This window comes from Miniopterus schreibersii, assembly GCF_964146895.1.
Source record: "Miniopterus schreibersii genome assembly, chromosome: 1".
Classification (NCBI taxonomy): Eukaryota; Metazoa; Chordata; class Mammalia; order Chiroptera; family Miniopteridae; genus Miniopterus; species Miniopterus schreibersii.
The window spans coordinates 117,028,370-117,100,458 of NC_138101.1; the positions used below are offsets into that span (position 1 = coordinate 117,028,370).

At 39.0% G+C, this 72,089-nt stretch overlaps 1 protein-coding gene across 1 annotated transcript; it reads right to left on the reverse strand.

The window, feature by feature from the left end:
* Window positions 1-25,404: 25,404 nt before the first annotated feature.
* LOC308547222 (lysozyme-like protein 1) lies at window positions 25,405-54,717 on the reverse strand (the record flags this gene model as incomplete). Its single annotated transcript, XM_081117176.1, is given in 5 exon segments — window positions 25,405-25,680; window positions 36,361-36,388; window positions 36,392-36,516; window positions 37,027-37,078; window positions 54,622-54,717. Coding segments are annotated over 5 exon segments (369 nt in total). The 3' UTR covers window positions 25,405-25,612.
* Window positions 54,718-72,089: the final 17,372 nt, after the last annotated feature.

A 72,089-nucleotide genomic window follows, 5' to 3' on the forward strand; every position in this document is an offset into this window, starting at 1 on the left:
AACTCAGATTGAAGGGGCCTGTGTTCGATTCCAGCCAAGGGCACGTACCTTGGCTGCAGGCTCAATTCCTGGCCCTGGTTGGGGCTCCCACGGGAGGCAACCAATCAATGTGTCTCTCTCACATCAATGTTTCGCTCTTTCTCTCTCTCTCCCTTCCACTCTTTTGAAAAGCAATGGAAAAAATGTCCTTGGGTAAGGATTTTTTAAAAAGTTGGCTTACTTTTGCATCCCTCCCAGTCTCCTCATATCCCTGTTTCATTTTTTCCTGTTTTATTTCACCCTTAGGAAGGAGAGGGGTACAACTTACCCACAGGCTGCCATCATTTCCTTCTGTGATAAAGAAAGAAGGCTTTTGAACTTCCCTACCTCATGGGGCTATCTGAGGAACAAATGAAATAATTTGGAGGAGGACACTTTTTGAAGCATGTACAGACCCATTATGTTCAAAATCAATCCCACATTTCCACTGTGAACCACCATCTAAGCAAGTTTATTACCTTCTAGCTTCTGCTAGCCTTTGGGAAATCCCATCAAAGAGACGGGCATTTGCCTTATGGGAATGTGGGTGTGTGAGCTGGGTGAGGTCAAGGGCCTTGGGGAGATGTCCTCCTACATTCACTTCCTTTATAATTCTTATTTTGTTTTGCAAACAGGTTCTGTCTGGGTTTAAGGGGCTCTCCGTAACGGTCTGGGATGAAGACTCTCATGCCTTTGTGCACAACTACTTTTGATAACATACATAACAGATCACTATTGAACCCCTCTCTTTTAGCTACATGACTCACTGTGCAATTCTGACCACCACATTCCCCATGTGGGGCGCTCTGATCTCACACCCAGTGTTGCCTCTAAGACATGAGCTGACACCCTGTGACATGAAGGAGTAACCAGAGCTGCATAGCTGGAACCCAGGCCAAATGACATTTCTAAATGGAGTTCCTGAGGCCTGATTCTATTAATTAAAATGTTCACCCAACTGAATTTTGCCTGAATCTGTTTTCTCCAAAAATGATTATGAAGTATAATGGCTGCTGTACCACCTGTTCAAAGTTTAGAGCTAATCTTAAGGAGTCTGTTTTTGAGCAGATGCTAAGCATTTTAAACATTCATATAGTTTTTACATAAACTGGTCTTGAGGCAGGAAAGTTAGAGTAGAGAACAAAGGCCTCAAGCTCTACCCCTCCCCTTCTCCATCCTGGCTAGAACATTGGAGACGTGACTTTACTGACCACCTATTTTCCCACTCCCCCCTCCCCAATTTCCTGTTGAGACAAAAACTGGTCTCAACCAGGTTTGGCAGTCATCTTGACTGAAAAGTGACTAACAGGGCCATTATAATATCTTTATAATAAATTTGCATTGTAATTTTGGAATCAATCTGCCCCTGAGTCTCTATGACAGTTCCTGGAAGACCAAAAAAGAAATCGCTATCTGGAGTAGAGGGACAAAGAACTGAGTCCACAGTCACCCCATGGGCATCAGAAGCCGAGGACCACCCTATTCCCCCTCCCCCTTGCTTTTAATAAACACCTTCCACCCAGACCCCACCAGGGTGTCTCATTCTCCGAGGTCATCCACTCTCGCTTCTTAAGTGTGTACTTTTGCTTTAATAAATCTACTGTGCTTTGTAAATCTCTTCCTCTCCTGCTCAAATCCCTTCTTGTGTAGTGACGAGAACATGGACCCTGGTATAGGTATCCAGTCGAGGCCTCCCTTGGCCTCCCTGAGTGCTGCCCACATCAGCTTCAATGTTGTTAAACTTTCTGGGTACTTCATTTGCCAGAAGTAGGATCTTCCTCTCCCGGACTGGTTGCTATGCAGCAGGAACAGTGGCAGCTTAGGCTTTCGCATTTATTTTTCTCAGAAGAAATTCAAACTATGACTCTTGAATCCTGGGATCTTTTGAAAATTGACGTTAATTATAACTTGACACAATAGGAGGTTATTTAATCCCATTAGTGCCACATTCAGAAAGCACTGTGCCATTTGCATTATTAATTCCCAGGAACATTTTTTTACCTGACAGATTAAAGGTTACTTTTAATATTGAAAGCAAATATCGTCCCCAAATTATTCATTACCTCTGCTTGGTGGGCATATAAATCTCCTTGTAATCAAATTAAACTTATCTTAACTTTCTTTAGATGGGAAGGAACATGGAGTAAATTAGTTGTACTCATGTTGGTGTGATGAAAACAGCACCAGGTGTTAGACCAGTGGGGTCAAACTGGACCTTGGTTCAGCAACCTTGGTATTTGAGTTCTAGCTAGGAAAGAATTCAGAACCAAGACTCAAATTATAAGAGAAAGTTTATTTAGAAAGTCACAGAGGTAGAAGAAGTGAGTGGAAGAATAAATGGGCTCAGGAAACAAGTTACAGAGGCAAAGGAAGGGACCTTAGAGCTTAAGAGAGAGAAAGGTAAGAGTAATGCACCTGGTGGGGGAAGTTCAATGGGTCCTCCATCCTAAGGGCTTTTAAGGGTGGAGATTTTAGGGGAGGTCCCAGGGAAGGATCTCAATAGAATATTCATCAGCTTTCCAGGTGTGTCCTTTCAGAGTCAGGGTCTCCACTGATTGGTTGGTGCAAGGGCAGGAGGTCATTAGTCAATACAGCTGGTCCTGAGGTCAACTATGGAGTCTCTTGTCTGGTTTTGATGCTTTTCTGGGCCAAGAGCTGAAATACAACTGAGACATAGATGTTATTTCTAGGGAAGAAAGGTGAAGGGGTCCAAACTGCATGACCAGTGATATGCTAGGGAAGGAAAGGTCACCTTTGAGGGTGAGGCCTCAACATACAATTGTCCATTGCTAGGCACCCAGGGCTTTCTGCCCTGGTGACCTTTTGTACCTGGCCCATTGTCCTTGCTTTGCTCATGTCTGTCTAACTGCTTGTCTCACTCAACTTGAGGTCTGCACTTCTGGAACTTGAAGTATCTTCCTACTTGATTTTCTTTTGTTTGTTTTTTCTTTCAACAAATTAAACAATATAGTTCTGCTTGGGCACAGGGCTTGAGCACCTTAGACTTGGTGGGGTTTAGCATCCTGGTTCTGTTCACCTATAAAAGTTGCTGAGAGAATGGACTTCTGATTTCTCTTGGTGACTTTTGGCCAGAGGTGCCAACTATTTGAACATATGCACCCCTTTTAAAGGTAAAAGTAAAAATTTGCATCCATCTCACATTATAAAGTTATATCCTTACTAGCCTTTGATGGGAAAATTCATGTGTAAACATGAATCCTACGACTCCCTAGCCATAATTTACTCAGTCTTTGGTTAGGAAATCTGGGGTAGGAAATAAGAAAACCAAGGGACAAATGGTTTAACTAACTGGAGTGTTCACCAGGAGGGATTTCAAAGGAGGTCCCCTCATTTGTTTCTGGCCTAAAGGATACATATCCTCCAATGAGCAGTTGAACTTGGGCTTCTTCCTCAGCTTGAAATTTCCCTTTGAAAGCCCCTGGGGCCTGCAGCCAGTGGGTGGCATTGTTGTAGGATGTGCATATTACGCATGTAAATGATTCATGTCCGGAGTGGGTGGGTGGCCCCTGAAGGCCTTTTGCAGAAGATTTGCGATTGTTTTAAAGCTTCATAAAGGAGCCTCACAGAGCTCTTGGGAGGCCTATCAGCAGTTTACTTTTTCAGACCTCCGCCAGCCAAGTCCACATTACCTAAGGTGAAGCTGAGGTTAGGTTGCTTTGGCGGCTTTGGTTTTTTAAATGTCAACCTCCCTGTGGCCTATTGGAAGGCCTTTTGTGGTCACTGGAGCCAAAGTTACAAAGGGAAGTACTGGCTGCATCCAGCAAGGGTGAGCTTGGAGGTGAAGGGAACATGACAAGTGCCATTCTCCCTCTACTTCTCTGCAGACTACTCACATCTGGACTCTTGGACAAGCTCTCTTCTTCCTCTGGTGGTATTCATAAAAGGTCACTGAGCTTCCCCTCTGTGGTTGGGCCCACCTACATGGGCCCTGGAGGCAAACCTGCCCTAGAGGCACAGTGGAGACTGGATAAGTGGGGAGTGTACTTGGAAACCATCTCCATAGCTCTGTCAATTCTCAGAGTGCAGGAAGATCAGCACAATTCTTCTGCAAGTAGACCCTGTGCCAGATGCAAGGGTTAGCACTTCTCTTGGGAAAGGAGCCTGGTCATCCAGGTTTGAGGGTGTGGCTGTCAAAGCTGAACAAAGCCCCAGGATTGAAAGGAACAGACCCTGCTGGGCTCTGCCTGCAATGTGCAGGGAGGTGTGTGCAGCCCCAAGCATCCCTCATTATATAAAACCAGCCTTTGCCATCACTAACCCCAGCTTCCTGTTTTGGAGCAGCAACATAATGGACCTTCTGTAGTTCGTTTGTTTGACTAAGGAATATAATTCTGCTGTGTGGCTCCCAGAGTGGAAAGATAAAATTCAGACTGTCAGGAACTGTCATTTTTTTTTCAGGCCACAGGAAGTGGGACTGAAAACAACACACGTGTTTCCAGTTAGGTTTAAGCCTAATTGTAAGTAAATGATCAGAAAAACCTTACAGGCAATTGTGGACCTGGGAAGGCAGGAACCGCTCCTGCTCTGTCAGGTAAGGGAGGGACCTCCCAGGAGCTGAGCCTTGGCTAAATTTGAACTTAAGTGCGAATTTCTCTGAGGCATCAACTTCCATAAGTCAGCTAGGAGCCAGCTTTTGCTAAGTGGGAAATGGAGCATTTTGGGATAAGAAAAAAATTAGCCTTGGCAATACACCTTGACTTTTTCTACCCAAGCTGTAGAAAAAGTCCCAGCAAATGGGCCAAAGATTACAAAGTATAATGGAACTGAGGCAAAGAAAAGCCTTAGAAATGCCAAGGTAACAGTTTGGCCCCAAACAATAGACAATTTCACAGTCACAACATCTCTAATCAATATAGGAACAAAATCGTTATATCTCCTTTATGTGCATATTTGCTTTTAATCTTATCTGGGATAAGAACTGGCTTGAAAGGAGACTTGAGAATGCTCAGTGACACCTGCAATTGGTATTTGAAACTGAGATACTTAAACCACAGAGCATTCATGCCTAAAGACAGAAGGAGGAGACAGGTTACCCCTCTGAATCTTTATCAAGCCACAATTCTTGTGTATTCAGAAACATGGAGCGTTTAGAACAGCCATCATAAGAGATGCCAAGAGTCTTCATAATGGCTGGTCTCTGGGAAACAGCAGGAGCTGAGTCAAAAGGTGCTGAAGAAGGTCCCTGGGTTTTATAGCATTTCAGGTCTCACCATTTGCTGCTGCTCTCAGTGGGTGTGTGAGAAGATTTGTCTATGGAGGCACATGTGGGATGACACAGCAACCAATGAAGGAGTACTTTTGTACCTGGACCACGGGTACAACTGAGATTCCTTCTCCTTCTCTTTCCAAGTTTTGTTATCAGGGCCTAATGTCAGAAACTATAGAGAAATAGATCTAGTCTTTCTTCTCTTCCTTAGTCCCCCAATTCAAATACAGATCCACAGTTTCCTCAAAGAATGACACCTCCCCCCTTTGGAGTTCAACTCTCATCCCTTGAGTGTCAACAATTCTAGCAGTCTGTCAGTGACATGAGCCCAAAGAGCCCACTTCTTACCTAGTCAGTGAGAGGCCTGTAGACTCACCTCCTGCTTCTACAGCTCCCTTCCACTGTGCTGGGCAGCAGGATACCCTGGGAGATGACTGAGGCTGGAGTGACCAAGCTCAGACCTGGGTCCTGGACTGGATATTTACTACTTGTATGATTTGGGGCAAGCCACTTAACATGAATAAACTCTCTGAGTTCCAGTTTCCTCATCTGTAACAGGGTCATTTCTCTTTGGTATACAAAATAGGGATTTGGCATTCTTATTAGAAATATGAAAAACTGATGATAAAATCTGAGAAAACAAAAGAAAATAAAAAGATCATGTTTTTTTCTAAGTAGAAACCTGACTTTGCCTTTTACTATTCTTAGAAGGATCTGAGAGTCATCTTAATTTAGAGGATGAGATACAGATAAAATGTGTGGTTTTTTTAATTACAAAATTGTAAAACCATATAGCTGATTTTGGCAAATTTCCTAAAAACTTTGTAGGCCAGAAGGGAGTGGAAAGAAATATTCAAAGTGATGAAAAGGAAGGACCTACAACTAAGATTATTCTACCCAGCAAAGCTATCATTTAGAATCAAAGGACATATAAAGAGCTTCCTAGACAAGAAAAAGCTAAAGGAGTTCATTCGCCACCAAACCAGTATTACATGAAATGTTAAAGGGTCTTCTTTAAGAAAAAAAAGGGGGGAAAAAGATAAAAAATATGAACACCAAAATGGCAATAAATATATATCTATCAAAAATTGAATCTAAAAATCAAAATAAATGAACAAGCAGAACAGAAAGAGACTCATAGATACAGAGAACATTTTGATGGTTGCCAAATGGGAGGGAGGAGTTTCAGGAGATGGGTGAAAAGGTGAAAAGATTTAGAAGTACAAATTAGTAGTTACAGTATAGTCATGGGGCTGTAAAGTACAGCACAGGGAATATAGTCAATAATATTCTAATAACTGGGTATTGTGTCAGATGGGTATGAGATTTTTTGGAATGATCACTTAGTTTTATAATGTCTAATGTCTAATCACTGGAGTATATATCTGAAACTAATATAATATTGTATGTCAATTGTAATTAAAAAATAAAAAATGATTTTAAAAAATTCCCTAATTTAAAAAAAAATTCTCACCCTAGGATATTTTTTCCATTGCTTTTCAGAGAGAGTGAAAGGGAGAGAGAGAGAGAGAGAGAGAGAGAGAGAGAGAGAGAAACAGCTATGTGAGAGAGACGCATCAATTGGTTGCCTCCCGCAAGTGTCCTGACCAGGGCCGGGGATCAAACCTGCAACCAAGGTACATGCCCTTGGCTGAAATTGAACCCAGGACCCTTCAGTCTGTGGGCTGACACTCTAACCACTGAGAAAAACTGGCTAGGGCAAAAATTCTCTAATTTTATGGAAATTTGGGTTGAGAGATTTTGCCTTGTCCAGAGTCACATGTCTAGTTTGTAGCAAAACCAACACTAGAACTTAATCCTCCAGACTCTTGGTCCAGTGACTGTACTTCTTTTTGGAAAATGTGATTACATGGCAATTTTAACCTGAAATATAAATAAGAAAACTATTCTGATAACAATAAAACTTTAATTCCAGTTTTAGAAGTCCATATATTATTGTGCTTTTGGTTTCCACACTGCGTCACCATAACTCCTCTTTTCATTTCTCTTTATCCTCTTAGGAAAGCATGTGTGTATGTGCGTGTGTGTGTGTGTTTGTATTCCTTCTATAAAAACCACTCTAGGAGGACAAGAACCATCTTGAATGCAACCTTCAACTATTAATCCATGTGCAGCTTAAATAATTTAAATAAATGCATTTAACAACCTGCTCTGTGCAGGGCCCAGTGATAAGCACAATGCTGCTTTCAAGTAATTTACAACCTGGTTGGGAATTTGACTTCTGAAAATAACTTCTCCAAAGCAGATTCTGATTGGTGTCATCCTAGAGGTAGGAACTAAATGCTTTGAGTGGTTCAAAGAGAGGAAGGATTATATTTATGAAGATGGGGCTGGGGGTGTAATCAGAAGAGGCTTCACAAAGAAGGGTGTCTTTGACATGACCTTGAAGGATGGGTAGGATTTCAATAGTTGGAGATGAAGGGAGGAGTTTTTGATGTAGGAGGGTCATGAGTCAGATGACACCACTTTTCATTACAGGCTTTCAAAGCTTAGGCTTGTCTCATACTCTTCTCATGCAATAGGCAGTCAACAAATGTGTGTTGACTGATTGATACTCTGTAGCAGGTCTCTGGCACTCATTTCTACATTTGGTATGCAAGGTTCACAAGTGCTGTGAGTGCTGCATATGATCAGGCTGTGGAGCAGAAAGGTTATGTTCACAAAGGTCTTCACTGCTGTGCTCTGCCTCTGCAATGGACTTAAATGTCTGACCCAGAGATATTTGTCTTTTTTCCCCCCTCTCAGGACACATTTAACTGTGGCCCACATCGGTTGTAGCTTTAGAATGATGGTGGTGTCCCATTTGTCTGAGCAAAATCTCAACCCAAGTCCTAGGGGTTTTAGCATGGTCCTCTCCAGGCTGGAGCCTCCTACTGCCCAGCTCCTGCAGATGGCTGCTGACCACTCAGGTTTAATTGGAGTGTTCATGGAAGTAGGCTGAGTTTTTGCCTGGCTCTGGGACAGTGGAACAGTCAGGTCAGTTTTCCTAACCTGAATGTTCTGTGGCCATGGCAGCTTCTTCTCCTGGTAGTTCCCCAGGAGTCTGCCCCAGGAACCCATTAGGCAAGTTTTTGGAGTGTCTGACTTTTCCTAGAGCAGAATTGGCAGTTGATATTCTTTCCTTGAAATAGCCAACACTCTGGTCTCAGAAGCTGAGAGCACAGCCATTGTCCAGACCAGGGGTTTACCACCACAGTGTGAAAATTTACTGGCAAGTCCCATCAGTTGTGATTGTGCTGCATGAAAAGAGCTACAGTAAAGGAACACTTCAGCTTACAAATCACTTAGCTAAAAAATTAGAAAGGCTTCAATGTTTTCACATAGTAATGTCACATTTATCCCATGCAGCAGTATGATTTCTGGGTTACCACATCATCTCCACCGCGGCATATGTGGGCCCACAAGAGTGAAGCAGCTCATGAGTTTATCGGCCAGGCCAAGCATTTTCCTGTGGAACAGAAGCTGAGATGCTGGCTTGGTGTGTGCACAACTGAGACAGGTCCTGATGTTTTGAGCACAGGCTGGGGAGCCATCTGTGTGGGCTTTTAATGACTCTGCTGGAGTCAATGACTTCACTAAATTGTGGCCCCCAAAACATATATCCAACCAGAACCTCAGAATGTGTCCTTATTTAGAGTAATGGTCTTTGCAGATGTAATTAAGGTGAGGATCTGGAGATGGGATAATGCTGGATTAGGATAAACTTTAAATCTAATGACAGCTGTCCTTATAAGAAACAGAAGAGGAACAGGTGAGTCCCATCGATGCCTGCCACTAAACACCCTCCAAATCTGGTCAGCCATACCCTGTTGAGCTAGGGTTAGACAGGGCAACCACTCACTCAACCATTATTTTTTAAACCCTGTGCTAGATGCCAAGGATACAACAGTGGAAGAGATGCAGTTCCTGTTTTTTGGAGCTCACAATCTAATCTGATCCTGTGTGCTCTTATCAGTGGCCAAAACTTTGGACAACAGGAAATACAGGATGTGAGAGATAGCTCTTAAATTATAGACGACAATCAATACCCAGATGGAGATAATATGAGTGGATCCTTGAAGCCTTTGCTCACTGGAATTTTTGTGGTTGATTGTGTCTTTACCAGAGTAATGATATGGCCTTAAATGTTTGCAGGTACTGCTCTTTCCACATAGGATACAGTCAGTCAGCTGTGAAGGACCTGGGTTGGGAGTCAGAAGACCTGCCCTGGCCACTGACTTCTCAACCAGGCAGAGATACTATCTATTTGTGCCTCAGTTTCTACATTTGTAAGAACAGATTATAACATGCTGTCTATTTCTTCTTTATTGAAGCTCTATGTTAAGTGAGTCAAAAGATGGTTTCTCACAAAGGGAAGTGTATGAGTTTCCTGGAGTAGCTGTAACAAATTATCGCAAACATAGCAGCTTAAAACAACAGAATGGAGGGAAAAGGGGACATGTGTAATACTTTCAGCAATAAAGATAAATTAAAAACAAACAAACAGAAATTTATTCTTTCACAGTTCTAGGAGGCAAAGGTCTGAAATCAAGGTTTTGGCAAGGTTGATTGCCCCTGGAAGCTCTGAGGGAGAATCAATTCCATGCCTTTCTCTAGGTTCTGGGGGCTGCTGGCAACCTTTGATTTTCCATGGCTTGAGACACATTTTAAAGTCTGGTTGGACACGTCTTTTGGGGGCCACAATTCAGCTCAGTGCCATAAATTATGTTCTCAGGTGATCTTCAAGGATTTACACTGCAGTAGTCCCATCTGAGGCACTAAGAGTTGGTGAGTATTTTGATGCAAAAATAGTTGCTACAATTCTGAGGTCAGATCTCTGGTTTAATCCTTTAAACCTAATGAGTCATCAGCCCCCCTCCCCCCAGTATTTTGTTAGCACCTTGAGAAGTTGACTAGAGGAAATGCTCTTTCTTCCTTCCCTCCTCTTTCTGTCTCTTGCCCAGTGACCTAGAAGGGGAACAAATTTGGTTCAGGTCCATCTGGCTCTAGACCTTCTCTCCCTGCAGAAGTGATTGGTGATTCATAGCCAAAAATTTTAGATTCCTTCTGCCTAGATTTGACATGGTCATAAATAAACTACTCTTTTATTACTGACCTTAAATGTTTTAGGTTTAGAAAAAAAAAGAGGTTTAAAGATTTTACAAATGAAAAAGCAAAAACAATTGTAAATGACAACACAGTTGTGAATCTATTAACTCCACTTTCTTTACAGTATCCTCTTTTAGATGTTGATGATCACTTGGGAGAATTTCACTTCAAAACTATACAGATGTTTCCCAAACTTTTCCTGGCAAAATAGATAATGATGATATTTCCAGGGTATGCTGGAATAAAGAAAGGAGCTGCCACAGCCAGAGCTGCTGAAAGAGGAGCAGCATCTCAGCTCATGAGGGGTTCACTTGCAGTGGTCCCTGGCTGGTGCCCTGCTGTGTAGAGCCATGCAGCATGGACCAGCAAGGTTGTGGATTTGCCATTAGCTTAGGTGGACAAATTTGCAGTATTTTACCTAGTGGTGTGACTCAAGGAAAAGAAATTGCCTTACCATTTTCTAATAAAACTGCACCCCCAATAGGTAGTCCTTTCAAGATTTTTCTAGTTCTTAATCTTATAAAATAGGTGAAAAGTCAGTCAAGTAGATTGGATTAGTCCCATGAACCCAAATCATTCAGTTGGTTGGGATTAAGAAGAAGAGAAGCTGAGACTAGCTAAGGGGGTAAGAAGAGGAAGAGTTTCAGTTTAGGCTGTCTGTGAACTTTGTTCAAATAACATACTTTCTGAGACTCAGTTTCTCTGTTTGTCAAATCAAAACCTTGATATCTGTCCTGACTGTGCAACATGGTTTCTTTCTTGAGACTTAAAAAAAGAAAAGAAAATGAACATGAAAGCTCTTGCAAAAAGTTAGAATTATATTGTTACTAGTGCATAAAATTTAAGGAGATAATTTCAGGGTCATGCAGGTTGCCTGGGTGCTCTCTTGATTCATTCTCCTTATCAGCAATTATTTTGTACAATATATTATTAATGGTGACAGGCTCTTGAAGCTCCATCAATGTTCCTGGCATTGTGGGGGTTTGTTCATTTTGCTTAGTATGGAGATAGGCAGATGTAGGGTCAAGCACCTGATTCTAGAACTACATAATATTTTCTTTCCATGATAGTGCTTGGCTTAGTACCTTGTAAACATTCAATATTTAGAATTCTAGCATTGAAGGGATGCCAAGGATGGTTTGGACCAGTGATCTGAAAACTACCTAATGGTGGAAAGGGAGGCAGAAAAGGTGGGCTCTGTTCACCTCCCTTGATTGGTATAGTTCTATTCCTGTTTGTTTTGGCTTGAATTTTTAAATTACTATTTTAAAAGGAAGAGGTGGAGTTTTCCTTTACATTATCTATGCATCTTTCACATCCCACCTTCCTCCCCAAAGTAAATTTCAGCCACTTTTGCTGCATGCTGAACTAGTCACCAACCACTTTTGGAAGCTGTCTACCAGGTCAGGTCAGGGAGTAGGTTTGTCTGGGCAACTAAAAGGGAGAAGCAACTCATCCTCATTCTCAAGAGTCTTGTTAGAAGAACAGGATAGCATTGTTAAGAGCAAAAAGGCAGCTCAATATAACTGGGACAAAAATAGAGTTTGGGAATAACTGCTCTGCAACCCATAGTGCAAGATATGCCACATTTCTTTATTGAATTAAAATAAAATCATTCTCTATCTCCAACCATTTGACTGGCAAGACTTCAATATCAATATTTTTGTGATTCTTCTTTCATCATTTGGAAGCAAATGAGAACTCCAGATCTTATGTGCACCAGGAAAACCAGATCAGCTTTAGCTTTCTGACTGATAGTTATACCTGAGATACTCAATTCTCTTTTCAAGATGACAGCTCTGGTAGAGGCATCTACTTCCACCATGTTAAGCCAGACCCTCACTTGGTCTTTCCGGCATCCATGTAGTCTCCTTCCCCCATCAGAGTAATGATGTTTCTCTGCCATGTGTTAAGATCAACTTGTTTGGTTTTCTCAGTCTTTTCTGAGTGGGCTATGCCCATCCTTCTCTGAGATTATCAGCTCATCCCACCTCAGAGGGGCTAGAGTGAGGTAATTGAGCCTAAACTCCAAACCCAAAGGCTTAGCCAGACTTGATGTGAGAAGGAAGGGAAAATTCCTTTTCATTCTCTTTGATAATGACTCCATAGTGGCAGGAAGGACTGAACACCAAATAAATTCTCCATAACTCATCAATGAAAGACAATATTCATTGCTACTTTAAAAAGTGTTTAAAAAACAGGGAAGAATAATGTTGGTGGAGGAAATGTTGCTGGCATTTATTGAGATATCAGCCTTGAATGCCCTGGGAATGTCTTCTTCTCTCAGAAAAATCTTAATTCTCCCTAAAATTATGACCATCCATTGGGACATAGCTAGGAAATATAGTAACTTAAAGAAAATTTGTACCCAGTGTTCTATAAAAGTATTTGCATTTTTTTCTTTATTTGAATTCTAGGCTTTACTGATGGTTGGACTTTTGGTGTGTTATCTTTTCTGCCCAGAGGAACATCAGAAAAGAATGACGTATATGTTGAGTACTTATGGCTTATCAGGTACTAAGTGCCAAATACTTTACATACATCTGTTCATTTAATATTAAGAATAACACTGTTAGGCAGGTATTACTGTACTTTACAGATGAGTCAACTATAGAGTTAAATACATTTTCATCCCACAGCTAGTAAGTGAATAAATCCGGGACTTGAATCTAAGTCTCTGATTCTTAAGTTCAATGTTCATTCTGTTAACCCATGTAGTTAATAAGGAGAAAGGATGGAGGACTTTCTCCCTGTTTAGTAGGATTATTTTATGCAAATATTCAGGTATGTAACATCTGTATAACTGCTAACTGACAAATCCAGATGGTATAATAATAGATAGAACAGGAAGCAGGAGAAAGAGAAAGAAGATTAAGGTGGAAAGATACAGGGAGACATAGATACACATGCACATTCCATGATCCTTTGACCTCAGCCAGTCAATGGAAGGAATTAATAGAAGTGGGTCTTTCGAAAGACAGTGACCTTAGAAAGGTTGTCAACAATTCCTCCAATAGCTGTTTGCTGATAATTGCGTCTGGAGACAAAAATATGAGTATAAATTGTGTCTTAATGTTATGTTGGTCAACAACGAAAGAAAGAAAGAAAGAAAGAAAGAAAGAAAGAAAGAAAGAAAGAAAGAAAGAAAGAAAGAAAGAAAGAAAGAAGAAAGAAAGAAAGAAAGAAAGAAAGAAAGAAAGAAAGAAAGAAAAAGAGAGAGAGAGAGAGAGAGAGAGAGAGAGAGAGAGAGAGAGAGAAAGAAAGAAAGAAGAAAAAGAAAGAAAGAAAGAAAGAAAGAAAGAAAGAAAGAAAGGAAGGAAGGAATGGAGGAAGTAAGGGAGGGAGGGAGACAGGAAAAGAGGAGGGAGGGAAGGAGGGAGGGAGAGAAAATCTGGAATGCTTATTTTCATGATCATTTTCCTGTTTAATCATAAAGGGTTCTTAATTGCAAATGTATTTTTCCTTGGTAATAAATAGTAAAGAACACTGATTATGGAAATTATCTAATTCTTTTTTTAAAAAATCCTCACCCAAGGATATTTTCTTAATTGATTTTGAAAGAGAGGAAAGGAGAGAGAGAGAAGCATTGATGTGAGAAAGAAACATTCATTGGTTGCCTCCCACATGTGTTTAGACTGGGGATGGAACCTGCATATTGGACATTGTGTCCCAACTGGGAATCAAACCCTCCACCCTTTGGTACATGGGACAGGGCTCCAACCAACCAAGCCACACCAGCCAGAGCTCCAGTTCTTTTTGTTCCTCTTCTTGCTGCCTGTCATCACTGTTGAATTTCCCCTTCTTTCTTTTTCACCAACCCTCTACACCAACTAAAAAAAATCAACAAGCCATGCTGAGTACTCTATGCCATATGCTGTGAAAGGGATGGCAGGAGAGAGACAATTCATATTACTGAGGACCAAATATGTGCTTATTGCTCTTGACCTAGGAGGAGACCCAATGTCTTTTAGTAGGAGTTATGTAAATGTTCTGTTCTTGGGGCCTCTTAGAGTGTTTTGTTTGGTTTGGGAATAATTTATAATGCAGGGAGACCTTACCACCTAATTCAAATAGATGTGAATACATTGAGTATAAAATTAAATTTCTCTCAAGTGGTGGTTATGAAGCTAGGCAAGATTGGTTCAGAATAAGTGAGAGCCAAGGGGCTTTGCAAAAACTAGAGGTAGTGGGAGACCAAAATGTGGGAGTTGTTTTTTGTAGCAGGTAGAAGGTGTTAGAGAGCTTCTTCAGAGTCAACCTCAGGGTAAAGCAGCAGATCATACACATGGCAGCTAACTCAGGAATGTTGGAAGCCATTCCTGGGCATTTCCTCTGCTCCTGATTTCACTCTTCATATTTGGAACACATATCAGTAAAATGGTGGTTGCCAAAGTTTTAGGACTTGACTGCTTCTCTGAGAAATATTTGTTCCAAACCATTCTTCCATTCTGGTGTTAAAATCAAGCAAACATCTCACCAAGAATGAGTTACATAGGCCCCACATCGCCCAGCATCTGTTAGAAAAATTTCAAGGATGGTCCCTCTTGACACCACATCAAATCTTTGAGGTGAAGAATAGATAAAGGAAGACTATAGGAGGACACAAAGATGAGAACAGAAGATGGGCCTCTTATCTCATACTTGGCCCAGGTGTGGAACTACCTTGTCTGAAGAGGCAGCATAGCATACAAGATGGACATAGGTTTCAAAGCCAAATGGATCCATGCGCTCAGGTTCTGGTTCTGCCTTTTACTGTCTGCGACACTTTGCCAGGCCACACAGTTTCTACAGTCTCAATTTTCTTCATTTGTAGGGTAAGCTGTCTGAGAATTCAAGATAATGTATGAAAAATGCCTGACACAGTAAGTTCTTAGTAAAAGGTGCCTATTAGTATTATTATTTTATAAACTTCCCAAAGTTTATAAAATTTGTTGGTTGCTGCAGCAATTTCTCACTGCCTCAAGACTCTCAGTTCATGTAGCATAGACACTCCGACCTCCAACTACCATGATGCTGACACAGATCATGCCAATGGATAGATACCTTGTTTCACAAGTTGCCTTTCCATGAGGAGAGGCCTAAGCATATTTGTGGCCAACAAACTACATAGTCTATTAATAATCCATAGAAGAAAACTATTTCCACGGCAGTATTGGGATTAAGGCTACAAAACTGAAATTCGAGAAAGTAAAAGGAAATATGTCCTATGAGCTGCGATTTAGCATGGAGTGTGTTATCTCAGCCAGTCTTCCATGGCTGGCCCTGACAGCATCGCAGGGGAGAGTATGGAGAAGGTTTCCTCTGCAAGGTGCTATCAAGGATGACTGGGCTAAATCAACAGTCTGAGAAATATTGATGTGTAAATCAAAGAGAGACCAATTAACTATGAGCTACATGTTTGCTTTAGTATGCTTTTGACTTTGAAATGAGAAAGCTGACACTGTATGGGGTGCTCCTTGTAAGCATGGGAAACCACAGGTTTCAGAGACCCCAGGACCTCCAAATATGTGGGTTTATTTTTTCCACACACTGATAAGTTCTAGCTCTAATTCCTTCGCATACTCTCCGCTACAGTTTTATTACTGACTGTGCTCTGGATGCCCATTAAACGTAATGTACACGCACATACAACATCAACAATAACAACCCAAACCATTGCTTGTACAGTTAATAAAAACCAAATGTCCCAGTAGCTGGCAACTCCACATATCATACGTTTTTCTTTTTCCTACTGATTTAAGAATCTCTCTCCCTGAGCTAATTTTCTTTCCTCTTCACTCTACTTTAGGCCCCAAATGTCTATATTCTGAAGGTCTTTTGTCAACCACACTTAAAGATTTCTGTCTCCTTGAGGGTGAACTTGCCTGCCTTGTTTCATTACTTGCACTGCATTCTTCACAGCTGAGGACTTTGACCTTCTGAAATTCCTGCTGGCGATTAAATACCAAACCCAGCAGTTCATAGGAGAGTTAACAGTTTTGGTACACACAGCAAGATCTGGAAGAGGGGTCAAGTTATTAACTCACGGGAAAATGTTGATCAGATGGTCAAATGCAGGATGTAACTCACATTCTAATCAGCTTTGGCACTGGTGTGTGTGTGTGTGTGTGTGTGTGTGAGAGAGAGAGAGAGAGAGAGAGAGAGAGAGAGAGAGAGAGAGAGAGAGAGAGGGAGAGAGAACTAGTTAGAAAACAGCTCTGCTCTTGGTGAGCAGGAGATCCTAAGTTTGAGCTTTTTCTGCAATGCACGTAAATGCTATTGATTCCTTCTTTATGGAGCTTTTAGGTACTCTGGTCCCTCTTCAGACAGCCTTGCTATGGCCCTTCTTCATAATATCTCATTTTGGTCTTACACAGTGACTGTCAGAACTACTGTTTCTTTCCTCCTTCTCTTCCCTTTTGCCTTTTTACATCTCAGTTTTAGGCTTTTCTAGAAATTTAAAATATCACTTGGCTGGTCAGTAAGATAGAAGTTAATAAGAAACTTGCTGGGAACATGAGGCATATATCTCATAACTCTACTGGGTTTTGAAGTTTCCAAGTCAGAAAGTGGGGAAGCCAGGAATATAGGTGAACATTTTATGTCCTCCATTCAGCAAGAATATTCACTAACAAATTTATTATTTTGTAATCGAATAGAGATTTTAGGTTTCTAAACTTTCTGAAAAACCTGTGAATTTGATTAAAGATGTTTTGTATAATTGTCTCCTGATCATTTCAGATTTCTCCATTGGTCCTTCCCTTCTTTCTGTTGCCTGCCCTCTGGCGATCACTGTAACTTATTCCCTGGCACAAGTTGGGAAGAGTCCCAGAGAGAGAAAAAAATAGATGATTCTGCCTTCTTCCTGTTTTGGAACCTGCTAACATTTTCATGGGAATAGGAGACTAACATTCTGGGTAAAATGTGTTTGGGGGTATGTATTCCGGTAGCATAGCGTAATGGTTAAGAGCAGTCTAGAAAATACAGACTTGAATTACTTTGGCTAATTAACTAAGCTTGTATGACCTTGGGCAAATTCATTAGACTCTCTCAGCTGTACTTCTGTCATTTGTAAAGTGGGAATAATATTAATTTCAGACATGCAGCAGGCTATTGTGTGGATGCCTGACTTTATGGGTACAATCCATACTGCTCTGCCATTAGAGGCAGCAAAACTTCAGTAACTGGAGGAAAGCAATTTCAGATCAAATGGACAGATTCATTTGTAACTACTCAGGGAGCTCCATGCCCCAAACTTCCTATTCACCGATGTCCAGGAATTTGGGAACTCAGTCACTTACTTTGTCAGGGTGCATTTGGCAGCTCTCATAGGAAAAACATAAAAGGGAAAATTTTGAAGATTTCTGCAGTTTCTGAGCTATGCCACCTAAGCGTTTCAGATCCTGCTAAACAATTCTAGAACCTACCGTGGAAGCATTTGAAATATCCAGAATGAGGTAGTGCTCACCTGATTTTTTTTTCTAATTTGACCATTTTGGTCCAATCACTGTTGCTGTCTTTGTGTTCAGGCTTTGCCCCAGACAAGAGCTGGTTTTTAGTCAGCCTCACGTAAGAAGGTAGCTATAACCATTACATGACTGCTTGGCCAACCTGACGGTGGTCGCCTATTTGACTAGCATGAGGCTGTTCCAGAACTTTCTCAAAATTTGGTCTCAAAAGATCCTTCTGAAGGTATTGAAGAGTAGGAGTAAGAGACTTTAAGTTCTGTTCCCAGGAACTCTGGAATCAGCCCAACTTGTGTCCTGGCTTCAGCCTAATGAGAGCCAGGAGTTCAGTGATAGTAACACCACCTCCTAGTGCTGTACAGTCCACTGAAAGCTTCATCCTCACATGGCTCTGGGAGGTTTTAAATTGTAATAATAACAAAAAGTTGTTGAGCACCTGCTTTGCAGTAGAATTTATGCTCTGCACTTCGGTGCTCATCACAATCCCATGAGGTAACACTATTCTACTATTTGAAGGTCAAATGGAGGATAAGAGGGACCAAGTTACTCTCTATGTGGCAGAAGTGGGTTTTAACTGAGGTGGGCTGTGCCTAGACCAGCATGCAGGAGGCAGGCCCTGAGCAGGTGGGAGCCTTAGCAAGACTGAAACCAAAACCCAGATATCTCATTCCTGGCTGGTCCTCTTCCTGATACCTGGTGCTGAAGGCACTTTATATTTTGGATTATTAAACTTTAAGCAGCTTATAAAACCACTCAATTTTGCTTACCTGCACTCAGCACACCTCACCAAGTGGGACAGCACTAGCTCTCTCCTCTCTCTTCTCTCTGTCTCCTCTTGAAGCACTTCAACCCTGGCTGCCCATTAAAGGCTCAGGGTGGCTTTAGATACATGCCCATGGCAGATGGAATAAGTAAGGGTCTATGGGGGTGGGACTGGGAACAAGTATTTTCTAAATGCCTCCAGGTGAGTCCCATGGAATCAGGGCTGGAAACCACTCACTTAAGGCATGAAGGTTTGAGTTCTGAGGCTGTTGGATGGAAAGTCAGCCTTCCCCAGGGGGGCCCCTTTAAGTCTCTTGCTTAGGGTTCCTGGCCCTGGCTGCACACCGGAGTGTTAAAAAGTACCCATGTCAGGGCATCGCCTTCTTCGGGGAGCCTGACTTAACACAGTGAGCCAGGCCTGGGCATCAGCATTTTCAACAGCCTACCGGTGATGCTTTTGTGTAGCAGGGTTGAGAACCGGGGCTCTAGCGCGGTCCCTAAGCCAGCCCAGGGGACCCGGGCTGTTCCCCGCGCGCTCTCCTCGCGTGCAAACGTGGGTCACCCGAGCCGAGTTCAAAGGGCGGCCCAGGGCTATTTTTTTCTGTGGAGGGCCCTGTGTCATCTCCGCTGCCCGCCAGAGGAGCTCCAAAGTCCACAGGAAGATCCTGATTTCTAAAAGATTCTCATCTTATCAGCAGTCTCCTTACTGCCTGCACAGGCCGCTCTATTGTATGAGGTTTTTCTCTCGCCTTTTTTCTGTTTTCAATTCGAAGTTCCTGGCGGTCACTGAACTGTCTCCGAGGTAGAACCCGGCTTTAGTGATTGTCAGCAGAGCTGAAAACTGCAATCTCTAAACACTTTTCTAAAATCTCCCCTTTCTGGTTTGTCTTTCGCCCCCAGCGGCAGGCTGTGGGGCTGCGGGCTCGCACCGCGCGCTTTGCTGCCCCGCGCGGAGCCCCGCGCCCCGCGCCCCTCCTCCCGCCCCTGCAAACGACCGCGGGGCTGCGGAGAGACTGCGGGCGCCGCTCCCGGGCCTCTCTGCCATCGCAGCCCCTTCTGCGGCTTCAAAGCTCGCGCCCTCCGGTTTCCGTCCGCCCCGGAGCCCGCGGCCCGACTCCACTGCAGGGGTCAAAAGTGCAGGGGCCGGGCGGGCAGCGAGCAGAGCTCACCCCGCCCCGCGTGTCTCGGCCCCACCTCCCCCTCCAAGCCGATCCTTCCTCGGAAAGGAAAGATAAGGCGTCTTCTCAGTTCCCGCATCCCCTTCCTCCACTACCCGTTTCCTTTTAGTCCGGACTAAGGCGGCCCTTTGTGAAGGGGGGAGGGGAGGGCTTTGCACAAATATTTAATCTTTTCCAACTTGCCCTCTGCACTGCCTGTCAGGTCCCGGGTTGAAACCACGCTGTTTGCTTTAGCTGGTAACAGGATACTGTTTTAAAAAGTGATGCAGAAGTCAGATTACTTATGAATCTGGGCTTTATTTTGCATGAATGCTTTTCAAGGCAACTGTAGATTTATTATTTCTTCCTCACCAAGAATTATGTTGCCAGTGGGGGCGTGGTAGCGAGCACAGGGGGACGTCTAGAGCCTGTTTTAACTTTTTACCCCATAGCTTGGAAATCTCAGCAGCAGGGACCTAGTAAAACAAACGTAGTCAGTTTCATAATCAGTTTCTTTCAGACAGATGTTCCCCTTCCTTTTTTGGAAATGTCATTATTTCACATAAAATGTAGTCTAGAGTGCCTGTTAGAAATCATGTTAAACATGTTGGCAAAAGAAAATGTAGAAATAGAATGATAGTAACCAATTTTTAAGCCTGGTTTGTGCCATGTGCTTTTGATATTGATGCTGCTCCTTACCACCGCTGTGGATGGCAAATATCTTATTCCCACTTTACAGGCAGTGAAACAGTATGGTAACCAGGGGGTTGCCTATTTCAGCACCCTACAGACTTTAATAGAAAATGTGGCCCAATAGCATATTTCTCGTCTGAGTTCAAGTCGCCTCTAAAGCAATCAAAGAATCCATGGAAAGATGGACCCCATGGAAATCATGTACTGAGGGCCCTTGGTGAAGCTTGGAGGAGAATAAGCAGTGAGAAAGGAAAAAGCCCTTTACAAAGATTGGCGTGGAGTCCCAGGTCTGAAAAAGCCACTGGTTAACCCAAAAATGTAACAATAGGGGAAAGAGAAAATGAACTATGGGGCAGTATAGTAATTATGCTGTTCTTATGTATGGTATTTTTGAAAATATTAATTGGAGGAAATCTCATCCTACACTAAGTGAAAAGAGTAGGTTACAAAATTACGATTACCGTACCAACTATATACAAAACAGAAAAACTGGAAGAAGAAATAAAAGTAGCAATTATCTACTTTTGTTGAGTGCTGAGAATACTTTATTTTCATCGTTTTGAAAAGTATTTTCCATATGTTCCATAATGAATATGTATTTTTATTATAATCAGAGCCCCACTGATAAGGTTACGAAAACAAAGGAAAGGGAAAGGCCATTGCTCAGTACGCAGTGTTTTATTTGGGTTGTACATCAGTAAGGAGGCCTTGGTGGTAAAAATTGTGCAAGTTGTGGTCTCATGTAAGAAAATATATTCTTTGTCTTTCTTCCCCTTCCCCTCTCCTGTGAGACTGTGCTTATTAGCATTCGACCTTCTGTTCCCTGCCCCCCTTTCTGCTCTTACAGAAGGATCGACTTAAACAGATGTGCTTGCCCTATCTGTAATTTAGAATAGTTTACGAATCTCTTTCCCATTCTCCTGCACTGTGAAGCTAGCTGGATACCAGAGGGAAGATAACTGAGGGGCAGCGATGGTCACCTATCCAAGTCACAGGGCTGTGTAGCTGCCTTGAATCCCTAAAGGCAGTCTGTTGTGGTCCAAATGCTTCTGCTACAGTTAAGGTTCCTTCTGGATTCTAAGCTCTCCCAAGGCAACGGCTCCTTTTGCAAACTGGTTGTGACTTTCCATCCCTGACATCACTGCATGCACGTACAGAACGCCAGCAGCTGGAAGCTCCAAGGAACAGCTGCCATGAATGATGGTGGCATCCGTAGCTCTCCCTCAGTGTGGAGGCGTTGCAGAGGAAATGAGGGACCTGAAAACCCTGGAAAATGACTCATGGGGAATGGACCTGTAGTGGCCATTTGGTCTAAGCTGGAAGAAATAATTTTCACATTTAAAAGTTTTAAGTTAAAAATTGTAAATTTTTCTGGTTGGAAAGTTTCACATTTTAGAAATCTAGAGCGTTTTCCACACATTTTGGGAAGACAGGATATATTTCTAGGTCTCCTAATGAAACCTTCATTCTTTTAATTCACCTCGAAGAGACTACATTTTGGGTGAGAGCATTTCCTATTCTTTTCTCCTAGATCTTTCAGAGGCCAGCTAGAGTCTGTGTTGTATCTCAGGTATTCAAGGGAGTAGGTCATGAATACAGGTGAGGGGCTCAAACACCTTCTCTCCCTAAAAGAATCAGGACACTATTCTTTCACTGAGTCCTGAAGATTCCCATGGGGTGTCAGAGTTCCCCTGGCTTCCCCACTGTGGCCCTGTGGGTCTTGGAGAGAGAATAATCCTTTCTGTCTCTCAGTGTCTTCTGTATAAGATGGAAGATTATGTTACATAATGTACCAAGGTGTTTGTGAGGAACACTTGAAATATTGGATGTGAACCTGATTTGAAAATAAAAATATTCTAAATGCAACATCTTAATAGTATTCCTTCTGTGATCCCATTTTCAAATGTCAACTATTATGTGCTTAGCACTGCAAAAGGGATTGTGAAAGATAGAGAAGTAAAAGATGGCCAGGCCTCAGGAGCTTACAGACCAGGTGAGGTCACCAACCCCAGAAGGCCTCATTGTATAGGACACACTCAGCCATTAGGAAAGACTGTAGAGAAAAGACAAGAGGCTGCAGGAGCAGAGAGCCTTCATGTGGCTCAGTGGGGCTTGAGTAGTGGCACAGGGAAGTGGTACAATCTCCCAGGTTTGGGAAAACCAGGAGCAAAGACACTCAAAGGGAAATAGCTAATTGGATTCAAGAGGCGTCAAGAAAAAATGGTGGTCCCAACAGAAAGAGCTGAGTAATAACAGGGACCAGGCTGAGAGGCTGGGGAAGAGGGTCCTCAGAGCCAGGCTGAGCTGAGTCCCCAAAGGAAGAAGGTACCCACATGAGCAGATCTTACATCCTAATATCCAACTGTCTGTTCAATGCATCCGGTAAGTTGCTGCTGATGTGTGTGTAAGGAGAACTGAAAATCTATTTCCAATGTCTTGGAAACAAAATGGAAATATAAATCTTGGTTGTTATTTTAATATACTTTTGTTAAATAAAGATAACTGAGAAATTAGAGTAATATTTTCCTCTTGAATTTCGGAGGGCATTAACTGTGGAAAATTATCTGGCAAAACTCATTTTTTATCCTAAATTATTATTTATGGAAATACTAACTCAGTACAACATTTGAGGAGAGAAAGCATGAGTAGAATTGCATGCTTAGAAATGTTATGAATTTTGCAAAATGATACATCAATCAAATTGTAGGACCAGCCAACTTCCCATCACTTTGAATTTCAAAGTATTCCTTTATGGAATTGATTTTTGTTTTTGTTTTATTTTTAATTATTCCCCTAGTCTTTACATGACTAGCATGAGGTCTCATGTCAACCTAGGTCATTAACAAGGTACCGCTGTTTTTTTAAAATCATTTTTTATTTTTTAATTAAAGTTGACATGCAATATTATATTAGTTTCGGGTATACAACACAGTGTATAGCTTACTAAGTGATCATCCCCATATGTCTTGTACCCATCTGACACCATATAAAGCAGGAAGTTTGGCTAAGAATAGACACTATAGGGCAGATGGATAATAGGACAAAAATAATGAAAAGTGCACACTTATAGACTTCGATAAGCACAGATTATTGGTTTGTTGTAGTTTAATACCTTCTACATTTTTCAAGTTTCCTTCAACCATCTTATAGAATTATTTTTCAATTCCTACATGAGTTTCAAAATCTTTGTTCCCATGGTTTGTAGTGCCTGTTAAATTGTCACAAGATTATGTTTGTTTAGACATGTATGAAATGTTTATATTCTTTTGGCAAGTAGCAGTTCAAATTTTTTAAAGCCTATGCCTGCAAGTGAAGACAGTGGATGCAAAATGAGCCAAAAGTAAAATGCAGGCAGTTAACAACAATAGAGTATTCACAGGTCATTTAGGTTCCATCACAAAGCCCATCAATCTGATTAGTGGGGACTTTCTTCTAAGTGGGAAACTTATTTATTGGCATAACCATGTCTCCAGCAAACCTTAATTTGGTGCATTCTTGAGGTCAGATTGCATTCAGCCTGAGCACATCACTTTCACCTAAAGTTACACAAGGCCACCTCAATAGCACCTGCCCCAGCAGGACAGAGAATGGACAAGAGAAAGCTCAGCTAGAGCATAGCCATTCTGCGTGAGGCCAGTAGAGGGGCCATCCTGCATGGAGCAGAGAATGTTTGAATATCTCTTTGAGATCTGAGTTCTCCAGCCCACTTGTTACATGTAATAAAACGTCCTTTAGCTAGTCAGGTCAGTTTCCTGACCAAACTAATAAAATCTTCAGGCCTAAGTTGGAAACAATTTTGTCTTGAGGATGTAAGTGTGGTTTTTAAATTTGATAGATTACTTTCAAAGGATGTTGCAACAACATGGGGAACTCTGACGATTGGGAGTAAGAGGTGTAACTGCATCTATTTGATCCCATTAGGGTACCCATCAGGACTGTCGAGAGGAAGCAGGAACATTCTCTCCCGCAATGATAAACTGAGGAAGGGGTGTGTGTCTGCTGACCCAGGAGAAGAATGACCTTATGCTCCAGGACATAGGTTAGCAAACTTATTTTTAAATGAGCAGCTACTTCAGGGCCATGGGAGCCTTTCAATAAAGAGAAGTGTGTTCCACCCTGGGCTAGAACATTTTGTAGGTGACTTTTCAAGTCATAATATTGTGCTTTTCTGATATTGAAGCAGAGTCAAGATGAAGTCAAGACATTTAAATGTAAATATTTATTTCCTTAAAAATGTAGCTTAGTTTTCCCTCTCCAACTCTGAGAAGGCATATTGGAGAAAGGCGGACAAGATGACAGGAGCATTTTGACATTCATTACACATTCTATGGAGTCATTGAAAGTACCCGTGGTCCAGTTCCAGCTCATGAGACTTGACATCTCTTTTCCACTCAGACAGAGCCCTGCCCTCACAGTGTTCCTTCTAGCCTTGCCTAAGGAGGAGAGGGAAGCAAAAAGGACAGAAAGAAGCATGACAATGCAAATGTTCTTAGGTTCAAAAACTGCAGATAATTAACGCAAATAACCCACCGTGTCTAGGACTTAGTTTCGTTTGATTCCGAGATCCAAGGACTCTATCCTTTTGCTCTCCCCAGTTCTCTCCTAGTCATTATTTGCCTCAGCAACAAGGAAACAATTTTTATAAGGATGCGTCCTTTAGTTAAACACCCACATTATTGAAAATTTGTGTTCCCCAAGTGGGTGATCTGATTAGCTGTGTTCTCGACACACAGCTGAAAGATGAGGGTGAGCGCCACGGACACCGATCCAGGCACAATCCTGGGGAGGTGTCCCGCCGACCATGTAACTGGCATGGTCATTTTCTTCTCACTGCTGCTGTTCTCTCCCCCACCAAATGCTGATGTAGCCCTCCAAATCTTGTCCAGATATAAAAAAAACTCAAGCTCTTTTCCCTTTGCTGTACTGATTTCACTCTTTTTCCATTGCTTGGAATGTGAAAAGCCATTGGAAATGATCATGACTCAGTATCATCTCTGCTGCCCGTATGAATGCTTTCCACTCTATTCCCTCACACCCGCACACTGATGGAGAAGGGTATAGAAAAGTCACATCAGCACCACGGTTGGACCACTCTGCAGAGACGAGTTTGTCAGCATCTGCTGCAGCCATGAGGAATGGACGCAGTGCAGGTTTTGCCCATGTCAGACTAAGTCTCCCAAAGGAAGCTTCTTACCAATACATCATCCCTTCTGTCTAAGGACTTTCTTGGCACAGATAATCGCATCTGTGAGGTCGGCAGTGAGCAAGGCTGTGAGAGAGGAGAGGTACAGAGTTAGCTAAGACTTTGTTCTTTGAGATTTTCTTCACTTTTCTCACTGCTTTTTTGGAATAGGAAATTTGGAAGAACTATGAGCCATATTCTTATTTTTTGTCGGGCTTTCTTATGAATCCAAGAATTCTTTTTGTTTTCAGATCATCCACTTCTTGGATTTCTTGAAGTTTCAGAGGAATAGATCAGTCCTGGTGGGGTTTCAGAAATGTGTTTAGAGAAGGCACAATAACAGAATGTTTCTTATGTCCTAAAGAAATACACCAGGCAGGACAGTACAGTGTTTTTTCCATGAGGGTTAACTCTACACGTAAGATTTCTTTATATGTAAGTGTTAAACTTTGTCTATTGTAACTTTTCCAGTTTGTGCATTAAAAATTTACCCAACGTGTTTTTATATGAAGACTTTTTAAGCTTTATGTCAAATGCATCAATTTTTGTCTTTATCATTTTTCTGTGGTTTTCAGACATAATAATTCTTTCAATAAAAAATGTATTAATATCAGCATTCGTTCTCTTTGCTCAGAAGTGGCTTCAAAATCCTTCTCAACACAAACATGACAGAAAAAAGCAAATAAACATAAAAGTCCAATATCAATTTTGTTGCAGATCTCAAGATCGGTTTGGGGTACAAGGTATTTATCAAGGATACACACATGTGAAAGCAATGGGGCTGAAGCGGGCTTGGGTAGATGGAAATGTCCACCTCTGATACAGGTCATTCAAAGCCTCTAGACAATGCTTCCCTGAGCTCAGTGGTGAATATTGCCCATCAGAATTGCCCACATCAGGCCCACATGGCCAGGTCTTTATACCTCGGCCTCACTCAGTCACTGAGTGTGGGCTGCCCCAGAGGGCGCAGCCTCAGGGGGATGCAGCTCTCTGCAGCTAAGCCAGACCCTGAAGGAGGTGCCAGGTACACTGTCTGCAAACACACAAATGCAGCTGAGGCCAACATCTTCCCTTCAAGAGAAATCTAAGCAGTCCATCTCCACGCCCACCACAACCACCAATCAAAGACATAAAAACTCACACCACTGATATATTTTTTATTTATCAGTTACAAAAAGATTTTTAAAGAATTGGGTAATGCTTGATGTTTACAAAAGTGCATGAAATAGGCACTGGAGTTCTTGCTGGTGGGAGTGTAGTGGGCTCAACTTTTCAGGAAAGCAATTCCAGGTTCTTAAAGTAGTTCTTATCCTTTCACCTAGTAATTTCTCTTTCTGCATCTCTCCCAAGGCAATAATCATGAATCCAAAGATTTATTTACAAAGTGGTTAACTGTTGTTTTATTTTCAAGAGAAAATTTATTTCCAAATGGAAAAAATCTAATTGCTTCATAATTATGGGTGTTCACATTAACAATCATATTTTTATATGATTTAATAATATTGGAAAATACTCCCCATATGAAGTTACCCATATTGTAAAAATTTCTGTTTGGAGCTATACTGTCCAATATGGTAGCCATTAGCTACATTTAAATCTAAATAATTAATACAATTAAAACCACAGTTCCTCAGTTGCTTTCACTACATTTCAGATGATTTATAGCACCTTTATTGTGGCTCGTGATTTTCATATTAGATGACGCAGATGGATAACATGTTCATCATCTCTGAAAGTTCTAGAGGACGGCATTGGTATAGAGAAGAAAAAGTCAAACTCACCACTATTTTAAATCATCACTGTATATTTTCAAAATCTTTTACAATAGAGATGCATTATTTCTATTATCAGAAAAAATAACCAAAGAGAATACTGTAGCCTTAAATGTTACACTTTAATGGAGTATTATAATACCAGATTATTTTGTAACTCAGTTGAAAATGAAATTTTTCCTTGAGTATGCTGAATTAGTTACTAATTATGTTGCTTTCTCAGATAGGTATAACTAGAGGACACATTTCTTTTAAACAAATTCATTCTTAATGTGGTTTATTTTTAAAAAAAAAACAAAACAAAAATCTATTAACTAGGAGAAAATTCACAAAAAATATGATCTATAAAAGATAACAAATTAAGGCAATATATGCAAATTCACTAGCATTTGGTATATGGTGAAAAATAAAGATTTGTTAGGTTATAAAAGTTTTTGCCACCTGGCCAGCATAATTCAGTGGTTGAGAGTTGACCCATGAACCAACAGGTCACAGTTCTATTCCTGGTCAGGGCACATGCCAGGGTTGGGGGGGGGGGGGGTTGATCCCCAGTAGGGGGTGTGCAAGAAGCAGCTGATTAATGACTCTCTCATCATTGATGTTTCTACCTTCATTCCCTCTCCCTTCTACTCTCTGAAATCAATAAAAACATATTGAAAAAAAAAAATTTTTTTAAGTTTTTGCCTTGTTTCTGGAGACATAAGTATTTAGAATAATAATAGCTATTACTAATAGCTAACCTTTATAGAAACTACTGTATGTCAGGCACATAGTAAGTCTCTTCATGCATTCTCTCTCTTAGCCCTCAATACAGCCACATGGGCGGGCACTATTATCTTGTAAACAAAGGTCAGACACCCAGTAAATGCGTCTGCACTTAAAGCTAGGGCTTAAAATCTATTATCTTTGGCTATTTCTTTCCAACAAAGTTACTTCAGTAAAGATACCCACTTATGGAACATTATATGCTAATGAAGTTGATAATAAAAATACAAAGTTTTATTAATTGTTAAAGTAACTATTTTTTTTATGAGATTATCTAAATTTAAGTGCTTGGTATCTGATACATGTTCACATTACTTCAAAACACTTATTTTGTGTGCTTGCTAAGCGCTGAGATACTGTGGTTTGTGTTTAGAAGTGGTTGGGGCCTGTTTCCTAGGAGCAGTGGGTTCAGTGGGGCCTCAAGTGGGGAAGAAGCAACAATATTTTATTACAGCAAGATTGGAACTCATGCCAGGCATGCCTACAAAGAGCAAGGCTAGTATTCTGGTTAAAGCAGTTTGCTTGGCTAAAGATGGTGTGTGACCATGGTTGGAAGGACTAGGTTTTGTAGGCACAGGTTGTGGAGCCCAAGTAAGGTGTTTGCCAGCCTTCTGTTTTGTTATAGCATTTTGCTATACAATTCAGATGTTTCTAAAGTGCTAGTTGGACACAACTTGGAATTTGCTTAAGGTAATATTTTAAGGATGGGGGAGGCTGGGAAGTAAAGACCCTAAGGTGGAGCTGAGATGTGAAAACACAACTAAATCGCCACAGGGGGGCAGTAGAGGGGCAGGAATGAGTTAAGATAGCAAGTACCTATATGGATCCATGCCAAAGATTGCTTCTGCTCAATTTACTTTAAGTAGATAATTCTGTCCAGTCAAACATAAATAAAAAAAGGGTTATTATGTTGAATAGCAAAGCATTTTCAATTGAATAGTTTATTCTCTCACATCCAACAGCAGAAAGCAACAACAGTCTGCACAAAAAGAACTACTATTTTGTCGTCAGTTCTGCTTCAAGTCTGCCTCTCCCCAGCACCCTTCTGCATCCCAACTCAATATCACTACCATGCCCACAGTTTACATCTTTTTCCCCTCTCTGAAGTGACAAAGGCAACTCAGATAGATACCAGGCTGATGAGAAACAGAGATTAAAATAAGTCTACTAGACTAGATACAAGAGGCAATAATCACCTTCTTCTTCTTAGACATCTCCTATTTTAAAGAGGTCTATGATGTTGGGGAAATAAAGACTGATATTATATATGTGTTTAAATTTATATGTGCATACATATAACAAACATTCTACCCAAATAGTTTGGAAAAGGTAGGCAGGAATTTTACGAATACAATTTGGTATGGAAGTGAAGGGATTCTACAGATTCAAAGATGGACATGAGGTGCACGTATACAGTGCATATATAAAATGTCACGAACCTTGTAAACATACCTAATGCCAAATTATTTTCAGGTTCCCATAACAGATGTCTCTACTGTAACACGTGGGTCAGAATGACTTCTGTAATTAAAGGCTCTCTGGCCTGAAGCTGAGGGAGACCAGTCACTGGGGGGTGATTATAATATAAAATCAACATTCTGTTTTCTATTTTAAAGTTATCCCTAAAAAATGCCGTGCTTTTTATGATGAGAAAACAGATATGAATGTTCCTTCACCTCTTACCATGAATCATTCAACATTTTAATTTCTAGAATCTAAGATTGTCTGGCAGATATACATTTGCCCCAGACTTCCTTCATTGGAACTATTATTATAGTAAACTGCATGTAAAGTCAAGCATGGCCAGGATGGGCTAACAGATTTACTTTCTTACTATAAACAACTAGAAAACTAGGAAAACTATATGAGAACGTAATTTTCAGACATTACACAACAAGCAATGCTGATTCATGATTCTTGAGAGATGGAAACCAAATGAGGTGAGCCTTGTGATTGCCATGACTTTCTGCCCAGAGGCATTTTCCAGGCGAGGGAAGGCAGAACCTAGGCAGGAGATGCAATCTAAGTGGAGGAGACTAGATCAGAGGCCAAGGCAGCTGGAATTTGTGAAGAGTACCTGTGAGGTAGGAGTTACCTAGAAGGAGAGCATCAAAAACCTGCATAAGAATTCCACTGAGGAAGGGAATAAGAAGTACAAATTGCCAGTTATAAAAGCAGTCGTGGGGATGTAAACTATAGTAATATTGTAATAACTTTGTGTGATGCCAGATGGGTATTAGACTTATGGGGGATCACTTTGTAAGTTATATAAATGTCTCATCATTATGTTGTACACATGAAATTGATATAATATTGCATGTTAACTGTAATTGAAAAATAATTCTACTGAGTCTTTTTTTTAATTAAAATTTTTTATTCATGACTTTATTGCAGATGTCCCACATTTCCCCTCCCCTTTGCTTTCCTCCACCCAGCCTTCTACCCACCCTCCTTGGCCTTCCCCACACTATTGTCTGTGTCCTTGGGCTATGCATATACATTCTTTAGCTAATCCCTTCACTTTTTTTATCCAGTCACCCCCACTCCTATCCCCTCAGGCACTGGCCAGCCTGTTCCATGTTTCCATGCCTCTGGTTGAATTTTGTTCATCAGTTTATTTTGTTCATTAGATTCCACATATGCATGAGATCATATGGTATTTGTCTTTCTCTGACTGGCTTATTTTACTTAGCATAATTACTCTTTAGGTCCATCCCTGCTATCACAAACGGAAAGAGTGCCTTCTTTTTTACAGTCACGTAGTATTCCATTGTGCAAAATATACCACAGTTTTTTTATCTACTCATCTATTGATGGATACCTGGGCTGTTTCCAGATCTTGGCTATTGTAACAAATGATGCTATGAACATAGTGGTGGATATGTTCTTTCTGATTGCTGTTTGGGGATTATTAGGATATATGCTCAGAAATGGGATTTCTGGGTCAAAAGACAGTTCCACTTTTAACTTTTTGAGGAAACGCCATACTCTTTTTCACAGAGGCTACACCAATCTGCATTCCCACCAACAGTGCACTAGGGTTCTCTTTTCTCCACATCCTCACCAGCACTTGTTGTTTGTTGATAGTAGCCATTCTGACAGGTGTGAGGTGATACCTCATTGTAGTTTTGACTTGCATCTCCCTGATGATTCATGACCTTGAGCATTTTCTACCTAGGAATAAACTTAACTGAGGAGGCAAAAGACCTGTACTCAGAAAACTATAGAGCATTGAAGAAAGGAATAGCAGAAGATGCAAATGAGTGGAAGCATATACCATGTTCATGGGTTGGAAGAATTAACATCATTAAAATGTCCATACTATCCAAAGCAATCTATAGATTCAACACAATTCCTATTAAAATACCAGTGGCATATTTCACAGGTCTAGAACAAATATTCCAAAAATTTATGTGGAACCAAAAAAAGACCCTAAATAACCTCAGCAATCTTAAGAAAGAAGAACAAAGTTGTAGGGATCACAATACTGGATATCAAATTATATTACAAAGCCACTGTAATCAAAACAGCCCTGGTGCTGGCGTAAGAATAGGCATATAGACCAATGGAACAGAAGAGAGCCCAGAAATCAACCCAGGTCTTTATAGTCAATTAATATTTGACAATGGAGGCAAAAGCAATGAAGTAAAAACAGTCTCCATGGAGTCTTTAGCTGAAGGTTACACTGGGCGTGCAAAGGATAAAACTCCTCAAGGTAGTCAGAGAACAATTACAAAGAACCTGAACAATTACAGAGCTCAAATGGGGCTGGGAGACATTTAATTTCTGACCAGGCAGAGAAGAGAAACCTTGTCGAACCCCTGGGACAGTAAAAAGAAATACTAGAAAAGCCAGTAGTTCTACCACAAGGACTACTCTAGAACTTCCCTGATCAGAATCAACTACTTGCCAAGGTGAAACTCAACACTCCCTAAAGGAAGACAATATAATTCAAATGTTCAACAACGTAATGTATACTATGTCTAGTATCCAGTAAAAAAATATTCCATGTGCTGAGAGGCATGAAAATGTGATTCATGACCAGGAAAAAGATCAATCAATGTAAACACCCAGAAATGACAGGCTTGATTGAATTAGCAGACAAGAAATTTGAAGCAGTACTTATAAATATGCTTACTTATATCAAGGACTTAAAGAAAAACATGAATAAAGGTAGAGAAATGAAATATATGAAGCAGTTACCTAGCACTGAAAAAAACTACAGAGAAAAATATCAGAGAACATGAAGATATAGCAATTAAAACTACTGAAAATAAAACACAAAAGGGGGTGGGGTGTGAAGAGCCTCAGTGACCTATGGGACAACATCAAGTGATCTAACACGTGTCATTTTAGTCCTAGGAGAAAAGATGAAAATTATAATCTCAGGGATCCATTATGTTAATGAGTACCAAGTAAGATAAACACAAGAAAATATACACTACGATTAAATTGCTGATAGGTTGGTGATAAAAAGGAAATCTTCAAAGCATCTAGAGGAAATAGGACACATTTCATATGGGAACACAGATAAAAGAATTACTGATTTTTCATAAATAAACGAGTCAAGCAGAAGACAATGGGACATTTTTAACAAATTGAGGAGAAAACATTTGTCAGTATAGAATTTATATACAGAAAAGATATTCCTCAAAGAAGAAAATAAAACAGACATTTTCAGATAAACAAAATCTAAGCAAACGCTTACTAGTAGACCTCCACTTGAAGAAAATGTTGAACAAAGTTCTTTAGGTGGAAGGAAAATGTCACTTCACTGTCTGCCCAAACAACTCCACCAACGGAATGAAGAGGGTTGGAAATGGTAAATGTATGGCAAATATAAAGACCTTGACCTCATTTGACAATTTTATTTAAGAGATAATTATTTAAGGACAAAATAATAAAAATGCATTGTGAAGTGTATAACATGTTGAAGTAAATGCATGCAACATAACGCAGAATATAGGATGGGGAAAATAGAAGCATACTGTTATAAAATTTACCTATCATATGTAAAGTGATGTAATGTTGTTTGAAGGTAGAATGTGATAAGATAATGCTGTATATTGTAAACTCTAGAGTCACCACTAAAAATACAACAGAATTGTAACTAATGAGCCAATGGAGGAAATAAAAGAGTATTGAAAAATATTTAAGTAATTCAAAAGAAAGCAGGAAAAATGAACAAAGAATAGATGGCACAAATAGAAGACAAATAACAACACGATAGATTTTAAAGTGACCATATCAGAAATTGCATTAAATATAAATGATCTAAAGCAAAGTTCAGCAAACTATGGCCCATAGACCTGCCTTCGCTTTAGTAAATAAAGTTTTATTGGAACATAACCATGCTAATTAATTTACATATTATCTCTGACTGCTTTTGCACTACATGGAAAGTTGAATAGTTACAATAGAGACAGCATATAGTCTACAAAGCCTAAAATATTTACTATGGAGCCCTTTAAGACAAAGTTTGCTGACCCCTGGTCTAAACATTCCTATTGAAAAGCAGAGCTTGTTGGTCTAGAAATAAAAGCAACACCTAACTACATGCTGCCTATAAAAGACTCAGTTTAGATATAAATATACAGATAAGTTAAAAGTAAAAGAATGAAAAGAAATATACCATGCAAAGAAAGTTGAGTGGCTATATTACTGCCAGACAAAGTAGATTTAAGGATAAGAAATATTACTAAAGTTAAGGAGGAACATTGACTCTAGTGATAAAAGTCTCAATACATCAAGAAGACACACAGTCCTCAATGTGTACGTATCTGGCAAGGCTGTTTCCCTTTCTGGATGTTCTAGAGAAGGATTCTTTTTTTTTTCTCATTTTGGGTTTTGGCAGAATTTCGTTCCTTGTGATTGTACGACTGAAGTTCCTGCTTCCTTGATGGATGTCAGCTGAGGGCCATTCCCAACTTCTATAGGCTCCCTAAATTCTGTGACTTATGACCTCCTTTTTCCATCTTAACAAGCCAGCAACGGTGGGTTGAGTACCTCATTGGTTTTTGTGTTTTTTTTTTTCTTTAGAGAGAGAGGAAGAGAGAGAGAGAGAGAAACATCTATGTGAGAGAGAAACACCAGCTGGTTACCTCCCATATCCACCCCAACCAGGCATCAAACCTGAAACCTGGGTCCTCTTGGTGCATGGGATAATGCTCCAGTCAGTTGAGCCACACCAGCCAGGGCAAATACCTCATATTTTGAATCTCTCCTCTTCCTTCTGTTGTCATTGAACCCTTCTCTAACCACATGTGAAAAAAACTACAGTTTTAAGGACTCGGGGTTAGATTGGGTCCACCTTTGGCCATATAAGGTAACATCTTCACAGGTTTCAAGGATTAGGGGGTGAATGTTTTGGGAAGCTGTTATGGGACCTACCATGAAAGGTAATGCACATGTCCAATCACCATGTTCAACAGGAAGGCTCTACTGGAAAATTCTGAGGAACTGCTAATGAGATTGATCAGGATAGGGAGGAGTTTAAAATTCACACCTGAAGGAAGGTGAAGATAATGTTTTAGCCCAGAAGATATAAAATTAAAGATAAGAAATATCTATTAATCATTTTCAAATATTTAATAAATTTCTATGTATAAAAGAGAACAAATTTATTTTTAATAAATCCAGAGGGGAAAACTAGGATTAATGGAAGAAAACAATAAGGAAATAGATTTTGGTCTAACAAAGAATGTTCTAAATTAAGCGCTGATCAATGATTGAGTGACCTGCCTCTGGAAGTAGTGAGCATTCTGTATTAATGTAGGGCTAAGGACAATTTATTAGATAAATTAACATATTGTTAAATCATTTATACATTCAAACATATGTACTGAACATCTTATATATGTCAAAGAGAAATTAAAAGTTTATTTCCTGCTCCTAAAGAATTTGCCATAGGATATTTTATGATTCTTTGTCTTCACCCTTGTTCCTCATTCCCTCCCTTCATTTATTTAATGAATATTGATTGAGCTCCAGCAATGGCCAGGCACCATTCTAGGCACTGAGAATACATCAATGATCAAAACAGATAAAACTCCTGCACTCATTAAGCTTACATTCTAGAGGGAGTGCAAAAAAGACAATCATTTTCTGACCTCTGACCTTCTGCTATTGAATATCTCTTGCATCAGTCCTTTTTCCATGCCCCCATCATGACCATCACCAGGTCTTTTAATCTCTCATCTCAACAATGACAGTGGCACTTAATGGTCCCTTCTTTAACCTGCCTCACACCCTGCTTGCAGATTAATCTTTCCAAAACAATGCTTCATTAACTAACCTCTATTGATTTCTTATTGCAGGCAGAAATCAGTACATGCTCCTTAGCCTAGCTTCCAAGGTTCTTTATGGTCAGATAGTAATCAACCTTTCTAACCACAAGTTCTGTTATTTGTTTTCATGACCCCTTTGTTCCAGACAGGACAAATGTCTCACATCTCCCTGTTTATGCCCAGATTATCTCCACATGTACCTCTTTGCTTTTGTTGTTTCCCTTACCTGGAATGACTCCTCTCTATCTCTGAACACCCAAATATTATCTTTCTTCCAAGTCTTAGATCACAGATCACTGTGTCTACAAAACTTTTCATAATTTTCTTAATAATATCTTTTTCTTCTGAAACCCACAGAACTCAACCCACACCTGTTTCTAGCACGGCATGTAGTTTCACATAAGCCCAGATTCTCTTCCCTAATGCCAGAATTCATGTCCGATGGACTTTGCTATCCTCAATTCTATGCACACCTATATTTCTTAAATTATTTAAGTAGAAGATTTGGAATTAAATTCTAGCTTCATTTCTACTGTTTAAGAAATGTTATATAAAGTGTATTTATTTGTCTCATTCTGTACAAAGAGGCATAAACTTCATGCTTTGAGTGAAGAGCTTATGGAAATTAGTTGGCAAACAGCTTTCTACTTTTTATTGAAGATATTTAATATCTCTATGTATGAAAGTGTAGTAAGGTCACTTGTCTGTCCCACTTTTTTCATGGTGGGCTTTATACAAACCATCTTAGCAGTAATAAGTCATCTTTGGACAATTAGGCCACAGGATCCAAAGTGTCACATTGAGGAACTTTTGAATAATTTATTGGCCTGGAATAAACCTACTTGCACATCTGAACTTCAAATTTTAGTTAGAGTAGAAAATGAGTGGATATTCCATCATTAGCTCTGTGCCTTTGTGCCCGAGGATGAAAATCAAAACTGTACCTGAGCAGGCAACATGACAGTAGTTCCCTTATAGCTTTGCACTTCTGCACCATGTGTAACTGTCTATGCGAAAAATGCCACAGTCAATGCTTCCATGCTCTAGGGCATTCTGAGTCATGGTGTTGTAGTGGCTCTCATAGTATGCCATGCAGATCCCTAGAGGGGAAGAGTCAGAAATGCCAGAAAATGAGATGCATTGTTTCCTTTAACCCTGTTCTTAGGGGAAAGTTCCCTTATATATGTTACAACAATGCTCTGCTCCCAACAAACCTTGGGGAGGGTCAGGGCAAGTAGCAAATAATGGGGCACATGACCGGCAGGTATGGCACACCTGAACTCCACACCTAGTCAATGGCCAAGTCTGTGCTAGACTAAAAGTCAGGTTCACCTCCACAATGTCAACAAGGGTGGCATTGTTTTCTCCTTCCCTTGCTGGTGTCATTAGTATAGGATTCCAGAAGTTGGGACATGAGGAACAGGGGAAAAGCAGAGGGACCCCAGAGAGGAGCAGTTGATAAAAACATGTGAGCACCTAGTGGCCATCCCTGCTGGGGCAGAATATGGAAAAGCTGGGAACAAATAAACTAAAATGTACATAGATGGGACCTTTGACATCTCCAGGAAGAGATCAAGGGTAGAAAGAGGACAGGAAAAGAGAAATCTCACAATTTCCAAGACTAAAGCCCTTGTAATTGTCTAACCCAGGCCTTGAAAATATCTTTTTTTAAAAAAATGTTTTCATTGATTTTAGAGAGAGAAGAAGGGAGAGGGAGAGAGAGAAAAAAAAACATACATTGGCTGCCTCCTGCACTCCCCCTACTGGGGATCAAGCCTGCAACCCAGGCATGTGCCCTGACGGAGAATTGAACCAGCAACCTCTCAGTACATATGATGATGCTCAACCAACTGAGCTGCACTTACTGGGGATGAAAATATTTTTGCCTGTTTACAGGGAGTGTAGACTTTGGGCTCAGCAAGTCAGGGCCAAGATGCCAGCAGCCTTTTTCCTGGGGCCTGTGGAAGACAGACCTGTCCAAGGTCAAAAGACCAGGTCAGACAACCATGTTTCATCCTGAAATTAAGTCTGTCACCAATGAGAACTTCAAAATCTACCAGCCATAAATGTGGAAGGCCAGAATCAGTGTAAAACAAAGTACAGAGGATACAGCACAGGGAGGGAATGAGTACAGCTCTTTCCTTAATACTTATTTTCAAATAAATGCTATGTTCTTGGGATCAGACAAGCAAAGAATTCAAACTTCCTTTATCCATCCAGCTGGAAACCAGAGTACGATACATTTCTAGGATTCCTGTGAATTTTGTGAATGAAAATCAAACAAACCCAAAAAACAGAATTCAAAGATTTAGGCATTCCCTCTAGGTATAGAAACAGACACCCAATTTCAGCCAGAGATGAAATATATATGGGTCTGCATAGACAACTTCAAGATTTACTGTTTGGGGGTTAAAATAAGGGAGTGTTGCTTCAAAAATATAAGTCTTATATCATGAAAGTAATATTTTTCTGGAATCCTCCACCAGTGTTCTGTGGGGACTCCTAAAAGTCTTTTGTCAACTGATGAGCAGGAGGGGGGCAGATGACAAAAGGTCACATGAGGAAGAAAGTGCTGGGTGTTGGGAGTAGAAGGGACATAAAGGGACCCTCTCTGAATTATTTAAAACTGGAGTAGGATCAAGAGCTTCATCCCTTATTAGCTGGCTTTCCAGGAGCGCTTCCTCTACTGCAGTAATCTGTCTTCCCCAAGTATAATGACCTTGGCTGGCATGACAGTGGATTGAAATTTCTGTTAACTGCTTGTGATACCAAACCTAATATTTTTACATATTTTCATGCTGTATAATTTTCTGCACCTGCCTAGATTCCTGCCTAGAACCTAAAATTATTAGTTTCTCTTCTTGGAGCTAGGTTCCCCAACTGAGAGGCAAAGCTAAAAACAGGGCTGAGTGTTCAGCAAGGCCAGAGGGAGAGTCTCTGTGAGGACTTTAAAGTATCTAAACAAGAAGAAAGGTAACTACATGTCATCTGGGGTTTGTAGAATGTACACTGGCCAATAGCAAGGATCAACAAACTAGACCTGCTTTTGTAAGTTTTATTGGATCATAGTTACGCCTATTCAGTAACATAGTGTATACAGCTGCTTTCTCACTACAATAGCAGAGTTGAGTGGTTTTGTTAGAGATCCTAAAGACCACAAAGCCTAAAATATAATCTAACCCTTTAAAGAAAAAGTCCATGGTATACAGCATTGAGCTGTGCCCTAGCATTGGGCTAGGCACTGAGAGAGAAACAGAAAAGGTATAGATGCAGAGCTTACAGATTGAATTGGTTTCTATCTCCTGCCTTAGAATCTTACTGGTCTAAAAAAAAATAAAATCAGACAAAACAAAACCCTACATCAATGGTAGCCTCAAGTGTACTGTTTTATATCCCTCAAGCCAGGGGTTGACCTTGATGGTCCTTTGGAGAGGTGAATTCATCAGAGAAATTTAGGTCTTATGAAAAACAAATTCCTACCTGGCTGGTGTGGCTCAGTGGATTGAGCATCTTCCCATGCACCAAGAGGTCATGGGTTCAATTCCTGGTCAGGGCACATGCCTGGGTTGCAAGCTCAATCCCCAGTAGGGAGTGTGCAGGAAGCAGCCAATCAGTTTCTATCTCTCTCTCCTTCTCCCTTCCTCTCACTCTAAAATCAATAAAAATATTTTTTAAAAATTTATATACAAAATACATTTATAAAAACACACACACACACAAATACACTAAAAAGAGACCAGATTCCTCACACCTGACCCAAAGACATTGCTCATGTGAATCTGTGAAAGAAACACTGCTCTACTTATTTAATTAGCTCTGGGCAGCTCACATGAGCTTCCTATACATCCCATGAAGCCATTTCTGATTCTTTTGAGGCACAAGTGATCTTGTCTTTAACCAAGACCCTTTCTTTAGAGCCTTAGAGAAAGAATTCTTAGCTCTTTTGTCTCCAACCACCTAGAGATTCTAGAATTCCATTCTTAAAACTGAGGGGATAACTACATTCTGGGCCTGCCTAACTCTCTTCTTTCTTTCTTTCTCAACAGTCCTCCTCATTACTCAACCCAGCCATGGCCTCTCATCCAATTGAGAGCTCTTCTTTACAGCATCAGTCTCTAAACTTGATCACATATCTCATCAACAAAGTTGAGTGCCCCCAGTAAGTATATATTACATTATAAACCACACTCATGTATTTCTGACCTAAAATGTTACATAAATTATAAATATACAGCAAACTAAAATCCAAAATGGATGAGGTAGCCATGAAATTAGCATTTAAAAATTTTATTAACAGCACAAAATGCCTTACTATAATTATATTGTTATTATTAATAAAATTTTAGTTGAATTGGCATTATTGAATAAGATTCATTATCCTATTCAATACTTTTGAAAACTTCATATAAACACTTTCTGGATCAATAATGAAAGGGCTAGTTTCAAGGTCCATTTATGCTCAGATTTAATGACACCTTTGAAATTGATTCTCATTTTGATATGCAGATCTAAGTAGAAGTTTATTGTCTGCAATAATAACCATATTTTTAAATTCTATCTGCCAATTATGCAAAGATTTTGTTGGGGTTTACCTAGTAAATTTCTATTTTTCCAGTTATCAATCTCTTGCAACTTAATTGGAAATAATCACAGTTTTATGTTTTTAACAAATGGCTTCAAAACTTACCAACATTTTCTTTTGAAAAATTTTGAAAAGGGATGGGAAATTATTTTTTAAGGTTTTAGAAGTGTGCTGATGTAAGATCTGATTCTTAATCTCAAATTTCAAAACTCTAAAAGTGTAAAAAGAATAGCAAAAAATTTTCATCCCATTCCTCTTAGGTAAGCACCAGTTGTTGTCCCCTTAGGTAACCAATGATACGACTATATCTTCCAGAAATATCAGATGTATACACATACTGGTATGTAAAAATATTTTCTTTTTCTTGTCACATTGCTTATTACCTTTTAAAATTTGGTAATATATGTTAAATATCTATTTTTATAACCATATAGTATTGCATAACATAACATATTTAGCCGAGTTAGTCTAGATATACATTTAAGCTGCTTCATTTTTTAATTATAAACCTGTTACAATTAATAATCTTGTACATATGTCATTTGCACATTTGCAAGAATATCTGTATGGGTAAATTGCTACAGAGTGTTTTTGTAATTTTGTTAGATATTGCCAAAAATTGCCTTTCACATGGGTTTATATAATGAAGAGAATGCTCTTTCTCCATTGCCTAGCCAGCAACTATGTTATCGAACTGTTTCATTTTTGCCAATCTGAGAGATGAAAAATGGTTTCTCAATATAATTTCAGTTTCTATTTCCCTTATGTCAAGCTGGTTGAGCATCTTTTCTTATGTTTAAGAGTTATTTGTGTTTTTTTCCCCTGTGAACTGTTAATCATATGAGATATTTTATATGTTTATTTTTCAAAAGTCATTAATAGCCTTATATACCAGCAATAAAACATAGAATTAAAAAAATTTTCATATCACAAAAAATTAAGCTTAAGCTTAGATCCAGCAACACATGTGTAGGATGTATATGCTGAAAACTATAAAACAGATAAAAACATCAAGAAGAGCTAAATAAATGGAAAGATATACCATGTTCATGGATTTGAAGACTCAGTATAATTAAGATTTGATCTATAGATTCAATGGAATCTCAATCAAAATCCTAGAAAGTTGTTTCAAAATATCATTAAGATGATCTTAAAATTTTCATTGAGAGGAAAAGATACTAGAATACTCCAAACTATTCTGGGGAAAAAAAAAAAAAAAAAGAACCCATGCTACCTGATTTTAACACTTAATATAAAGTTATAATAATCAAAACCATATGGTACTAGTGGAAAGATAGAAACACAGGTCAATGGAACAGAATAGAGAGCCCAGAAATAGACTCACAAAAATGTAGACAACTGAATTTTTACAAATTTATAAATGCAATTCAGTAAAAAAAAAAAAAAAAAAAAAAAAGATTATTTTAAACAAATAGTGCCAGAACAACTTTCTATCTGTTTCCAAAACAAGCAAACAAACAAAAAGTATGCCCACAATAAAACAAGTTATAATGAAGGACATATACCTCATACTTTTTATATAAATTATCTCAAAATTTATCAAATACTTAAATGTGAAAAGTAAAACTACAAAACTTCTGGAAGTAAATGCAGGAGAAAATCTGCAATATCATGAATGTGGCAATGAGTTTTTAGATACAATACCCAAAGCATCATTCTTGAAAGAAAAAAACAAAAACAAAAACAAAAACCCTGATAGATTGGACTTGGTAAAAATTAAAACTTTTGCTTTTTGAACTTTTTTTTTTTTTTTAATATATCTTTACTCATTTCAGAGAGAGGAAAGGAGAGGGAGAGAGAGAGATAGAAACATCAATGATGAGTCATTGATTGGCTGCCTCTTGCACGCCCCCGACTGGGGATCGAGCCCCCAACCTGGTCATGTGCCCTGACCGGGAATCGAACCCTGATCACCTGGATCCTAGATTGACACTCAACTGCTGAGCCATGCTTGGCCAGGCAGAACTTTTGCTCTTTGAAAGGCACTGCTAAGCCCTGCAAGGCTTGGCTTAATGGTTGAGCATCGACCTAAGATCCAGGTGAGAGGGGTTTGATTCCCAGTCAGAGCACATGCCTGGATTTCGGGCTAGGCAGCCAATCAATAACTCTCTCTTCATTGATGTTTCTCCCTCTTTCTCTCTCTCTCTCTTTTCCTCTTTCTGAAATCAATAAAGATATATTTAAAAAAAAAAAAAGTAAAAAGAAAGACACTGCTAAGAGAATGAAAAGACAAGCCACAGATTGGGAGAAATATTTTCAAATTACATATCTGATAAAGGCCTTGTATATATATAAATATAGAATATATAAGAATATATAAAGGATTCTTAAAACCCAACAATAAGTAATACAATTAAAACCAAATGAAATACCACTTCACACCAATTAGAATAACTAAGATTAATCAAACAAAAAATACCAAATTATGATGAAAATGTAGAGCAGCAAGAAGTCTCATTCATTACTGGTGAAATGCAAAATTGTGTAGTCACTTTGGAAAATTGTTTGGCATTTTCATACAAAGTTAAACATAGACTTATCAAACCAATGATCACACCCTTAGGTATTTATCCAAACGAATTGAAATATTATGTTCAGAGAACTAGAACAAACATTCTAGAAATTTATGTGGAACCACAAAAGACCCCAAATAGCCACAACAATCTTGAAAAAGAACAAGTGAGAGGAATCATGTTACCTGATATCCAACTATACTACATGGACATAGTAATCAAAACAGCATGATGCTTGTATAAGAACAGGCATATAGATCAATGGAACAGAATAGAGAGCCCAGAAATAAACCCATGCTGTTATGGTCAGTTAATATTTGACAAAGCAGGCAAGAACATGCAATGAGGTAAAGACTGTCTCTTCAATGAATGGTGTTGGGAAAATTGAACAGATAAGTGCAAAAAAAAAAAAAAAAAAAAAAGAAAGAAACTAGACAACCTTCTTATACCATACACAGGAAAAACTCAAAGTGGATTATAGAATTAAAGGGAGACTCGAAACCATAAGAATCCTTGAAAAAAAACATAGGCAGTAAAATCTCCAACATTTCTGGTAACAATATTTTTTTCAGGCAAGGGAAATAAAATAAAAAAATGGGACTACATCAAACTAAAAAGTTCCTGCACAGTAAAGGAAACCATCAACAAAATGAAAAGACAACCTACTAAGTGGGAGAACATAGTTGCCAATGATACATCTGATAAGAAGTTAATATCCAAAAATTATAAAGAACTTATAAAACTCTACACAAAAAACAATCCAATTAAAAAGTGGGCAAAGGACCTGAATAGACACTTCTCCAAAGATATACAGATGGCCAACAGACATATGAAAAGATGCTCAACATCACTAATCATCAGAGAAATAAAAATTAAAACCACAATGGGATATCACCTCACACCTGTCAGGATAGCTATCATCAATATATCAACAAACTACAAGTGCTATCAAGGTGTGGAGAAAAGGTGTGGAGAAACCCTTGTGCACTAGTGGTGGGAATGCAGATTGGTGCAGCCACTGTGGAAGGCAGTATGGAGTTACCTCAAAAAATTAAAAATGTAACTGCCTTATGACCCAATGATTCCTCTTCTGGGAATATATCTGAAGAAACCTGAATCACTAATTCAAAAGAATATATGCACCCCTATGTTCATTGCAGTGTTATTTACAATAGCTAAGATTTGGAAGCAGCCCAAGTGCCCATTAGTAGATGAGTTGATAAAAAAAGCCATGGATTCCCGGCAGGGCGTGGATCAGTGGTTGAGCCTCGACCTAGGATCCAGGCGATCAGGGTTCAATTCCCGGTCAGGGCACATGCCCGGGTTGCAGGCTTGATCAATGACTCTCTCATCATTGATGTTTCTCTCTCTCTCCCCCTCTCCTTTCCTCTCTCTGAAATCAATAAAGATATATTTAAAAAATAAAAAATAAAAAAGCCATGGAACATTTACACAGTGGAATACTACTTGGCTGTAAAAAAGAAGTTTTACCTTTTGCAACATCATGGATGGACCTGGAAAGTATAATGCTAAGTGAAATAAGCCAGTCAGAGAAAAGCAATTACCATATTATTTTACTTATATGTGAAATCTGATGAATAAAATAAACTAATAAAATAGAAACAGATTCATAGATAGAGAACAGACTGACAGCTGTCAGAGGGGAGAGGTTAGGGGGGCTGGGTAAAAAAAGTAAAGGGATTAAGAAAAAAAAATCTCCCCCGGCTGGACGTGGCTCAGCAGTTGAGCATCAACCTAGGATCCAGGCAATCGGGGTTCGATTCCCGGTCAGGGCACATGCCCGGGTTGTGGGCTCAATCAATGACTCTATCATTGATGTTTATATCCCTTTCTCTCCCTCTCCTTTCTTCTCTCTGAAATCAATAAAGATATATTAAAAAGAAAAAAGAAAAAAAAATCTCATAGACAGACATCAATTTGGTGATTACCAGAGGGAAAGGGGGATGGGGAGAGGTAAGAGAGGGTAGAGGGGGGATAAATGGTGATGGAAGGAAACTTGACTTCAAATGGTGAACACACAATACAATATACAGATGATGTATTATAAAATTGTACACCTGGAACCTATATAATCTTATTAACCAATGACACCTCAGTAAACTCAATTAAAAAATAAATTAATTAATTTTAAAAAATTAAAAAGTTAAAAAAAGAAATACTTTTACACAAAAACAAAGTATCAATGTTTATAGCAACTTTATTCATAATCACTAAAAACTAGAGGCAACTAAATGTTTTTCAACAAGAGAATGTATAAACAAACTGGTATATCTATTCAATGAAATCCTATTCAGCAATAAAAGAAACAAACTATTGATTCCCATAACATGGATGAATCTCAAATGCATGTTGCTAAGTAAATGAAGCCAGTCAAAAGATAACATATTATAAGATTCCATTTATATGATATTATGAAAACAACAAAATTATGGGATGGAAAACAGATCAGTGATTACCAGGGGTTAAGGGAAGGATTGACTACAAAGGAACTTCACAAGGGAAATTTTAGATCAATAGAACTGTTCTCTATGTTACTGCAGTAGTGAATATATGTCTCTATAAATTTGTCAAAACCCCATAGAACTGTCCACCACAGATAATTAACTATGTTGTATGCAAATTAAAAAAATCAACCACGACATTGAGGGATCCCAGGATGGAATGCAGATTGTGACAAAGAAAATTAACTGTATTACGAATGCATAACACATCATCATTGAAGGGAATGGCAAAATAGTTACTGCTCTAGGTAACTTTGGACAACAGTGTTTTGACTGTATATTTAAGTCTAAAGACAAAATAAATCTGTATGCTAATACTAAAATTTAGTTAGTAAATTTTTTTTTTCACAGAGGTAAGAGTTAGCAATTTTGAAACTACTTTATGTATATACTAGGTTTAAATAAAAGAGTAAATAAATTATGTGTAATGGGAGCCAGATTTCACACAGTCGGAGGAAGAAGTTACAAATAAGAAAAAGAGGAAGGTTAGAATGAACCCTGTGGTGTTGGATTAGAGTCACAGATTGTCTGTCTGTATGTCTGTCTATTTTCAGATAGATATACCCATGCATCCATCCATACATACATACATGTATACACACATATATTTACTTCCCTGTCTTTGATATCTTTGATAAATATATATTGTATTTGTCAAATATATATGCATATCTATTTCCTATCTTTGATAGATAGAGAAATAATACAGGTATGTATATATACATGGGTCAATATATATAAATTTATTTTTTAACTATCATCTGAGAGTTCCTGGAAGATATGACACTCAGTAATAATGGACACACAGGACCCAGATCTTGCTTATAGCAGCATTCTCCAATAAAGAAAATCAGGATTCCTTGGGAAATTGACTGATTTCAGAACTGGGACATGGAAGATGCAAGATGAGCCTGGAGCATCTTGTTAGTGCTAGAAATTAAAGAAATGCTCAAAAGAGAGAAAAAGGGACAAGGGGTAATAATATATCAAAGGGACAGAGGAGCCAAACTGAAAGAATTCCCTATGGCCAAACTAAGACTATATAAGCAACAAAATAAATAACTACGGTCTTGGATTATAAGTTAGAGAATAAAATAAATATCTAAGAGCAGTTACTAATGTGAATAAATAAATATGGGAAGAAGAATTCTGAATAATTTATGTAGACAACCCCCCTCTAGAAAATGGAACTTAATTCCCCTCCTTTGAGTAGGGGCTGGACTTAGTGACTTGCTTCCAACAGACTGAATGTGGGAAGGGAAAAATGGTAACTTTAAGTGGGGAAACTTGGTGGACTCCACCTTAGTCAGTGATGAAGTTCATGTTATGTACCCCAGGATGTAATGGTATGAGAGAGGCATTTCACCTCTGTGGTTTCTTCCCCAAGTCTAACATAAGTTTCTGTCAGAAAACATAAGTCAAGTCTCAAATGGAGGACATTCCATGGAATACCTGACCAGTACTGTTCAAATGTGTCAAAGTTGTAAAAAACAATGAGAACCTGCTACAGACTGGAAAGATTAAGGAGATACAGTGACTAAATGTATCTTGGACTGGATCCTGGATTAGAAAAAGGATATTAGAAAAACTGGTGAAATTTGAATAAAGTCTATTTTAATGCATTGTAATGACATTAATTTCTTATTTTTGACAAATGTACTGTTGGATATGTAATATCAGGGAAGCTGGGTGAAGGGTGTATGGAGACTCTACTATCTGTGAAACTTTTCTGTAAATCTAAAATTAATCCAAAATAAAGAATCTAAAAAAATTTGCTAGTTTAGCACACAACTGATAGCCACTTATAGCAGAAAACAAACCAATATGTATGATATTGTGATTTATAATAAGAAATACATATTTGGTCCTTATTGTCCATTTCTGGAACAAAGTCTCTAAAACCCTTGGAATTTCCTAAGTGATGAGTGATAAGTGCATCCTGATATTCATAACAAGCCTCTTTCAACCACTGCTGAGTTTATGTTAACCAGATGGCTTTTGGAAAGCACCGAAGGATGGGGCCTGGTTGCCAGGGGAACAAACACCTGATTAAAGGGTTGGAATTTTCAGTTCCACCTCGAATTTCCAGGGAGGGGAGAACGGCTGGAGATTAAATTCAATCACCAATAGCCAATGATTTAATCAACTGTGCCTAGGTGAATTTGCTATAGAAACTAAAAGAGATGGGGTTTGGAGAGCTTCTGGGTTAGTGAACTAGAATGCATCCATGTGCTGAGAGGGTGCTGCACCCTAAACTCCACAGAGACAAAAGCGCCTGTGTTTAGGGCCCTCCCAGACATTGTCCTATGTATCTCTTCATCTGATTGTTCATTCGTATTGTTTAACATCCTTCGTAATAAACCAGTAATCTGGTAACTAAACTGGTTTTCTGAGTTTCGTGAACCACTCTAGCAAATTAATCTAACTCAAAGACAGATATGTGGGAGCTTCTAATGTATAGCTTGTTGGTAAGAAGCACAGGAAACAACCTGGACTTGCGACTGGCACCCAAGTTGGAGGGCAGTCTTTTGGGACTGAGCCCTTAATCTGTGGGATATGTCATTTGATTTCAGTTGCAGGACACTCTATACCTGCTGAGAATTAAAGAAATGCCTAGTGGTGTTGGGATAAAACACACACAACGGATTTAGCATAAAAAAATGTAAAAAAAGATTAATCTCCTAATCTAACAACATTTTTAACTACCAGTGGAAAACCCAGCAAATGTGTCACAAAAGATTTTCAAAATCACTCTTTTTCTCATTACAAATTATTGCAAAAATTCTATTATTTAAAGCCCACATTTTAATAAAGTTAACCATTTAACTTCTAATATAGTTAACTCTAATATATAGTCTGGTCTTACTTAATTTTTTTTTTTTTTTTTTATAAAATGCAACCACATTGGTGATATTCTATACTATCTAAGCTGCCATATATTGCAATAGACTGGAAGGAAGGAGTGGATACATTATTCTAAATTCCCTTATCTGGGGCCATGGAAAATAAGATTTGGACACAAGAGCCACAGAGTTCAGGTATAAAAATTCAAGCTGCTAACCTTATACATTCACCTACATGGAGCAACCAGCCGTGAAAAAAATCAAACAAGACTCTCTCATCCTGATGTTGATCACAGCAGCAGTGACTTTAAATCAATGGGTGTAGTTCTCAGTCCAAGGCTTTGGGAGGTCTGAAAATCTCCTGCAATTGTATGCAAAGTGGAGATGTTAATGAGTACTTTTCTGGGGATAAACTCTAAATTTGATGTAATTCTTAAGGGAATCCAAGACTTCTAGAATGTTAAGAATTGCCACTTTCGAGTCTGCTCACCCTCTGTTAGCTCCTCCTCTGGAGCATTTCGCCCTGCCTGGAGGCATGCACATAGATAGGGCATGAATTCTTCGTGTGTCTTTCAAGCCACACTAACTTTGCACTGGGTCTTCCTTATTGCTTTTATTTCTTGATATTTTTAACATTTGCCAAATGCATAATGAAAGTTCTTCAGTATTCCAAACACTCCAAAATTTTGGCATGGTTCAGGACAGTGGGATAATATTGATTATACCATGAAACACACATTTACTAAACTTGTGGCTCCCCAAGATTTTCTTTTGGTTGTACTCTAACATTAGGAGAACCTGTTTGCGTGTGTGTGTTTGTATGTGTGTGTGTGAATGGTCAGTCTTTCTCACTGCATCTTTGCTCCATTTCCCCCACAAATACCTAACCATTTTTAGACCATTTTCATTGCCATCATCTTTGCAAACCTTTCCCATTTTTATTCTCATATGTCAGCAGGTCATGTTATAGCCATTTCCAATTTCTTTTAGTCCAAGATAAATGCAGAAAGAACTTGCACTGTGGCTGAACTCTCCTTAACTTTTTGAAAGGAAAGTGTCTGTGTGGCATGACTTTTTCCATCATTTAATCCAACTGTGCATTCCCAGAAAAAGGAAAACCAGAAACCTAGCAGGCTTACAGCCACTGGCTCCTGTCAATGGCCAAATAGCTGTAGCTATAAGCCAGAGAACCCGGGTATGAGGTACCAACAAAACTACCTTTAGCATGTGCCTAAAAAGGAGAGCCTCATTTCTGCTCGAATCTTGATTATGTAGCCACTATTCAGTGGGAAATAAGTTTTACAGGAATATTCCAAGGATCTTGGTTCTCTTGCTGTCATTTATTTATTGTATCTGAGGTTTGTAGTAATTTGTAAGCATGTGTTTAAAATTCCAGTTAACGTTTATCTCCATTCTCAATGCTGGCAGGCTCCAGTGGTCAGAACTGAAACGTCTGGTGACCTTATCAATGCATAATTTAGAGTCAGGAAAAATCACAGAAACCAATCTGGATTTGTGAAGTTTATAAATGAAAGAAAAACTGTTTATAAACAAATAATAAAACCAATCAAAATGAAATTTTTAACAGGAAGAAACTCTAGAAACATTGTAGTATAGTACCTTCTTTTACAGATTAACAAGCTAAGGTTTCTATGAACAAAATAAAAAAGCAGCTTACTGAATGGGCGAAAATATTTGCAAAACATGTATCTAATAAGGGATTAATATAAAAAACATATAAAGAACTCATACAACTCAGTAGCAAAAAAAACAAATAATTTGATCAAAAAGTGGACAGAGAATCAGAATAAACATTTTTCCAAAGAAGACATACAGATGTTCAACAGGTACATGAAAAGATGTTTAACATCATTAATCATCAGGGAAATGCAAATCAAAACCATAATGAAATATCATCTCACACCTGTTAGAATGGCTATTATCAAAAAGAGAAGAAATAAGTGCCCATGAGGATGTGGAGGAAGGGAAATCTTGTGCACTGTTTGTGGGGATGCAAATTGGTGCAGCCACTGTGGAAAACAGTATGGGGGTTCCTTAAAAAAGTAAAAATAGGACTACCATATGACCCAGCATTCCACTTCTGAGTATATATCTTAAGAAATCCAAAACACTAATTTAAAAAGATATCTGCGCCCATGTTCGATCCAGCATTATTCACAATAGCCAAGATGAAAATGAGATTTTCACACACACACACACACACACACACACACACACACACACACACACGAATATTATTCAGCCAAAAGAAAATGAAATCTTGCCATTTGTGATATGAATGAACCTTGAGGGCATTATTCTAAGTGAAATAAGTCAGACAGAGAAAGAAAAATACCATGTGATATTACTTATATGTGGAATCTAAAACAAAACAAGAAACAAAAAACAAGCTCAAAGATACAGAGAACAGATTGGCGTTCCCAGAGGCAGAGGGTGAGGGGTGGGGAAAATGAGAGAAGGAAACCAAAAGCTACAAACCCCGTTATAAAATAAATAAGTTGTGGGGATGTGATGTGCAGCATGGCAACTATAGTTAATACTGTATTGGATATTAGAAAGTTGCTAAGGGAGTAGATCTTAAAAGTTCTCATCACAATGAAACAATTTTGTGACTACATATGGTCACAGATGTTAACTAGACTTATTGTGGTTATTATTTCACAATATATATAAGTATTGAATCATTATGTTGTCCACTTGAAAATAATAGAATGGCTTATGTCAATTGTACGTCAATTTAAAAGAAAAAAAGCTGAGGCTCCAAGAATTACCTTGTTGCATTTTTAAAAAAATTTATCTTTATTGATTTCAGAGAGAGGAAGGGAGAGGGAGAGAGAGAGGTGAAACATCAATGATGAAAGAGAGTCATTGACTGGCTGCCTCCTGCATGACCCCCCGCTGGGGGTTGAGCCTGAAACATGGAATGTGCCCTGACAGTGAACTGAACCGAGATCTCCTGTATCCTAGGTCGATATTCAACAGCTGAGCCACGCCTGGCCGGGCACCTTGTTGCATTTTAACATGTAGCACGAAGTTTAGCTTTGAGTAAACATTCAGTAAGTGTTTGTTGAATGAATATTTGTGATTAAGTGTTTGCTATATGGAAGAGTTTCCTAGTGCCTGACACCTAGTTAGAGCTTAGTGAACACTGAGTTAATGGAACATATCAATGGGAGTTCATTTTAAAAACAAATAGAAATATATTACCATTTAATCCAGAGACACAACTCTCCACTCTCTCCACAAACCAACCCACGTAACTGCAACACAACTGCAGCCATCGCTTTCCTTCCCGAACACTGTAATCATCTAACAGAATTCTAAACAAGAGCAAATGATGGCTGTTGCCCAATACCCTTTCTACAAGTTAATTGGAAAGTGTACTGTTCACAGTGGCTGATTGACTAAGGCATTCTGTGTCCCTAGAAGCTGTGTTTTCATTCACTGTCTCTTAGAGCCCCTTGCCCCTCCCTACCCACTGAGGACTCAGAAGTCCCTCTCCCATTTCTCCTCTCCTCCAGGAGTCCTCAACTTCATTCCAGAAGGTACTCCCACCTAGCAGGCTTCTCCCGTTATAGCTACTCCCCATATATACATGGCCTGGGATTTTACACTTTGCCTTACACATCTTAATGTGTTTGCTGATTGCAAATCTGGATGGGTTTTCACAGCAGAGTTTGTGCCACTAATGAGGTTGCATAAGAAAAGTCGAGGGTCTGAGACTGCATGGAAATTCCACTTGCTAACCCAGATGTGGTAATAATATTTGATATTAACTCAACAAAGCATTCCATGGATGTTAAAAATCATGGGCACACCCAGAGGGCTATTATTCCTAATTTCATTTAGTGATTTGGGGAAATTCTTGCTCCTTTATATTTTCCCTTTAGTAGCCCACTTTGTGGAGTATTTGAACCTCCCATGTCTGGTTTCTGCACAATCCATGCATTTTCCTGATGATCAGCATCTCCACTATCCAGTGGGAAAGGCAGGCAACAGAGAAGCCAAAACCAGTCCATTTTATTTTTAAGGCAGCTCTTGTAAAAAATTTCAAGGGATAGGATGTTTAAAATGATTGATAAAAATGAGGTTTGGGGTTTCTGTGAATTTAAACTGGTCATGCTTTTCCTGTGTTCTGCTAGAAAGGATAATTGGATTTAATCTGGTATTTGGTGTCTAGAGACCAGCAACTAGGTTTGGGACTATTTTAGGCTCTTTTGAGAGATTAATTGAAGATACTTACTTACTTGGGCCAAGGGAGAATCCGTTCCTTTATGTTTCAAAGACACCGATTTAGTAACTAACTGCACATAAAAGATAAAATGTGCTTTCATCTGTTAAAAATTTAGTGCAACTTAATTTTATTTCCTGTTAAAAATATATTGCAACATTTTTGCAAAACAATACTTTTCACTTCTGATGGGTTTTGATGACTCAGGTTTGTTTTTCCTCTTTATTTGTTTAGAAATATATGATGTTTGTGATTATGCTTTCATATGTTCAGTATGAAGCAAAGGCTGAAGATATTTGAAAGTCAAGAATTTTGTAGAACTTGGAAAGCCTGAGTCTTAAAATATAAGAATGTTTCAAAGTGCTGAATTTACTTGGCTTAGAAAATCCAAGGGCTAAATTTGCATTTAAACACCCCCCCCCCCCCACCTTCTACGGCCCTGGGCCCTGGAGAGAAGCCAGGGGACGAGAGTGCATCAGCTGGAGAGCAGGGCTGGCACCAGGCTGGGTTTCCATAACCTCAGAGCAAGGTGAGGAAGAGAGAGGCCTCTGAATCCGTCACAGATGTGAAATGGAAAGTCTAAAGCTGGCTTTGCCCCTGCCCCTGAGGAAAATATGCCTAGAGTTAATACCCCAAAAGGATATTCCTTGCCTTGAAGACAAAATCCAAGGGGTGACTTTATTTTTAAGTGTCTAAAATAAATGCACAAAGTCATATGCAAGGAAGAAGATCTACATACAGGCCTTTTATTTCTCTTCGGTTCCTTGCACGCATCAAAGGCCCAAGCATAATGCCTTGTACATCATGCATGTGCAATAACGTTTTTTAGACTTGTGTTATTAAAGATCTGGAACATTGTAAAATGTCTAGTTTTTTAGATACTAATAATAGAAAAAAATGTTTGAATTTGAAGTGCTTCTTTAACACAAGTTTCTATTTGGGAAAAATGCATATTAATGTGGTTTGGTTTCATTTGAGATCCAAGCAGCATATGCAGTATATAACCCTTAAATATATTGGATTTATTACTTATTTTCCTGTTTAGAGACAAAAGGACAAATGGCTTGATGTCTGGAATTGTACCAAGAAGCAATGTGTATGATATTTTTATTATAGTTTGTACCAGCCCCTGTCTCTGTAGGGAAAGAATCTATTAGCTTTCTTTCATGACTGCCAGCAGGGTATCTCGGCAAGAACAATATCTTAAGAGTTTTGAGGGCTGGGATCCAAGACTGGGAGCTTTGTCAGAACTAACTGCTTCCTTTGCCTCATAAAACTGCTATCTACATCAATCTATGTTTATTTTTCTCCTGCTTTTTAATTTGCTTAATGGACTTCAGCTGAAGACTTTCCTCAGCATCTGAGGAAAGTAAAGTCTCATAAACCCCTGAAAACAGCCATCAGAGTCCAGTTCTTTTGGATTATTTTGTTTTACTTTCATCTTTGCTGCTGCAGAAAGGATGGCTGTAGAGCAGCCTGGACCTAACCCCAAAGACTTGGAGCCTGGGAAGCAATAACCAGACAAGTCAGGCTTCCCTGCTCTCCTCTCTCCTTGTTGTGCTGGTCTCCCTCCCGGTCTCCTCTGGTCTGCTCTGTCTCAGCAGCCTCTGCCTCTTTCAATCCTCCTGCTGTTCCCCCTTCTTTTGGTGCTAGTTTACCTCCAATCTCAACTCCTTCACGTTTTCCATACTTTCTTTGACTTAGTCATAAACCAAAAACTGATATAGCTTAACACTTCAGTTTACCATAGCAAGTGCTGTGAGGGTCCACGTGATAAATGAGATGTTACTCGGGTCTTCAGGAAGCTGACACTCGAGCAGAAATGAGCATTGGGCTTGAGGGTGGGGAGGGGGCATTGGTGAAAGGAAGAGTCATCTGTTGAGGGGTAAGGGAAAACTAAGTTGGGAGAAGTGAGATTATCTGATGATGGAAGGTTTTCATGGCAAAACCAGGGGCTGAAGAATCTGATGCTCTAGAGTGGATACTCAGACCACCTTCATTAGAAACAACTGACTAACTGGTTAAAAATCCAGATTACTGGGTTTAGAAATCAGGCCTTCTGAGTCAACATTTTCAGCAAATCCCCCAGGGGATTTATTAGAAGTCAGATAATTCTTTAAATTTTAAGCTTTGTTCAGATGTTTTAATTGTCTTTTAAAAGCAGCATGTTTTAAGAGATGAATATAATCATTTTACATTTATCATGTTTATTGACACATTTGGGTATCTTCCTATCACCTTTCTTGTACCCTGTTTTTACTTTGGCTCTTTTTTTTTACTTCCCTCACATTCATTGAATTAATAAAGCATTTTGTTGGTGGTGGTGGTGGTGGAGGTGGTGGTTTTGGATTTCTTCCCCGCCCCCCCAATACTGGTTTGAGCACTATAACGTATAATCCTTCACTCTTAGGTAAAATTTGGTTTTAATGTAGATATTTCATTTTACACTTTTCTAATGATATCGTAACTTACCCAGTGCTCTGCCCTCTTCCCAAACAACAAAGGCGCCATCGGTAGGTTGTCTACATTGTCCGTCCACCTTATCTGCCCATCTACAGGTATCACCATCTGGACTTTCAGGTCTCTTTTAAAACAAAATCAATCAATTATTAATACTTTACTACTAGTACTTAGTTATGTCATCAGATTTTACCAATTTTTTTCTTGCTAAAGAAAATATAGGAAGGGTTTGTGGGTTGTCAACTTTCTAAGTTTTTATGTGCTTGAAATGGCTTCGTTTGGCCCTCATGATCAAATGGCCTTTCATCCTGGTACATTCTGACAGTTCCTTTCTCCATCGCTTTGAGGATCTTATGCCACTGTCTTCTGGTATCTGTTATTGATGAGATGTTTGCTGTTACCTATGGCAGATGAACTTTAAGGTGATCTCTGTGATCTTGCCTCCTAGTGCTCCCACTCACAGAATCTCCTCCTTTGGGTGTGGGTGACTTGCTTCTAACCAACAGAAAATGGCAATGAGGATGGGGTGTCACTGCTGGGATGATGTTATGTTATATGAGACTGCCTGCTGGCAGACTTGCTCTAGAGTCTCCCCCTCCTTGCTGCTCCAGTTGCAAGGAAATGAACTCTGCTTACAGCCTGAGCAAGCTTGGACTTGAATTCTTCTCCAACTGGGCCTCAAACTGAGAACCGGGCCCTGGCTCACACCTTCACTGAAGCCTCACAGAGAACCCAGTTAAGCTGTGTCCCAACTCGTGACCCACAGAAACTATGGGATAAGAAATGAGTGTTGTTTTAAGCTGCCAAGTTTGTGTTAATTTTTTATAAAGCATAAAATACTAATACATCACCCCAACTGTTTCTCGTTCGTAGGAAATACATAATTTCTCCTTAAAACCTCTAAAGATTGTCTTGTTTTCTTTGATGTTCTACAGTTTCTCTACAAAGTGTCCAGGTGTAGTTGTTTTTTAATTTAAACATGTTTTCATTGATTTCAGAGAGAGGAAGGGAGAGAGAGAGAGAGAGAGAGAGAAAGGAACATCAATGAAGAGAGTCATTGGTCCGCTGCCTCCCTAACACCCCTCACTGGGGGTTGAGCTTGAAACCTGGGCGTCCTGACTGGGAATCATTCGCGACCTCCTAATTCACAGGAAGATGCTCAACCACTGAGCCATGCTGGCCGAGTGCGAGGTGTAGTTTTCTTTTTCTTTTCTCTTTTACACTTGACATGCACTAGATAGATGAGGACTCTTTATCCCTTCAATTCGGGAAATTCCTCAGCCGTTAGTTCTTCAAAAATTGCCGCTCTGCTATTCTGTGTATTCTGTGCTTCTGGAACTCCTATCAGGTCCATTAGGGATGGCTTCAATCAGTCTCCAGGTCACCTGGCTGCTCTCCCACACTTTATATTTCTTCATCTGTCTGTGTTTCATTCTGGATCACTCAGTATAATGCTCTCTAATTCTGTGGCTGTGACAAATCTAATTTTATTATCTCTTCTGCTTAGTTTTAATTTTCAGTTTATTTATTTTGTTTGAGTTATTTTTTTGTAATCTTCCCTACTCTGGAATTAAATATTTCTGGTTTTTTGTTAGTTCATTTGTTTCATGATGCCTTGTTCCTGCTTCAGCTTTCAAACCACCTTGAGAAGGCTGTGGACAGTGTGTGTGCGTGTGTGTGTACACAAGCAGGTGTTCTTTTCCTTTCCCCATGTTAATACCTCTATGTAGATAGTTTACTATCTGACCACTCAGGTCTCTGGATCAGAACCATTTCTCCTTTTGGTGTGTCCTGTGGCAAGGTCACAGCTCTTGTTCCTAAGCCAGCAAGGGCTTACCCACCTCTTTGCCAAACAGTTGCTTCTTTTCCCTCCCACAACAGTGTGCCGCAGCTCAGCACAATTTAACAGCCCAGGATGGAAGCCCCATCCAACATAAAAGGCCCACCTCAGACCCTGAAGACTCTTAGTGCTGTGTATTCTGTTCTACCCTGCCCATGGAATCATTCGTCTCATTTTTTTTAGCATGCTTATGAGTTTATACATTAATTTATTTTATTATATACATATATTTTTATCCTGACCCAAAGATATTTTTTCCATTGCTTTTTTTAGAGCGAGTGGAAGGGGGAGAGAGAGAGAGATAGGAACATCGATGTGAGAGAGACGCATCAATTGGTTGCCTCCTGCCCATGCACAGACTGGGGATTGGGATTGAGCCTGCAACCAAGGTAGGTGCCCTTGGCTGAAATCAAACCCGGGACCCTTCAGTCTGCGGGCCAAGGCTCTAAACACTGGGCCAAAACAGCTAAGGACATTAATTTATTTTAACCCGTTAATGCTATATGTTTGGAATGCAGGCAGGAGAGTAATGTGCAATCACAATACTCTCGTTGGTGAAGATTCCAGGAATCACTATTGTTAAATTTTCTTACTGTCATATTTGGTAAGGATAGAACTTTTTTATATCAATGACATGCATCTTTCAATCACTGACCAAACTCTCTTTTGCCATTATTTTTAAGCGTTTTATGGAGTATATGACAAGCACTTGAGGATCCACTTTCTTAGGTTCTAGTTGGTATTATAAGAGTTTATCAACTACCTTAATAAGCAGTTGTGATATCAAATTACATTTGGCATATATATGTATAAATATCTATATTCAGGAGAAGTCAGTTTCAAAATAGTACATGTAGGCGCTTGACTGTGCTTCTGGAAAAAAAACAGAAGCATTTTGAGCTGTGGGGAACTTACAGAATCAGAGTAAATGCAGGAGGCAGGATGAGAGGCAGTTAGGAGCCAGACTCTGGGAAAAAGACCAAGACTGGCTGGATTTAAAACCTAGCTCGTTCCCTTACTTCTTGCACAATCTTATATTCTCTGTGCCTTGGTTTCCTCATCTGTAAGATGGGTAGAATAATAAAACCTTCTTTACAGAGTTGTGATGAGAATCAAGGGAGTCACTCCATGCAGTGTGCCCAGACATTTTCTGGCCTGTTGTAAGTACTTAGAGAAGGCCAGCCATTATGATTAAAACTCTCAAGTCTACTGAATTGACTGTTTTAAAGAGGATAGTAGGCTTTTGGATGTGTAGGAGCTGGTGTATCTGTTAAAAAGGATGTTTCCTTGTGATAGTTAATTTTAAGTGTCAACTTGACTGAACCATGGGGTGCCTGGACATTTGGTCAAACATTATTCTGAGTGTGTCTGTGAGAGTGTTTTTGGATGTGATTAACATTTGAATCCATAGACTGAATGAAGTAACTAGCCCTCCCCAATGTGGATGGGCCTCATCCAATCAGTTGAAGACCGAATAGAACAAAAGGACTGAGTAAGAGGGAGCTCCTTTTGCCAGCTGCCTTGGGCTAGGACATTGCCCATTTTCTGCCTTCAGACTTGAACAAAAACGTCAGTTCTTCTTAGGTCTCAAGTCTGCTGGTTTTCAGACAAGAATTTACTACACATTGGTTCTTCTGGATTTCCAGTTTGCTAATGCAGATCTTAGGACTTCTCAGCCTTCATAATTGCATAAGCCAATTCCATATTTCTCTCTCTATCTCTATATCTACCTTTCTATCATTTCTATTACTATCTCTACATCTATCTATCATCTATCTATCATCTATCTATCTATCTATCTATCTATCTATCTATCTATCTATCTATCTATCTATCTATCTATCATCTATCATCTATCATCTATCTATCTATCTATCTATCATCTATCTATCTATCTATCTATCATCTATCTATCATCTATCATCTATCTATCTATCCATCTATCTATCATCATCTATCTATCTATCATCTATCATCTATTTATCATCTATCTAATCTAATTTATCATCAATCTATCATCTATCAATCATCTATCATCAATCATCTATCATCTATCTATCATCTATCTAATCTGTCATCTATCTATTATCTATCTATCTATCTATCTATCATCTATCTATCTATCTATCTATCTATCTATCATCTATCTACCTATCATCTATCTATCATCTATCTATCTATCATCTATCATCTATCTATCTATCTATCTATCTATCTATCTATCTATCTATCTATCATCTATCATCTATCATCTATCTATCTATCAATCTATCTATATCTATCATCTATCTATCATCTATCTATCATCTATCTATCTATCTATCTATCATCTATCTATCTATCATCTATCTATCATCTATCTATCTATCTATCTATCTATCATCTATCTATCTATCTATCTATCTATCTATCTATCTATCTATCTATCATCATCTATCTATCTATCTATCATCTATCTATCATCTATCTCTATCTATCTATCTATATCTATCTATCTATCTATCTATCATCTATCTATCTATCTATCATCTATCATCTATCTATATCTATCTATCTATCTATCTATCTATCTATCTATCTATCATCTATCTATCTATCATCTATCTATCTATCTATCATCTATCTATCTATCTATCTCTATCTATCTATCTATCTATCTATCTATCTATCTATCTATCTATCATCTATCTATCTATCTATCATCTATCATCTATCTATATCTATCTATCTATCTATCTATCTATCTATCATCTATCTATCTATCTATCTATCTATCTATCTATCTATCTATCTATCATCTATCTATCTATCATCTATCTATCATCATCTATCTATCTATCTATCATCTATCTATCTATCTATCTATCTATCTATCATCTATCTATCTATCTATCATCTATCTATCTATCTATCTATCTATCTATCTATCTATCTATCTATCTATCATCTATCATCTATCTATATCTATCATCTATCTATCATCTATCTATCATCTATCTATCCATCTATCATCTATCTATCTATCTATCTATCTATCTATCTATCTATCTATCATCATCATCTATCTATCTATCTATCATCTATCATCTATCTATCTATCATCTATCTATCTATCTATCATCTATCTATCTATCATCTATCTATCTATCTATCTATCTATCTATCTATCTATCTATCTATCATCTATCTATCTATCTATCATCTATCTATCTATCTATCTATCTATCTATCTATCTATCTATCTATCATCATCTATCATCTATCATCATCTATCTATCTATGTATCTATCTATCATCTATCATCATCTATCTATATCTATCATCATCTATCTATATCTACCTATCTATCATCTATCATCTATCATCATCTATCATCTATCTATCATCTATCCTCTATCTCTTATTGGTTCTGTTTCTCTGGAGTACCCTAATACACTCTTTCTCTCTTAGCTAGGCTTTGTCTGTTTGCATGTGTATGGTAAGGTTGCCAGTCTTGGATTTTTACCTCATTGATGTTAAAGGATATTAACATTAATATCTGTGGTCAGATGAAATCCTCTTGCAGATGTGGAGTTCAACACAATTATAAAGGATCATTTTGTCTGTGATATATGCTCTTCCATCACCTAATTTCAGGCTTGAACTATGCAGCAGCTCTGGTCTAAGCACCAGAAGCCTGTTCTTTCTCACACTGGACCTGCTCCTTTACATTGTTCTTTATCTCCCACATTCTCTCAAGTCAGTATCTGGACACAGCCAGTCTGGGCCTTTAATCCTGTCATACATTAGTAAAATCCTAAAATTAAATCTTGTCTTTGGAGATATTAAGACTGCTCAGTGGCTGCTCTAGCTCTATAGGAATGAGGTTAAGCCTTGCCCTTCCTTAGACCTCAGTGCCAGGTCCTCAGGAAAATGTTGGAGTAAACAAATCCTTTCTCTACTATAATTATTCAATTTCACAATATTTGTTTTTTCTAAAATACACTTCTTTCCAACTGAGTTTTATTTTACTTTACATCAATGGTTCTTAACCTTTTTGGAGTTGTCTTCTCAGAATCTGATAGAAACCATGGTCCTAGAACAATGTATATCACAGGAACATGAAACATTCACAGGGAGTTAACCCCAAAGCTTGATGTAGGTCACCTTAAGAATCCCCATGTTAGATGGTTGTCAAAACACTTCTTATAGGCAAATCCTAGTTCATTTCTGCATTTCTATGGAAGCTAAAATCATTCTATTGCCATATAGTCTGATGTCCCCATGGGATATAAATAAAATCATGAGGTGCCTATTTCAATCTGTCAGAAATGTTTCATTGGCAATTAAATACCAACTGAAGAAAGCCAGAAGTAAATTTTATGAAACTGAAAGCATGTCATATCATTTCTCAAGGAACTATTTGATACTCTCACATCAATATTTTCTTTAAAATGGGGAAATTTTGACTTATTGCCAAGAATATTGTTTTCCTAAAAGCATAAAGTCATTTTCTTTCAGATGTTTTCCTCCAAAGGTTTTATAGCAATACATATTTCTACAGTAACTAATTTTTAAAAATACAACTTGAACAAAGAGTAGCTGGATGGTACATCATTAATCTTATTTCCATCGCTCTGCTAGAGTGGAGGTCCAGAAAACTGACCACCATGTTGGTGATAAATGCTGGCATAAGGGGTGGAGAAATCATAGTCATCTCTCTGGGTCAGACATCCTTAAGGCTAGATGATTTATAAGACTCTCAAAGACAATGTCCTTTTCTAGACAACATAGACCTGGCCCCAGGTAGAATTACTTAGTAGTCAGCTTTCTTGCTGTCTCAGCACCCACCTCTTCCTCTAGGGGCATCCTTATTCCATGCCCCCAACCTGAAAATATTCAGCATCTTAATCATGCTCTTGTTGTCTCTGGCTGCCTTTGCTGTAGCCACCTATCCAGGCTCACGAGACTTCACTTGATTTTGCCTAAACAGTATTGACATTTGACTACCCCATGCCCTTTCCTGATGCCAGTTCTTTCTTCTTTGTGCTTAAGTTTAATTGTGGTTCATTGGATTTGGTCCCTCTCAAATAAAGTATCAGCATTTAAAAATGAGCCTTCTGTGATTTGACCTTAAAGGGAAGAACAGTATGGTGAATCACAGGCCCCAAGCTGGAGCAGCATGCAGGAGGCTTTGGTTACAAAAGAACTCAGATTTCTTCACATTTAGAAAGGAAAGAAGATGACTAGAAGGGCTGTTAGTGACATTTCTTAAATACCCACCTTCCTGACTAAAGTTTTCTTAGTCTTAATTGAAAGTCAGCCAAATGATTTTTTTCAGCTCACTTGAAAAATGAACTGGTTATATTAAGCATTTGATAGCAGTGATTATAGCAGACATACAGAGCCCAGCATTGAAAGATAAAGATCCTCTTACCTGCTACCAAGTTCCAGTGCCACAGTGCAACATCTCACACTGCCAAAATAAAGTAAAATTTTTGTATTCCATTGTGTCTAAGTTGATGGAGAAAGATGGCCAGTGCAGGGTTTCCATCTATTCTTAATATGTATTTTCTCCTGATGTAACTATTGTATCAGCTTCCTATGAGGACTATTTAGGAAAGAGGCCCTGCTAAAAAATGGTTTCTAACTTGTTTTGTGGAAAAAAGGATATACCCATGGAATCATTTTTTATGTAGTCAAAAGTACCTATAGAAAGTTCTAGAAAATTCTATAGACCTCTGTTAAAATTCAATGGCATTGTTATCAGTGGGTTCACCTCTGTGTCCCTATCTGTTACCAGTGGAAGTGGAATTCTTGCGATGTTGCAAGGAAAGGAATTTTCTGAGACTCACACGGGAGGATTAGAGATTTTTATTTCCATGGAATGAAACCCCTGGGTTTCCAATGTTGCATTTCCCTCCATCCTTCCACTGCAAAAGTCCAATTTTGTCTTCAGTAGGGCAAGAATTAAGGTCACTGCACAGAGTTTGTACTCCATATCAAAGCACAGTCCAGTCCAGCATCCTGCATATGGAGCTTGCATGGTCCTGGGCTATGTGCTTGCTTAAGGCCACATAGCTAAAACAAGAGGATGGGTGATTGTGGGTCACAGAGCAAGAGCATCAGAGGGCAAGAGCAGAACAAGAGGGAGAGAGCTCTTTGTCTGGGGGATTTTACCCTTCCAAGAATTTGTGTGCCAGAAGTTGTTCCACCCTCCTAGTCAGTTATCTTTTTCCCAGGTTAGACTGACAGGCAAACACCTTTCCTACATCACCCGGACTTCACTGTGCATAAGCCCACCTCCCCCTTTGTTTGATCCCTTCCCCCAGTGATCTGCAGGGAATGGACCAGTGGTTCCCTGGAAAGTATGAAGTTTCAGCTTTCTGGTGAAGCTGCCCAGATGACCACACTTATAATGTCTGCCATCCACTTTGCTCTCTTCCTGTTATTAATATAAATAACTAGGTAATTATGATGATAACAGCTTCATATAGCATTTAAAAAAATTCTATAAAGAGACTCCTAAGTTGCTTTTCCTATTCCTTCAGATGGATCCCAAAGTCTTCAATTTAACTTCGTAAAAAATAGTATTTTATTTTCTGAGACCTCTTATAAAAATATCTAAGAGGAGGGAAAATTCACTTTTGTGGGATATGTATTAGTTTCCCATGTTCTCAGCATTTGTGAGGAAGGACTTCATATTGTTTCATGGCAGAAAATTACATGCATTTTGAAAATATAAACAAAAGAAGTACAGGAATAAAGATGGGTCCCGGGACTAGGGAACAAAAACACTACACACACAGAATAGTCCACACATACAATGAGGGTAAGTCACAAGAAATACTGTTCTTGGCTCATTGTAGCAATTTGTGACTAGTGTTTATTGCTTTGAAAACTGAGGATTTGGGAGCCTGGAACACTGGCCATTTAGTTAACTAGCTTATGTTCCCCACTGTTGGTTGTTTTAAAGAGAGTGGAACAAGTAATCTCATCTTCGTTGCTGCTTTGGTGACAATTTGCACATGTTTTTTCAATAAAACTACACCATGTAATATGTTGGGTCAATAGTGGAGCAGAAATTAAACAGTTCATTTGGCAAACCAAGTGGCCAAGACTCCAGATTGCCTTAGAGGTGAAGGAGTGAGGGGTTCATTCCAGTTTGAATACTTGGCTTTCTAAACACTTACCTCGTTTTCTTAATTTGCAGAAATTTGTCCTTCTGTTCTATCATGTTTCTCTGTCTCCCACTCACAACTGGGATAGTTTTCAAATGAATATAAATCTCACATTAATTGTTATGAAGATAAGGAAAGAAGATTCGGTGTGGTACCTCTGAGCATAACCATTCCTGTCTCTGGTTGAAAAGTAACAGATGCTTTTCACAACAGTGTAGAATAGAGGTGTCCTTAAATTTCCTGATAATTCAGAATATGATATGGGCATAGCAGCTTCCTTTTTCTGTTAGGCCATGTAAAGAAATCATGATGACCTCTAAGCTAGTCAGCTTGCCTTGGGTACTGCAGAGCCCTGCGAAAGAGAGCATTACTTGCTGCCAACTGTCAGCCTCTCTGTCTTTACCTGTGTTATAGATACAGGTAGACACACATTAAATCTTTTCCATTTCCACACATATATTTAAATGTAAAATATACATGTATATGGAGTTTAATTCTTCACATGTTTTTGCAAGCTGTGTAATATGTTGACTTGTTGCTGCAATAGTGTTTTTATATGTACATATATGCCCATTCAGAATAGTCCACAATTCTCTACACTTCAGGTACCAACCCTGGGCAGGGATAATCTTGCAAACTTTCAGGGTACTCTAACTATAGAATTTTTACTTTGGAAAACACTTCTCTAAATCTTATTTCCTTTGCTTTCTTGATGAGGCAAAAAATTCTACTATCTTTGACTCAAGATGATCAGACCCAGCATAAGTAGGAAACAATACAAGAACCAGTGTTTTATAGCTGCTGAAATGAGCAGGGTAAACAACATGAGGCAAGAGGGGGATTGGGCAGGAACAAAACTTGCAGGTACAAGCGTAGAAAAAGGTGTGTTTTTTAATGTGAGTTTCTAACTGGATATTTAAAAAATATATGTAAGAAGAGAATAAAATAGGTCAGTACTTCTTTGTGGCCTTTCCCACTTCTTTCACTGATACTCTTTAATGAAAAGCTGACCTGAGGGAGAGCCCGAAGAACCAAGTGTTAACTGTCTGCACACATGAGCAGCTCATTTGATGGCTCTGCACCTTGGCGTCTTCCTTATGAGAAGGACTAGTGTCACTGGAGAGCTGTATGTGGCAACTGGGTATATTGTGATCTGCTAGCTTCTTGAGTGGAAGGGTCATGCCTCATTCATCTTGTATGCCAGCATACAGCATAATGTCCCAGAATATTGGATGCTCACTGAAGGAATGGCATGAGCCTCTGCTTCTTGGAGGCCCACCACCCCCCATCTTTCCTACCTTTCCTGAACCTCTTTTCAAGGTGCAGCTCACCAGAGCCCTTCCCTGGGCAGTGTGGTGTTTGGAAAACCAGTGACTGTTAGCAGGAGCAGCTGTCCACTCAGGAGTACCCTGGACCCCTATCACATGGCCCAGCCACTGTCCATGAGTTGGAGAAAGGAGATGGAGCACAAGGTATGGAGAATGTTCACAGGTTTACCAGGACAGGAGGAGGACCCACAGGGTTTTTCACAAGGCCGTAGGTCTGTGGGCAGCATTTGAGAAAGTGGGATAAAGGAAACACACTTTTCTCTCTCTTTCATTTCTCTCCCTTCTCCTCTAGAAGGTCAGTTCTACCACAGTTTCAGATCTCTCTCCCTTCTATTCTGTCTTATGGTTTGCTTCCCCCCCCCCCACTTAATTATATACCATCAATTTTCTTGTATTCATAAATATCCTAAAGCACATTTGATAATGGCCACATATTTCAGATCTCTCTCCCTTCTAAACCTGGGTAACTGCTGCATTTTAGGTGATATGGCCAAGCTGAGAGGCTTCAGGAAGGGCAAAGGTTTGGATGTTTCTCAGTAATGTGGACCCATTTTTACGAAGCCTGTGAGAGGACTCCCTCCACTTCTTGGCTGCATGCCTGGCAGAATTCCAGAGTCAACCATACCCCTCATCCCACTCCCCTGTCCTGTTTTTCCTATTTCCATCTTGCTTCTTTCCTTTATTTCTGAAAATTTCCTTCTGTACTGAGGTGCAAGATTTCCAAAATGACATCATCGCAACAGCAATGGGGACTCTTACTGCACATAGCACATGGTGAGTGGGCTGTTTTTAAAGAATGATGTTGATGGCAAGAGCAGTGTCTTTGTAAGGCAGGCTCCCTCAACAATGAATACTTCATGCCATGGCTGGGAAAGGGCCAGTGAGCAGGAGTCTGGCAAGAGAGGCAAGGGAGTAAGGAGGACAGGCTGGTCAGCACAGGAATGACAGGCTAGTGGCAGTGGGTTTTCCAAGCAGTGTCTGAACTTGATTTCTAGATGAAGAAAATTAATGTTGTCCTGTAGGTCTAAGGCCTCTCACAATGAGGGAAATGAGATTTCTTTCCAGTGGCATTTCTAAAAGAGCTACCTTAAAAGGTAGAAATAGTCAAGGGGAACATGAGTTTGTCATGACTTGCCACACTCCTACCTCAATTCCATTACAGTTGCCTTTGCTCTTCAGGAGCTGAACCTTCATACTTGAGATTCCAGTGTCTGAGAGGCTCCACGTGGGAGCTTCACCTTCAGAATTTTTTCATTTTTGCTAAATTTGGGGTGCACGAGACCTATTTTCTGCTGAAAATACCATCTTTGGAAGGAAGAAAAAATCACATGCTCATGATATGTTATTGTCATTCTGTCAAGCGTAAAATAGATTATGAGGGGTCACAGATGATGGGGTACAGATCAAATCCATTGGGGTTATTGGTGGAAGGAGTGAAGAGAGAAGAGGATGAACAGAAGGGTTGGGGTGCTGGGGACTCCTCCATGGAAAGCCAGCAGCAGTGCAAGAGCAGTTGGCTGAGCCCAGAAGTGAAGGGCTGAGTGGACATAGAAGACAATGAACTTCACTCATCCCCTCCAGTGTGGCCCTGAGTTTTCATCCCTCCTGACTTAATATGGCACATGCCTACACCAGCTTAGTTCCACACTCCTAAAGACCAAATACCAAATATGGTCCACAGGCAGTCAGGTCCCCATACTCTTCATCCATGCAGAGAGAAAAAAGAAGGGTTTATTTCATTAGTTTAACTTCTTTTTTCTAGTTATAAAAGTCACATATACTTAATGTGAAATCAATAAAAAACATAAAAAGAAACATATATATTCAAAGCAAAAAGCAAAAACCCACTAGTAACAGTTTAGTACATTTCTTTCGTATATTAATTCATTAACAAAATTTTAAAAAGCACTAATATGTGTAAGGTTCTGTACTAGGCACTGGGAACTCAATGATAAACTGGAGGCAGAGCCCATTGATGGGTCTCAGTCTTCAGTAACAAAAATGATTATGTACTGTGTATTCTGTCTTATGGTTTGCCCCCCCCCACTTAATTATATACCATCGATTTTCTTGTATTCATAAATGTTCTAAAGCACATTTGATAATGGACACATATTATTTTATTTTATGGATTTGCCACTTTTCATTAACCAGTCTCCTGTAGTTAGCTAAGTTTTTTTAACTCTTCCCTTTTTATTTTAACAATATAATGTTAAAATGAACATTCTTTAAAAAATGTTTTTCAATTACAGTTGACATTCAATATTATATTAGTTTCAAGTGTACAGCATAGTGGTTAGATATTTATATAAATTACAAAGTGATCACCCTGATAAGTCTAGTACCCACCTTTCTCAATGTACAATTTGTAATATGTTTGTATTATTTATTTTGGGTTTGATGCCAGAATTGGCCATTCTAAGGGCTTTTTAGATGTTTAGTAAAGATTATTTATCTAGAATGTTCATGCTTGACTGTTTATGAATGAATGGTATTTCTAGAATTTAACATATTATTTCAAATAGTACAGTTACTTAAGATAAAATTAAAAGTTATCTTCCCCAACATCCCTTGAATGCAACTATTTTCCCACTTTTTTTTTATGTATTAAGGGATTAGATAAATATTATGTGTTTGTGTAAAGCTTTCAATAGTTGTTACCCTCTCAATTTATTAAAAATCCATTTCCTACCAAGTAATAGAGAAGCATGTTTGTTATCTTAGACAGGTGGGACTTAGAAACCAAGTGACTGGGAGAGCTAAGGGCACTTTGTGTCTAGGCTAAGTCTTTGTGACTCTTTTTCACCTCCTATCTCATCTCCAGGCTTCACATCCCCATTCAAGATGAAGAAAGACAAGAAGTGTTGGCAACCTTTAAAAAAATATTTTTAATGTTCTGTGCATAAACTTTATTTTTAACAGCTTTATTGAGGTACAATTGACATACAAAAATTGTGTATATTTAATGTGTATAATTTGATGCGTTTAAACATCTGAAAACACCCATTACGCCATCACCACAATCAAGGCAAGACATAGTCAACTCCTCTCAGAGTTTCCTTGGGTCCTTTTGTTTTTGTTAAGTTTTGTTTTGTTTTGTGGCACATTTTTTGAAGTGCACAGTACAGTATTGCCAACTTTAAGCACAATGTTGTACAGCAGAATTCTAGAGCTCATTCATCTAACATACTGAAATAAAATAAACCTCTGGTAACCAACCCTAAGGAAATGGAGATCTCTGAATTGCCTGACAAAGAATGGTGCAAACCTTTTTTAATATTCTGTGAAGAATATCACATGGTCACCAGTGTGTCTATAGGTGGCAAAAGTGAGGACTGAGCTTTTTCAGTTTTCAGAATGGGTTAAAATGAAAAGGGAGGAGGGGTTCACAAATGGGGAATGGGGAAGCCAGCTAACAGTATTTGCCATACATACACGTTGGCTGTGTGTATGTCTTCTTTATGGACTTCTTATTCATTTTCCTTACCTTTTGTTCTCTCTCTCTCTCTCTCTCTCTCTCTCTCTCTCTCTCTCTCTCTCTGTGTGTGTGCGTGATGTACAGGACTTTTGTTTTGCATCCATTGATTTTTTTCCCCCCTTATGGTGTCTACCTTTTGTGTGAAATTTAGAAACTTCTTCCTTTCTCATAGCTACATTTTATTCTTTTATGATTTTATGTTTAAGTACTTAATATTTTTAATCCTTTTGGAATTTCTGTTGGTATAAAGCATGAGGCAAATGTCTAATTTTTGTTTTCTTAAGAGTTAGTCAATTATACTTGTACAATTTAATAATAATGTGTTCCCACTAAATAGACATGCTACCTATATTGTATAAATTGAGTTTTGGAGTCTGTTTTTAAACATTCTATTCTGCTCCATTGATTTTTTTGTCTTCTCTGGTACTAATGCCATATAGGTTCAATTACTGTAGCTTTATAATTTATTTTAGTCCTTGGCACTGTAATTCTATTCATTTGTCTTCTGAAATGCTTTATTGGGTTTTCTCATCTTCTTTGTGTTCCTTGTTATGCAAGGAGTTGCTGTCAATTATGGTCGTTTTAGTTAAGTCCCCCAAAATAGCCTGAGACCTTAGAAAGCAGTCTACTCTCATGGCCTTGAATGCTATGGTCTAAGAAACCATTCCTGGACTCTCCTCTAACCAAGTATTTTTACAGTTTACACTTGGGGTCACACTGGTGAACTGTTTCCAGAGAAAATTGACCTGGACACTCAAAGAAGACTAGAAAACCTTGATGGGTAGTTTTAACCATAAGCACATACTGAGCTTTTCCCAGAAAGGGATTCATTTATTTATTTATGTATTCATTCATTCATTCATTCATTCATTCATTCATTCATTCATTTATTTTTCTTCTGAAAATCCTGTCTAAGATCCCTGACTTCACAGGCTCACAGAGAGCATGTCCTAGACAACACAGACACTGAAGACACAAATTGATGTCAGCAACAGTCAATACTTTTTCCCTGTGGATACTTTTGCTTTAAATGAGTCTCTATTTTTAGTACTGGACAAAGAGCATTTATAGCCTCAGTTTTTCACAGATCAGACACTATGCCAGGTATGTGGTTCAGACAACGGGGAAACCACATGATGAAAGGTCTTACATTCCCAAGGCCATGGCAATTTTTCTCTAACGACATATTCCCGTGGCTTCACTGCTCCATTCCATCATGTTGATCCATGCACCAAATTCCTGGGCTTGACACATGTAAAGAGATAATTCACATGATCTCCAGCTTGTTTTTGACTCTGTTTAAAAAACGCAATAAAACTTTACAGTACTACCAGCATGACTCAATGTTGTTTCTGGATTTCAAAATATTGAGGTTAGATGTGCTAATGATTTGCTCCGGAGCTACTTTTACAAGGCGAGCCAGGGCCCCTCTTGCCAGCAAATCTGAAAAAGGGATGGCAGTGTGTTCCCAGCACAACCCTTGCCACCCCCATGCCACGTCCGCAGCTCCAGAACCACAGCCCACAGCTGATGAGTTACGAGTCACCCACAATGTGGCAGCCACCACCTTTAGACCATAAATAAGAATAAAACACAATTCCAAGTAGTAATCTTGTCCTATATTTCTAATACAGTTGGAAGCAATGGGGAATGCATCTTTTTACTAAAAGCATCTAGATGGAGTGGAGTTCTCCACAAATATTAAAATATCTTTTTCATGCTCCTCACACATTAGCTCTCATTTGACCCCCTGTTCCCTCTTTCATTATCTCCTTCACCCTAACAGCAGGCAAAGTCAAAGACACCGAACTGGGTTGCTAGAAAATAATCTCCTTGTTTTGACAAGAAAAGTCTTGGCTTCTCTGGTAGTTTTATTTTACACAAATGCCACAAAATTTATCTCACAAAGAAGGACTACTATTGATGGCCAGAGTTCACCTTATCTCTTAAATAAACTTTTTATTTATGGATAGAACCTTGTGGCATGTCTGGACCCTGCTGTTAAATTTTCCTTTCCTATTTTCTTTTTTTAAATGTAAAGAGAAAGGACTTTGTTTCATACCTTTAAGAGTATTTAGTCAACTTGCTTAATGTTGGCTGTAGGCAGGACAACTCACATTAACACTAATGAAAGTGACTTGTCTGAAACCCTCTGCAAAACCCTGTTTAAGACCTAGAGGCCCTCTGTATTGTTCCTGGATTTGAAATCTCTTCTTTACACTCCTTTCTAATTTGACCATTTGGGGGTACAGACATGGGATAATTAAAGTGTTCTAGAATCATGTTGTTTAGACATATCTCCTAATGTGGCAGGCCTGTGCATCCATCCATGAGTCACTGGCACATGGCAGTAAGCGGCTTTAGTTGTCTTAATATTTTACCTAAGAACTGTGAATGCTCCTGTTTACAGACAAGCTTCTGTGTGCCTGAATAACCTGAATTTTGTGATTCCTTTAAAACCCTCTTTAAATGACATTTAATAAAGCCGAGTAGATGATACAGTGGGTGAAACACTCCTTAAACTTGTAGTCCGTCCACAGGTCACATGGTTTCCTAATTGCGTAATTAAATTCGCTGATGGAAAAGATGGCATAAAAAAAAAAAGGAGTTGTGCTACATTTATTGCTTAATTTTTTTTAATTGAAAATTTAAAAATCCCATGACTCACAGAAACCCCTCCTAATCTGATTCAGAATATTTGCGTGATCCCAGCTAACTTCAGGTAGCAAGTCCTGACTCCACACCCAGGCAATCTAACACATTAATCATTGCTCTGCATCCCAACCCCCTACCTTCACTGTCTGCATTTTCTCCCTCTCTCCCCCTCCATCTCCCTGAAAGAGAGAACTGGAAAGGAAATAAAATCTGCCATATGCCAGAATCCGACTTTACGTCCATTAAAGTCAGTGTCTGGGAAAGGAAATGAGGGTCTTTGACAGGGTGGCAAATGGAATGTGTATTAAATGGGGTGTCACAGAATGAGACTTCCCCAAGTGACATGGGGTAGGCATCTTGTCTTTATGGCCTCTAAATTCTCACCTCTAAAATGCAGTACATTTTGCCTCTTTAGACTACTTAAAGCTTTTATGAACAAATTAAGGCTCTCTTTTAAAATTGTTGCTGGGCCTAAATGTGATAATTTGATATCAGCCTCTCTCTTCAAGAGAAAAACAAATATTTGTTGAAATTTCTGACCTGGAGAATTTTAGATTTCAATTTACTGTCCATTGATTTTTTTCTTTGTTATGTATAATTTTCCCAGATAAAACAATGCTACTTTTGCTTACCATACCAGATGTCCCAATGTTGGGTTCAGAAATTATGGCCAATATGTAAATACTGCATGTCCTCCTCTGAGTGTTTGTGTGTGTGTGTTCTGGTTGATGTGCAGAAACAGAATTACACAGGTGGTGTAACAATAGAACAAAATATATGCAGAGCATAAGTTAGCACAGTATCTGTTTTTGTTGTTTTATTTTTTCCCCAGTTTTATAGAAAAAATAATTGACATAAAGTAGAGGCATTCCACGTGATGGTTTGATTTACATATACTGTGAAATGATTACCACAATAGGTTCAGCTAACACCCATCCTTTCATATAGATGCAATAAAAAGAAAATATTTCTTTTAGTGATAAGAACTCTTAGGACAATGAATGTCTTTAACAAAGGAT